Source organism: Rana temporaria, chromosome 3, assembly GCF_905171775.1.
Source record: "Rana temporaria chromosome 3, aRanTem1.1, whole genome shotgun sequence".
NCBI lineage: Eukaryota > Metazoa > Chordata > Amphibia > Anura > Ranidae > Rana > Rana temporaria.
This window is the reverse complement of record NC_053491.1, coordinates 266,786,929-266,859,017: the sequence shown is the minus strand read 5'-3', so window position 1 is coordinate 266,859,017 and position 72,089 is coordinate 266,786,929. Positions and strand designations below refer to the sequence as shown.

The 72,089-nt window shown below is 45.4% G+C and overlaps 1 protein-coding gene across 2 annotated transcripts; it reads left to right on the top strand.

Annotated features, from left to right (window-relative positions):
• Positions 1–36,346: 36,346 nt before the first annotated feature.
• On the top strand, positions 36,347–49,467 carry IRF1 (interferon regulatory factor 1). 2 transcript variants are annotated; one of them, XM_040344649.1, is made up of 10 exons: positions 36,347–36,555; positions 40,947–41,034; positions 41,117–41,216; positions 43,050–43,226; positions 44,357–44,406; positions 44,512–44,635; positions 45,421–45,546; positions 46,120–46,160; positions 46,252–46,372; positions 47,590–49,467. In XM_040344649.1, exons 2-10 carry the CDS (start codon positions 40,948–40,950, stop codon positions 47,670–47,672), a joined length of 909 nt encoding a protein of 302 aa, XP_040200583.1. In that variant the 5' UTR covers positions 36,347–36,555; position 40,947; the 3' UTR covers positions 47,673–49,467. The 2 variants fall into 2 exon arrangements, with proteins under 2 accessions (XP_040200583.1, XP_040200581.1); XM_040344647.1 differs by having other exon boundaries at positions 36,348–36,555; positions 40,944–41,034.
• Positions 49,468–72,089: the final 22,622 nt, after the last annotated feature.

Here is a 72,089-nt window from a genome sequence, read left to right as displayed (position 1 = left end):
TGGCTCCCGGTATCCCTGAACCCGTCGCCGAAAGCACAACGACACAGGTCACGCAGACAACGATCGGGCCTGAACTCGCCAGGTGGCCACGCGCCCCGCCGAGATGGACACCACAACGACCCAGGTCCCCCCTCGACACCATCCAGAGGTAGAGACCGGATGGATGCCTGACTTCACGCTACCCTCTTCATCAAGTGTCACTCCTTCTACTTCTTCACCTAAACCCAGTGTGGTTCCAACCTGCCTGCAGCCCTTGCGGTCTTTGCACGCTCCACTGGACTTGCCGGATCATGCCCCGTGGCCATGGAACTGTCCTGCTTTTCCTGCCTGAATGATCACCTTGCTGCATGCGCCCCAGGCCCTTACGGCAACTGGATCGGCAGAAAACGAAACTGCCGTGGACTGCCAGCTTCTTTAGCATTGTGCGGTCCCTACACCATGCATCGCACCCCTGGACTTTCGAATGCCGGCCCAGATAGACATGGTAAGGTGCCACCCTGCCCAGGGGGGTACATCTTCCCCCCCCCCCTGCCACACACCCGAAGATTCCTTCAGCCTCTCCCCCCCTCATAGGGAACCTGAGACACCGCCCAATCCTACTGCACTTAATCCGACACCATGCGCATTCCCTTAGCTGGTCGGTTGGGCTCTCTGAGACTCCCCCCCTGTCCTTCCTCTCCCTCTGACCCCTATACCCCCCCTCCCCCTTAACCCCCACCTCCCCCCCCAATTCCCCCCCTTTTTTTTCCCATTGCCGGACTCTCGGAGGAAAGCCCAGACACTCACACATCGACATGCTGTTTATATATCCAATCAGCTGGGCAGACCTCTGATATCTCCCCTTAAACTCTCCCTTCCCCATCTCCCCTCTCCCCCCCCCCCCCCCACCTCCCCCCTGGGATCTCCCTTGTATGCCTCTACTACCTATATGACATATGTATATCACTGACCTCAGTGGAGAATCCCTGCAATATTGGTCCTTGTACCTTGTAACGTGCTTTGGGGGCTCTCGATGGCTTACCTAGGGCTCCCAAACCACTCCCTAATATTGCCTAAAATACCTGCACTGACTATATTTTTTAAATGGGATTGTGTATTATATGCTCTAGGGGTGGGATGAAGCCCTGCAGAAGGACATAGGCCCACACTATGTATCTTTGGGGGCTGCTTCGAGGGTCACTGATGTGTTGTTGGTGGCACTCGAACCATCCCCTATTATTACTTAGGCACTCACGGTACCATTTGAGGGTGTTTTTTCTTCTTCTAAAATGCAATGTTATCCGCTTCTATCTCACTATGTTCCTTTATATGACCCACTGCTGATGCACGCTTGATTGGACCACACTGGAGCGAGATGTGCTTACACTTGATGGATCTTGGTAAATTTGTTTACACCTGGTTTTACTGTTTACATTGTTTGGGTTTATATGTTATGTTAGCAACCGAATGTACCCCTGGACACCCCTCTCCATTCTTTCCGCGCACATGCTCAATTGCTCTTCTACACTTCCAGCCTCTATATCTTGTAGGTTCCCCAATGTATCCAGCTTTTCTTTTATCATTCATACATCCCAGTCCCTGGGTTGCTCCTCCTCTTGGGTTTTTTTTTGTTTTCATTTACCTTTTTCTTTCTGTGTGTTTCTCCCTCCCCTTGGTCCTCTCAGGGTTTCCGTCCCTTGTTTCGACCCCACACAGCGACCCTACTGGGGTTTTTTTTTTGCTGACCCCCCAGATCTTTCCCCCTCTAGGTGATTTAGCAGGCCTATAATCGCCTCTGGTTTGAGACTTTTCTTCATCTTCTGTTCTCTCTTTCTCCTCTTGGCTCTCCCCTTTTGCCCGCTCTTTTCCTCTTTCTTACTCTCTTCCCCCTTCCCTTTCTTTACCCATCCCTTCCCCTCTTGTTTTCTCTTCTCTCTCTTTTTCTCCCCCCCCCCTTTTTTTTTTTCTCCCCCTCTCCTTTCTCTCTCTATCCCCTCCTTTGCCCCCACTCCCTTCCTTTGGCCCCTCCCCTGGGCTCCGGCCTGTTTCTCTGACTGGATCCGCTCCACGCCCCCCTGTTTGGTTTGTCCGTCGGACACCCTCCACCTCGCTACACTCACCAAACCCAGGACCCCCATTACCCGGATCCTGCCAGGTCTTGTAGCGCTGACCAGTGACCATGCCTCCTCTGTCCCTGAAGTGTCTCTCCCTCAACGTAAAAGGCCTTAACCTACCTGAAAAGAGGTCCCAAGTTCTATCCTCCCTCACTAAACATAAAGCACATTTTATTTTCCTTCAGGAAACCCACTTCCGGTCGGACGCGACCCCCAAACTCTCTAACCACATCTACCGGACCGCCTTCCACTCCACTAACCCCTCCTCTAAGACGAAAGGTGTCTCTATTCTAGTTTCTAGACATGCAAACTTCCAACTGTCTGATTCCCTCGTTGACCCAGAGGGTAGATTTGTTTTTTTGAAGGGTTGCTACGAATCTAGACCAATCACACTTGCTAATATTTATTGCCCCAACGAACGTCAAGTAGCTTTCTTCAAGTCGACATGCGACCTTCTAACTTCCTTCCGGTCGTGTATTCTGATCCTGGGGGGGGACTTCAATGTCCCCTTGAACCCCCTTCTGGATTCCTCTACGGGGACCTCCGCTCTGACATACAAGGCATTGAGACAAGTCAATCTTCTTCTTCAGTCCCTAACCCTGCATGACACCTGGCCTACTCTTTCTCCTTCAGTCAAGGATTACACTTTCTTTTCAGCCCCACACCAAAAGTACTCTAGGATCGATTATTTTTTCCTGTCTCAATCTGACCTTCCCCTTCTTCAACAGTCCACAATAGAACCCATGTTCCTGTCGGATCATCATCCGATCAGTGTCACCCTAAACTTCCCCGAGGTGTCTTCCAGAACAAAGACGTGGCGCCTCAACCCCTCCTTACTTAAGGACCTATCTGTAATCACTCACATACGCACGCGTATCCAACAATATTTCGCGGAAAATTCCTGCCCGGAAATATCGCCGGTACCCCTATGGGAAGCCCATAAGTGCGTGATTCGCGGGGAACTGATGGCTCTGGCGGCGAAAGCCAAGAGACTGAACCAAGACTATATCAACTCCCTGATCAAAAAGATCAAACTCCTCGAGACATCTCACAAACAGTCCCAAGCACAGGCTACACTCCAAGATTTATTGCGCACTCGTGCATCTCTGATGGAGGAACTGGGTAAGCGCTCTAGGAGACACTACATCCTTGGTCAGAGGATCTTCTATGAGCAGGGTAACAAATGCGGTCGCCTGCTGGCTCGCACGGTACAAAACTCTAAACCCACGTCCACAATTCACCACCTACAGAACTCGAGTGGTGGCCGCTTGGTGAGGAATGGAGACATCGCCAAGGAATTTGAGAATTTCTACTCTAGACTGTACAATCTCCACCCCCTTGACCCTTCCCAGTCCAAAGCCGATTTGCGGTCTAGACAAATCAGGACATTTCTTGCACAATATAGTCCCAAGCCAATTTCCCCTCAGCAATACTTGGATTTAGATGGCCCCATTCTTGCGTCGGAAGTAGATCAGGCAATCAAACAAATGAAGGCAGGGAAGGCCCCGGGTCCCGACGGCTTTTCCCTCCAATATTATAAGTCCTTCAACGAAACATTGGCCGCGAGACTCCTGGCAATATTCAATGCCCTCGCTGATCCCCAAAATAAACCCGACACTATGTTGGCGGCTCATATCGCTGTGATCCCTAAGGAGGGTAAGGACCCCTCCTCGGTGGCTAATTACCGTCCGATATCACTCTTAAATGTGGATATCAAAATATATGCTAAAGTTCTTGCTAACAGACTGGCCCCTTTAGTTCCCGGACTTGTCTCCCGGGACCAAGTAGGTTTTGTCCCTGGCCGTGAAGCCAGAGACAACACCATCCGCACCCTGAATTTGCATCACTGGCTCACGACCTCCAAAACACAAGGCTTTTTCATCTCACTAGACGCTGAGAAGGCGTTCGACAGAGTGGCCTGGGACTACATGCGGGAGGTACTTACGGCCCTGGGCCTGGACGCCCGCATGTTGTCACATATCCTTGCCCTGTATGCTGGTCCCACGGCTGCAGTTAGAGTCAATGGCCACCTGTCGGACGCCTTCCCCATCAGCAACGGCACCCGCCAGGGATGCCCTCTATCCCCCTTGATCTACATTCTCTCTCTGGAACCCCTCCTTAACAGGTTAAGAGGTAACCCGGATATCCCTGGACTTAGTGTAGGAGGTAGGGAATACAAAGTCGCCGCCTTTGCGGACGACGTCCTCCTTTCCTTGCGACTCCCCAGGATCTCCCTGCCCAACCTCCTCAAGGATCTTGACCACTTTGGTACCCTTTCGAACCTAAAAATTAACCATTCGAAGTCTCAGGCGTTGAATGTCTCCCTCCCCCCCAGGAGGTGACGCATTGCCAGGATTCTTTCCCTTTTAAGTGGACGCAAGACTCACTAACTTACCTGGGCATCCGAATCCCCTCTAACTTGGCTCATCTATACGCCAAAAACTTCCATCCTGCCCTCCAACAGGCGCAGAAAAGCTTTAAGGATTGGAGGGGCTTGAATGTATCTTGGTTTGGCAGGTCGGCGCTGGCTAAAATGATAGTCCTGCCTCGCTTGCTCTACCTAATGCAATCGGTGCCCATCTCCCTACCCCCGGGTTTCTTTACACCCTTTAGGAGAGCTTGCTCCACCTTCCTCTGGAGGGGCTCTCAGCCCCGCATAAAATTCTCCAGGCTTACTTTACCCAAATCCGGCGGTGGCATCGGCCTTCCAGACCTTCGGAAATATTACGAGGCTTGCCATCTCACGAGGATTGCGGATTGGAATATCCACTCCTCCAAGAAACTCTGGGTCCTCCTTGAGATGAGTTTTTCACAAAGACCCCTTCACTTGTTGCCGTGGTTGCCCTCTAAGAACTGGCCTCACTCTTTATTAGCTCACCCGCTTATTTACCCCTCGCTCCTCGCATTCCAAAAGGCCTCGGCGCTAGGCCATCCATCTCCCCACCCGAATCCCCTCACATCCTTGCGGGGTAATCCGGACTTCCAACCAGGCTTGTCGACTGATTTTTTAAGCCAGGAATGGCCCTTTGAGGACGTGTTGGCACTTCAGTTCTATTCCGCTGGAAGGCTTTTGACCTTTGAAGCGGTACAATCTATCTCTAAGACGGCCTCCCTATCATTCTGGACCTACAGACAGGTCCGACACTTCCTTACGTCCACTGCTGACCAATTACTTTGGTCGCGGCAACTTACGCCCTTTGAATCTCTGTGCCATCGCAGAAAACCACAAAGACATTTGATTTCGCTCTTGTATTCCCTTCTTGTAAATGGCCCCTCACGTGTCCCTATCCCGTCACAGGCATCGTGGAATAGAGATCTTCAAACAGAATTGACAGGAGAGGATTGGCACACCATTTGTGAATACGCCCACAAGGGCTCTTTGAACGTGGCCATCCAGGAGAATAGCTATAAAATTATCACTAAATGGTACAGGACCCCGTCGCTCCTGCACAAATTCTCCCCTACCATTCCCGACACCTGCTGGAGATGCGGCAAGGAGGTGGGAACTATGCTGCATGTGTGGTGGGACTGTGAGGCCCTCCAACCCTTTTGGAGGGAGGTCCACGATCTCATCTCACATGTTACGACCTATACATTAGACTACACCCCGTCTCAGTATCTTCTCCACCACACGTCACTTTCTAAAAAAGACTACTTCAAATCCCTGGCCATGCACATGGTCAACGCTGCTAGACTTTGTATCCCCAGACACTGGCGCTCCACCACCGCTCCCACCGTGAGAGAGTGGCTTACACAAGTCTCCTCAATAAAAGAAATGGAAGAGCTGATTTATGTTTCACAGGACAGAATCCACAAATTCTCCTTCACTTGGGCCTGTTGGAACCACTTTGTGACCACAGACCGTTACCGTCAGTGGGCCTCTTGAACTACCTGAGGTGGTGACTGCTCCTCCATTCATTATGGGGGGGCCCCGGGGGGGCGTCTGGAGTGGATCCACTCGTGTCCCCCCTCTCTTCCCCTTCTTATTACGCTTGAACGTTCTGCCCTGCCCCCCCTCTCTATTCCCCCCTTTCCCCTGACCCCCCCTCTTTCTTTTCCCCCTTTTTTTTTTCTCTTCTCCCCTCTTCCCCCATGTCCTCTCATCCCCCTTTCCTTTATCTCGTGTCCCTCTCCCCCTGTTGTACTCTTTCTCCTTTCCTTTCTCTATCTTTCCTCCTCCCTCTCTCTCTTTCTTCCTCTCTCCTTCTCTTCTCTCTCTCCTTTCCTCTCCCTTTTCATCTGAGTGACCGCGGATTTGTTATGACACACTATTCCACGCTAGAATGACCTTGAACGGTACTATGCTTCATTCTCCCCCTGCGTACCAGAGTTGGGGGTGAGATTGGGGGGAGGGGAAAAGTAGAATTAAGATCCTCCGCCCTTTGTCGCTTCATTGCATTACATGTACCCTAGTTCGGGTTGTTATGTAATATTGTGTCATGCAGCGTACATGTTTGTAACTTTGTCGCTCCCAGTTATGTAACACATACTATGTCACTTTTCTTCTTTTTGTATATTGCAATTTGACTCAATAAAAAACTTTATGAAAAAAAAAAAAAAAGAAAACGAACTGAAGGCTGAAGTCTGATGGTCTGATGGACTGATGATCTGATGGTCTGATGTGCCTACACACCATCAGTTCAAAAACCGATCGAGTCCAACGCGGTGGCGTAAAACACAACGACGTGCTTAAAAAAATGAAGTTCAATGCTTCCAAGCATGCGTCGACTTGATTCTGAGCAAGCGCAGGTTTTGAACCGATGCTTTTACGTACTAACCATCGGTTTGGACTGATCGGTCATCAGTCCATCAGTCCGATTTTTTTTTTTTTTCAAAAGTTTTATTTATAAACAGAGGAGCTGGTCCCGGTCGGACCACATCATTTACAGACATTTCAACTTAGTCAGTGGAGTCAACATACAATCAAAGGCAGGCCGTAAAACATAAGGCGTAGTGGTTTCACATTTGGCGTCTATCACTAGCGAGTCTCGGTGGGGCTCACGCCTTCCCAATGTGGCAGCGGGAGCCTCCACTCGAGAGCCATTACGACCTCCCTTCGCCAAGGTCGGGGCAGTCCCAGTAGATCAGTACTGTCCTTTTTAATTTGTGGAAATATCCACTTAAGTGCAAGTGTAGAGAAATAATTAAGGTCCGGGAGGCTCAGTCCTCACACCTATTTTCTTTGTTTTCCTTGAAGAATTGTAGGAGAGAATCAAAAGGGGTAGCGGGGAGAAGAAGAGAGAGGTGGAAATGGGGGAGGGGTGGGGGGGGGGGTGGTCCGTGCGGGCATGGGCGCCCCAAAGCGCCTTCAAAGGGCGTAATTTGCATAATGTGTTATTCAGGATTGAGAAAATTATCAGTGTGTCATATGTTGCTAGGTAGCAGTTAGTCCGTTCCTCTGAGGGATTGTCCTTCCTCTGAATATTTAAACAGATTCCATATCTGCCAGGTCTTGGTGTAAGCTTCCTGCCTTTGTTGGCCAGAGAGGATCAGGTCTTCCATATAGCTGATCTCGTCTACTTTCCTGAGCCAGAGAGCTAATGTCGGCGGGTGGGGGGACTTCCAGTGAAGGGGCACGCATGCCCTAGCCGCGTCCAGGAGGTGGTGGGTGATATTTTTTGTAAGCTCCAGCCGGAGTATCCGTCGCATGGAGTAGGAAGTATGCCGGATCATCCGGTACCGTACTCTCTGCGAATTTCTGGACTATGCAGCGTACCCCCTCCCAAAATTCCCTGACCTTGGGGCAGGACCAAAAAATATGAAGGATTGTGCCCCTATCTTGTTGGCATCTCCAGCAGGTGGGATCGGAGGTAGGAAAGATTTTGCTCAGGACATCCGGGGTCCTGTACCAGCGCAGGAGGATCTTATAATTTGTCTCCTGTGTTTTGGAGCAGATGGAAGATTTGTGGGCGAATCTAAGTATATTTTGCTTTTTGGAGGGGGAGAATTGAGTATTCAGGTCGTTTTCCCACTTAGCTAGGGCCGGGATCTGATAGTCGCCAGGAGGGGTGTTCAACATAGAGTACATTAAGGAGAGTGCGTGGGGGAGTGTTCCCGTCTCAGTGCAAAGGTCCTCTAAGGTCGTATGGGAGGTCTGGGGTCCTGCGCGGGGTGGAGGGAGGCCACTCAGGAAGTGGCTCAGTTGATTTGCTCTCAGGAAGTCTAGTCCGAACGTCCCGGTGGGGTCTGTTAGTTCAGCTGCCGATTTCCATCTCCCACAGAGCTAAAATGGGATGCCTGGAAGAGGCCGGCTTCGCCAAGATCCAAAAATGTGCGGTCTCGGAGACCCGGGTCAAATTTAGGGTGCCCTATTACCGGTCGAAGGGGGGAGTTTTGACTGGAGAGTGAAAATTGCGTGAAGAGTCGCGCACAAGTGCTGACCGTGTTTCCTATCAGCGGATGTTTCATGAGCTGTGTAGGTAGGTCCGCTACGCACCATGGGGCCCTGAGAAGCGGTATTTCAGATTGCTCCTGCTCTATCCGAACCCAGAGTTTGGAACTGCCATGTCGGCACCAGTCTAGGAGTCGCACCAACCGTGTGGCGTAATAATATGTCCGCACGTCTGGGAGTGCCAACCCACCGTGAAGTTTCGGTAGGCAGAGTATTCCCCTCTGTATACGCGGCTTCTTACCCGCCCAAAGGTATTGGGTGAATGCTGCATGTACTTGTTTAAAATAACTCCCTGGGATGAAAATCGGAAGTGCCTGTAGGAGGTACAGGAATTTGGGCAGTACCGACATCTTTAGAACGTTGCATCTACCCACCCATGAATGGAGGCCTCCCGTCCATTGTTGAAGTAGCTTTTGGACTTCCCTCAGAAGGGGGGGGAAGTTTAGCCTGAACACTTGAGAGAAGGAGGGGGGTATGAATGTTCCCAAGTACTTCAGCGCTACATCCGTCCAGCTAAAGCGAAAGTTACTCCTGAGGTGTGACATCAGCCTTTGTGGGATCCCCACCCCCATAGCTTCAGATTTGGTTAGATTGATCCTTAAATTAGATAATCTGCCGTAGGTGTCAAATTCTTTCATTAAATGTGGTAAGGAGACGTCCGGTTTGGTAAGAGTAAACAGTAGGTCATCCGCGTATGCGGAGACTTTATACTGCGCGTCTTTGATTCTTATACCAGTGACGTCGGAGTTCATTCTCACGTGGCATAGAAAGGGTTCTAGCGTGAGTGCAAAGAGAAGGGGGGATAGGGGGCACCCCTGCCTCGTCCCATTGGTGATGTTAAAGACTTCTGAAGCCACCCCGTTGGCCCTCACCCTTGCTGTCGGATTTTTGTAGACAGTTGAGATCCAGTTCTGCCATCAGTCCGATTTTAAAGCAAGTTTTAAAACTTTGGTCTGAAGGACAAAAGTCTGATGGGCCATACACACGGTAGGTTTGGACTGATGAAACTGAACTTCAGTCCATTTTCATCAGTTTGGACTGATCGTGTGTACAGGGCCTAACTATTTAGTTAGATTGTGAACTTTTTTGAAAGTGATAAATAAAGCTAAGTGATAACGTAGAGCAGTGTTTTTCTACCTTTTTTCAGATTTTTAAAATTACACAACACTAAAAAACATGGTACTATGGTACCATAGATGTTAGCAGGCTCAAAGTTTGATTTGTTAGATGCCTGTGGGATGCGATTAAGAATCAATAGCATCCATGCCGTCTGCAAAAGGCAGCACATTTTTGTGCAGTATGGGAAAATACACGATTTCACACACTGCACCTGGTGTGAACAAGCCCTAAAATGTACTCTGTGAGGCAGAGTTCAGTTGTCTGTAGCTTGTAAACCCCCCTCCCCCCAAAATCCCTCCTCTTAGTACAAATCCCTCCCCCATCCCTCAAACCCTCCCAAATCCCCCCACCTAGCACAACCCCCACCCAAATCACCCTTCCCATACAAATCCCCCCTCCTAGCACAACCCCCCTAAATTGCCCCTCCTAGCACAACCCCCCCCACCCAAATCACCCTTCCAGCACAACCCCTCCCCCAAATCCCCCATCCTAGCAAAGCCCTCCTAAATTCCCCCTCCTAGCACACCCCCCTCCCAAATAACCCTTCCTACACGACCCCAGCAAAACCTTCCCACCTTCTCTGAAATCCTCCACCTAGCAAAAATCACCTAAATCCCTCTCTTCCAAGCACAAATTATGTCCATACAGTGTAGTGACAGCAGCAAGGAGGGGGTGTGGTTTGTGCTCTCTCTCCTACCAGCTACTCTACTTCCTCTACATTCAGATCTGAGCGATCCTCGATCCTCTGTTAGCTTGTGCTAAATGAGACAGAGAGCACTGTAAAGTCCTGTGTTCAGAAGAGGCAAAGAGCTCAGCCCGCAACTCCCCCGCTCTCTGCTCCTCTCTGTACTCTCGCTGGCAAGTCCTTAGCAATCAATGACATCATTGGTTGGTAGGATGCAGCCAGGCAGCCAGCCCAGCTTTCTGTTTTGCCAGTAAAAGTACTGAGCAGAAGAGCAGAGAGCATGAGAAGTGCAGGCTAAGCTCTCTACCTCTTCTGTACACAGAAATTGACAGTGCTCTCTGCCTCATGTAGCATTGGAGCAAGCAGACGATCGAGGATCACTCAGATCAGACTGTTGCCGTGGCACTCCTGAGGACTCCTCTCAGCACCACAGGGTGCCGCAGCACTCCAGTTGAGAAACATTGGCGTAGAGGGTTGCCTATTAATCCTTCTTCCTGGTTGGGGTTAATAGATGAGCATATTTTGCCTATGAATTGATGAAAGATAAAGAAAGAATACAATAGGCAAGTTAGTAATAGACAAATATTTGTGCATCCATCTACTTTTGGAGAATCAGTAGGTAAGGCATAAGTGAGGGGGATTGGTGGACAAACACCCCTAGTGTCTCCACAAGATTAAGGATCCATCTTGGACACATCTTGGCAAACCTCCGATTTTTTCACTTCACGCCTGCATTGTTGCAGGTGATGTGGATGGATTCATAAAGGAAGGTGGACAGCAATTATCAGGCGGGGAAAATTAGTTAGGAAATTTTAGATGGATCCTAACTGAATCACTCCATCACTCGCCATTTCGTTACAAGGTCAGTTATCTTATGGGTGACTCTGTTTTAGGTCAAGGCATACTGTATGATGATGATTCTAAAAGTAGAAAACATTTGATCTTAATCTTGAAATACAGAGTTTGAAAAACCTATATGATCTTGGGGAGGTTTGGCAGTCCTTTGGCTTGTAAGCTGACCCAACCCCCCCCCCCCCCAAACATGTGTGATGCTGGGAGAGGTGATAAAAGGCCTGTGTGCGGGTGCAATCTTCCTCTTGGTACCCCGTCCTGGAATCTGCTAGCAAGTGACTCTGTGTTGGTGTGTGTGCTGTGGCCGAGTCGCGGACTGTGCTGCAGTGAGAGAGAGAGGGTCATTGCATGTGGGTACAGGAGCATCCATTGCCAGCTACCGCTGATCGGCAGCTTGGAGGCCACTCTTTGCACGTCCACACTAGATCCAGCTGGGCGGAAGCACAGTGTGTCACCAGATTATTGTATCCTTTAAGCAGGGCTCCACCAAGGCCTATCGCCCAAGCAACTTCCATTACCAAGAGCCGTTTGAACTGGTAAGCGGGCACTTGCCCATTCTTTTACCACAGAGACACTGCATGCAAACATCACTGTTTGTTCCTTTGCCTAAGCCTGCAAGACCTGGTACTACACTTACTCTTTGTGGAGCCGCAGCAACGCTCCTTTTTCACCCAATAACCAGGATATCTTGAGTACTCCATTAAAAAGCTAGCTGAAGACCAAAGGCTTCTTTTTTCTCTAAGAGACTACAACATATCCTCCTCCTCACTAACGGACTAATCAATTAGTAACATAAGTACAAGTGCCTGCACCCAGGACTCTATTTGCTGACTGAGTGGGTTAAAAGGGGTTGTAAAGGTTAATTTTTTTTTCACCTTAATGCATCCTATTCATTAACCACTTGACCACTGGGCACTTAAACCCCCTTAATAACCAGACCAATTTTCAGCTTTCGGTGCTCTCACATTTTGAATGACAATTACTCAGTCATACAACACTGTACCCAAATGAAATTTTTGTTCTTTTTTCCCCACAAATGGAGCTTTCTTTTGGTGGTATTTAATCACCGTTGAGTTTTTAATTTTTTGCGCTATAAAAGAAAAAAGACTGAAAATTCTGTAAAAAATTAAATTTCTTTGTTTCTGTTATAAAATTTAGCAAATTTTTAATTTTTCTTCATAAATTTTGGCCAAAATTTATACTGCTACATATCTTTGGTAAAAATAAGTACAAATTGGTGAATATTATTTGGTCTTTGTGAAAGGACTGATAGAATAATTTGTCGCCAGTATCGCCTCAACCGAATGGTTTGCTGTCTCCCTGGTGCCCGGGTTCGGCATGTGGTGGACCGGGTGGATAAATTACTGGGAGGGGCTGGGCACGACCCAGCTGTCTTGGTCCACGTTGGAACCAATGACAGTATACATGGAAGGTGGAGGCTCCTTAAGAATCAATTTAAAGAACTAGGCTGCAAGATGAAGGGAAGGACCTCCAAGGTGATATTCTCTGAAATATTGCCTGTGCCCCTCTCACAACACAGGAAAGGCAGGGGGAGATTAGAGAGCTGAATGCATGGCTAAAGACCTGGTGTAGGAAGGAGGGATTTGGGTTTCTATAGCACTGGGCTGACTTTTCATTGGGGTGCAACCTATATGCTAAAGACGGTTTGCACTTGAATGGAAGGGGGTCTGCTGTGCTGGGGGAGAGGTTTATGGGAATGCTGGAGGAGTATTTAAACTAGACTTGAGGGGGAAGGGTGAACTAGAATTACATCGGGCACACAGGTCAGTTAGGGGTCAGACATTAATGGAGAGTGTAATGGGGATAGATGAGGGGAGGGTTATGGCAGGTGACAAGAAAGTTCCCATGTTGCAAACAGCCATTGGAAATTATAGTGCCATTTGTACTACTATAAATTATATGAAAAACACCAGAGAAAAATGTAACAATACATTTAAGTGTTTGTTCATCAATGCCAGAAGTCTTCCAAGCAAAACAGGTGAGTTGGAAGCTCTGGTGCATGAGGAGAGCTATGATGTAATCGGTATTGCTAAACTTGGCTTCAATCCTCACATGACTGGGCTATTAATATTCCTGGCTATGTTCTCTTTCGGAAAGACAGGGTAAAAAGGAAAGGTGGAGGGGTCTGTCTCTATGTGAGAAGTGACCTCAAAGCAAGCGTGAAAGAGGACCTGGTTGATGGAGAGTGTGATGAGGCTGAAGCATTATGAATGGAACTGCATACAGATGTGCGTAGTTCAAAGTTAATCATTGGAGTTTGTTCTACACCACCCAATGTTAATGAGGAGGTGGAGACTCAGCTCCTTGCACAGATGGAAAGGGCTGCAAGGGCTGGGACGGTGATAATAATGGGTGATTTTAACTACCCAGAAATGTACTGGAATAATGGCATTGCTGGGACAGTTAAAGGACAAAAATTTAAAAACCTATTGCAGGACAACTTTATGGTCCAGTTTATTGAGGCCCTAACTAGGAATGATGCTCTGTTGGACCTGGTAATCTCAAACCATGCAGAGCTTATTACTAATGTTCAGATAAAGGAACACCTGGGTAGCAGTGATCATAACATGATTTCATTTAATGTTAACTATAAGCAAGAAATACATACAGGAAAAATAAAAACGCTCAATTTCAAGAGAGCAAATTTTCCAAGGATGAGGGCTGCTCTCCAGGACTTAGATTGGAAGGGAATATTGGCACCGATGAACACAGAACAGAAATGGGAAATTCTTCAATAAGACTGTTTATGAACTCACTACAAAGTATATTCCCATGGGCAATAAGTTTAAAAGGTTAAAAATAAAACCTATGTGGCTCACGGTCAAAGTTAAAAAAGCTATAAACAATAAGAAAATAGCCTTTAAAAAATATAAAAATGAAGGAACACTAGTGTTGTTTAAATGTTACAAAGAATATAACAGGATATGTAAAAATGAAATCAAGGATGCAAAAATTCAAAACGAACGACAGATTGCAAAAGATAGTAGGACAAACCCCCAAAAATTCTTTAAATATATTAATAGTAAAAAGGTCAGGTCTGAGCATGTAGGCCCCTTACAAAATAATCTAAAGTGGGTGACTGGGGACAAAGAGAAGGCAAATTTATTAAATGCTTTCTTCAGCTCTGTGTATACAAAGGAGCATGGGGGAGGGGCTCAAGTCCAAAATGGGGGTGGGAGTGACACAGCCCCAAATCCACAATGGCTCAAAAGTGATATGGTCCAGAAATATTTAGACAGAATAAAGGTGGATAAAGCACCTGGACCAGATGGCATCCACCCACAGATCCTAAAAGAATTGAGCTCTGTAATTTCAAAGCCACTGTATCTAATATTTAGGGACTCACTGATGACAGGAATAGTACCACTGGATTGGCGTAGAGCCAATGTGGTGCCCATATTTAAAAAGGGAACAAAGTCTTTGCCAAGTAACTATAGTAACTGTTAGTTTAACTTCTATAGTTCGGAAGATACTGGAACGTTTAATAAAAGACCACATGGATGAGTGCTTGCTGGAAACAAACTATTTAAGCAACAGACAGCATGGATTCATGAAAGACAGAAGTTGTCAGACAAACCTGATTTCCTTTTATGAAGAGGTAGGTAAAACCTTGGACAGAGGCGTGGCTGTGGACCTGGTATACTTGGATTTTGCAAAAGCTATCGATACAGTTCCGCACACACGGCTCATGTGTAAGGTAAGGTCTACAGGATTGGATATATCAGTTTGTAAATGGATAGAAAACTGGCTAAAAGACAGAATTCAGAGAGTCGTGGTTAATGATTCTTACTCTGAATGGTCAAAGGTTATCAGTGGTGTACCCCAAGGTTCAGTGCTGGGACCCTTACTTTTTAATATCTTTATAAATTATATTGGGTCTGAGATCAAAAGTAACATTTCTGTCTTTGCAGATGGCACCAAGCTATGCAGTGGAATAACGTCCTTGCAGGATGTCTCCAATTTACAAGCCGACCTCAATGCTCTGTGTGATTGGGCGACCATGTGGAAGATGAGGTTTAATGTAGATAAATGTAAAGTTATGCACTTGGGGGCTAAGAATATGCACGCGTCATACATGCTAGGGGGAGTACAACTGGGGGGATCTGTAGTGGAGAAGGATCTGGGGGTCTTGGTAGATCATAAGCTCAATAATAACATGCAATGCCAAGCTGCGGTTTCCATAGAGAGCAAAGTCCTTTCTTGTATTAAGAGAGGTATGGACTCCAGAGAGAGAGATCTCATTTTGCCCCTGTACAAATCATTAGTAAGACCTCATCTGGAACATGCAGTTCAGTTTTGGGCCCCAGTTCTCAAAAAGGATATCGGAGAACTGGAGAAAGTGCAGAGAAGGGCAACCAAACTAATAAGAGGAATGGAGGAGCTCAGCTATGAGAAAAGATTAGAAGAACTAAATGTATTCACTCTTGAGAAGAGGAGAATAAGGGGGGATATGATCAACATGTACAAATATATAAGGGGTCCATATAGTGAACTTGGTGTTGAGTTATTCACTTTACGGTCAACACTGAGGACAAGGGGGCACTCTTTACGTCTAGAGGAAAAGAGATTTCATCTCCAAATACGGAAAGGTTTCTTCACAGTAAGAGCTGTGAAAATGTGGAACAGACTCCCTCCAGACGTGGTTCTGGCCAGCTCAGTAGATTGCTTTAAGAAAGGCCTGGATTCTTTCCTAAATGTACAGAATATAACTGAGTACTAATGGCCAGATTCACGAACAATTACGTCGTCGTAACGTATCCCCTTTACGTTACTCCACCGCAAGTTTTCATCGTAAGTGCTTGATTCACAAAGCACTTGCGTGTAAACTTGCGACGGCGTAGCGTAAAGCCGTCCGGCGCAAGCCGTCTAATTCAAATGGGGCGTGTACCATTTAAATTAGGCGCGTTCCCACGCCGAAAGTTCTGCGCATGCTCCGTTAGGAAATTTCCCGCCGTGCTTTGCGCGAAATTACGGCGCCCCAATGTGTTTTTTGAACAGCGACATGCGTTACGTCCTTTTCGTATTCCCGGACGTCTTACACCAAAAAAAAATTTGGAAATTCGACACGGGAACGACAGCCATACTTTAACATGGCTGGTCTAAATCTAAGCCATGAAATAGCAGGCTTAAGTTTGCGATGGGAAAAACCGACTAGCGACGACGTAAGAGAATGCGATGAACGCGCGTACCTTCGTGGATCGCCGTAAACAGCTAATTTGCATACCCGACGCGGAAAACGACGCAAACTCCACCCAGCGGTCGCCAAAGTATTGCATCCTAAGATCCCAAGGCGTACGAAGCCATACGCCTTCGTACGCCTGTCGGATCTTAGCAAAAAGCCGTCGTATCTTTGTTTGTGAATTACAAATAAAGATACGACGCGGCAAATTTGAAAGTACGCCGGAGTATCAGCAGATACTCCGGCGTACTTATTCTGGGAATCTGGCTATAAGATTTGTTCACTTAGGTTTCCAACTAAATAGAGTGTTGTTTGAAAGGTCTTTATATCCTGCAAACAGTTATTGCTTTTGTTTCACTGTTTTATATCATTGCTATCTTTTTACTCTATGGGGAACTTCCTTGGGGGTTGAGTTTGTATCACTGAATTAGTGCTTATTGTCTTTCAGTAAACACAATTCAACTTTATTTTACTCAAACTGTGTATGTGTCTTAAACTCCTTGATTATCACTGAAAATGTCTGAACCCAGGGTGTAATGCCGCATACACACCATCACTTTATGTGATGAAAAAAAAAAGACATTTTCTGTGAAGTAAAAAATTACCTTTTTGAAACTTAAATTTTCAAAGACGAAGTTGCCTACACACCATCATTTTTTCACAATGTTCTAGCAAAGCGAGGTTACGTTCACCACGTTTTTCCATTGAAGCTCGCTTCATAACTAGCTTCTGGGCATGCGCGGGTGTAAAAACGTCTTTTTAAACGACGTTTTTTTTTTTTTTATCCATAATTTTTTTTATTAAGAGTAAAAAGGTATGGACAATGTTGCACATATAACCTTTACATCAACAAACATAACATGTCCTCACAAGAGGATTCACAGTAACATGTTCACATGAGGGGGGAACGGTACAGATTAAGCAAGTGAGACAAGAATCCTATAACATTGACATATTCCATGTGAATTACCTCATTCACATATACTTCGTAGGGGAAGCGCGCAGTAAATCGATCTAGAGGCAATATTTCTACTTGCAGCTATTCAGTAGGCCTCTATGTCTTCCTAAAAACAACAGCTAACTCATAACCCTTGTCTACTTGTCTTACGGCCCTTATTCACTACGTGGATCCTCTCGGTATAAGTAGGATGGGTGCGGAGATCGACTCGAGGTCACCCCGTTCGATCTCAACGTCCAACCTCAGTATACAGGCAAAAGAGAAGAGCGAAAAAATAAGAGAGAAGAGGGAGGGAAGAAGGGAGAAGACGAGAAGGAAAGAAAGAAGAAGATAGAAAAGAGGAATAGAGAGAAAGAAAGAAGAAAGAGAGAGTAAAAAAAAAAAAAAAAGGGGGGGGGGGAGGGGTGGGAGTGGACTCATCACAGGGGAGGGGAAGGGGAGCATATCACCGGACCCAATACTCTTTAGGAGGTAAGTGGGGAGGCCCACCACCCCCGCCGTCTACCGTACAGTGGAAGCTCCACTTGTTAGCTATGTCACACATCGGTCGTCATTTGAACAAGTCCTTCCAGATCTCAATTCAGGGCTTGGTACTCTGTTGAGTTGCGGAAATCGAACCACACAGTCCAGATGGAAGTGAAGTCAGAAATTCTATCGTGTGCAGTGCTTATCAGCTCCTCCATCGATGCAATACGGTCAATGCGTGCCATCCATTCCTTGACAGTGGGAGGTGTCGTGGCTCTCCAGTGCACAGGAACACACAGCCTGGCTGCGTTGACCATATGTATTGCTACTGAGTTGCGATATCGCTTTTGGGCAATTTTTGAGAGATGAAGAAGGTATTGTGCTGGTGAAAACTCCAGGGGAAGCGTAGAGACCGCTGTCGTCACGTCATGCACTTTTTGCCAATACGACTGAATCAGGGAACATTCCCACCAAATGTCGATGAAGGTACCTAAGGCCTGTCCACACCTCCAGCACCTATCTGTTACGGCTGGGGCAAACTTGTGTACAACATCCAGTGTCCTGTACCACCGCGTCCTAATCTTATATCCATTTTCCTGAATGCTCACACTTATTGAGCCTTTAAAGATAAACCAATTGATCTTCTCCCATTCCTTCATCTCAATTGTTCTGCCCAGCCGGGTTTCCCAGGAGGCTTGTTCCACCTGCACAGACACAAAGGGCGCTTTGTACAAGGAGGCGTACAGCATCAAAATAATATGTCTCTGAGGTGACTTACTAGCGCACAGTGACTCAAGTACCGTGGGTGGTGTTGTAAAATCACCCCTGGTCCTTGGATCATCTAAAAAGTGTCTCAGTTGGAGATACGCAAACATAGGAAATTTCTTCGTTAGGGACATCTTCTCAAGGTCTTTCAGAGAAAGGAACCTATCTCCTGAAAAGAAATGTTTGGCCAGCATATCAGTATGTGGCCATTCGGCCACCAGGTAGCCATCATCTCGTCCCGGGACAAAATCTGGGTTACCCCTAAGAGGGGTCAGTCTACATTTTGTTTTTGATACTTCAAACTTATCACAAGCTTTTATGAACGCCGATAAGGTTGCTCCAACCATTGGATGAGACAGGACGTCAGGCGTCCAATGCCTCTTGGAGATCCAAGGTGTTTTCTCGAGATGGGCTCCCGTGATCTGAGTTTCCAAACGTACCCAGTCCTTACAGCATGTGTGTATTCGCCAATCCACTACACGTGTTAGGTGTGTAGCCCAATAGTATCGTTGCAAATCCGGGAGACCAATACCCCCCTCTACTTTGGGCAATACTAACTTCGCCCAGCTAATTCTAGGTGTTTTAGATCCCCACAGAAACTTCCTGCATATTCTTTTGTAAGTTGCGAAGAAGGAAGGCGGGAGTGCAATCGGGATCGTCTGTAGTTTATAGAGCATGCGGGGAAGTATCGTCATTTTCAAGATAGCAGCTCGCCCAAACCAGGAGATCACAGGTGACTCCCATTGTAACATATCCTGTTGTATAGCCTTCAGTTCAGGCAAAAAGTTCTTCTCATACAGGTCGGAAAGTTTACCTGGGAGCCGAATGCCCAGATAAGTTATATCGTCAGATTTCCAGCGGAAAGGGAAATTCTCCTGGCAGCGGAGCACTAGCGATGGAGGCAGAGAGACATTTAGCGCAAACGATTTGGAATAATTAATTTTCAGGTGCGAGATGTATCGAAACTGTTTAAACACTTCTAGTAGATTAGGTAAGGCTATCAGGGGGGAGGACAGGAAAAGCAAAATATCATCGGCAAAGGCCGCTAGTTTGTATTCCTTTTGGCAAATTTGAATTCCCGTTATATCAGGATGGGCCCGAATACAGCGAAGTAAGGGTTCCAGTGTGAGGATATACAGTATGGGAGAGAGGGGGCACCCCTGTCTGGTGCCGTTGTGGATGGAGAAGGCCTCTGACAGGTGGCCATTGACTCGGACCCTGGCTCGTGGGGTTGTGTAGAGCGCTCCAATAAGGGCCCTCAGTCTGGTCCCAAGACCAAGTGATTCCAGGGCCGAGTGCATATAGTCCCAGGCCACCCTGTCAAAGGCCTTCTCCGCATCCAGTGACAGAAAGAACCCCTCAGTTTTTGTGGAAGTAAGCCAGTGATGTAAATTAATGGCCTTGATGGTGTTGTCCCTGGCCTCCCTGCCAGGGACAAAACCCACCTGGTCGAGACCTACCCACGCTGGAACATAAAAGGCCAACCGCGTCGCCAAGATTTTTGAGAAGATTTTTACGTCGACGTTTAGGAGCGAGATCGGCCTGTAGTTCGCCACGTCTGAGGGATCCTTGCCCTCTTTCGGTATTACTGCAATATAGGCTTCCAACAAGGTGTTAGAATTAGGTGGGGAGCTCGCCAAAGAATTGAAGGCTTTGAGGAAGCCCGGCACTAAAAGTTCAGAAAAGCATTTATAATATTGTGCCGTTAGGCCATCTGGGCCTGGGCTCTTGCACGGTTTGGTGGCCTTCAGGGCTTCTACCCATTCTTCAGAGGTCAATGGCGATTCTAAGGTTTGCTGATCTTCTATGGACAATGCCCGAGGACAATATTTACTTAAAAAGTCTTTGATCAGGAATTCCCTAGTATCTGCTGGGCCCACCCCTTTCTCCTTTGTTCCAATATTATACAACGTGCTGTAGTACTCCTGAAATTGACGAGCAATGTCTTCTGTCTTAGTATGGATCTTACCTAGCTTATCTCTCACGTGATGAATAGTGGAGGCAAGGACACGTTTCTGCGTGAACCTCGCTAATAGTCTACCCGGTTTGTTTCCATGTTCATAGAACAGTTTTTGTGATAGCATCATACGTTTGCGTGCCTTTTTGTACAGCTCTTCTTGTAAGCGTGATCTAGTCTCCGCTAATTCCACCGCTACCTCCACGGCCCTGGAGCCCTTGTGTTGCGCCTCTAGTCTAGCTATTTTATCAGTAAGCTCCTGGATAAGAGCCATATATTCTCTTTTCCTCCTCGCTGCTATGGATAGTAGATGACCTCTCACAACACACTTATGTGCTTCCCATTGGGTCATGGGCGACACATCAGGTGTATCATTATGTAGGAAGTATTCTCCGATTGCCTGTTTAAGAGTGGCTACGTCTGCAATATCTGTAAGTAAGGAGGCGTCAAGCCGCCAGACCTTCGTGAAGGGCTCCCTCTGCGGGAATCGTAGGGTTAGGGTCACCGGATGATGATCTGATAATACTGAAGTTTCGATTGTCGCATCGTGTAGGTATGCAAGATCTATTTGGGAAAGAAAAATATAGTCCAACCTCGAATATCGTTGGTGAGGGGACGAGAAAAACGTGTAATCCCTTCCCTTGGGATTCAAGGTGCGCCACGTATCGTGAAGGGCCAAAGAGGCCAGTCCTATTTTCGCTTGCCTCAATGCTGAGAAGGGGAGGGATGAGTGGCCTGTAGATGTATCAAGAGTCGGATCTAGGGCCATGTTAAAATCCCCTCCGAGAATCAGAAGACCCGATCTGAAAGCGGTGAGTTTCGTAAGCGTATCCTTCAGAAAAGCCACCTGCTTGGAATTAGGGCAGTATATGTTAGCGAAGGTCATCAGTTTATCTCTCCAAAGCCCTTTAAGAAAGATGAATCTGCCCTCCGGTCAACCATCTGCTCAGTGAGACGGAATGCAAGAGATTTTGCGAACAGAATTGCTACCCCCTTCGTTTTAGACTCAGCACAGGTCGCATGGAAGACCTCAGAGTAACGCTTGTCGGTAAGACGCTGTATACTGTTTGATTTGAAATGCGTCTCTTGAAAAAAGACGATATGCGCCTTCTGTCTATGTGCTTCTGCGAGAAAGCTTGAACGCTTCTCAGGAATGTTCAGGCCCCTGGCATTTACCGAGAGAACCTTGAGCGATAGAGGAGCTGAAGACTGCGTTATGGAAGCCATGAGCGTTAAGTAGAGGATTTAACACCTACTTTTCAAGGTGGTAGACGGAGAGGGTAGTAGGCAAGTGGGGGAAGAGGATAGAGACAAAAAAAAAAAAAAAAGGGGGGGGGGGCGGGGGAGAGAGAGATGGAGGGTGGATAGAGAAGAAAAATTAAAGAGAAAAAGGAAATGGGCGGCACTCCCCAAAAATGGAGGGAGACAGAGATAATCTGTGTCTTATGTGAAATATGATAAGTACAGAGCACTAGGGTGTCCACTCAGAGGGAAGAAGCAGTTATAGCGAGACGGACAGAAGAAGAGAGAAAAAGAGACAGAAAGAGACCCCTATCGTGGGGCAGAGAGAAAAAAGAAAAGAAGAAAAAAGGGGGAACAAACCGGAGGTAGTCTAAGGCCTGCTGAGCTACCTATAAGAAGCAAAGGGTAATCCCAAAAAAAAGAAAGACCCCGATCCTATACCGGAAAGGAACAAGAGGGATCCAGCCCCACTTGAGGTGGGGAAGTGAACCTGTACCCGAACTGTCCGAACAGTCCCACCATCCAGACCTCCCAGACCCCAGGAAAGTCGTGCCTGACCTAAGAAACCCTCCCGCTAATGCCAAGGTAGGGTGGTTGGATCATGAGAACACCCACCCCTGAGAGTGATGGGTTCCCCATAACCCCCCCCCCCCATTTACCTATGTGGCCCGCTAAACCCATCCTAGGAGGAACGGTTAAGTTTAAGTTTTCCTGTTTTCCAGAACAATCTGGAGAAGACCACCTAGAGTCAACATGTGTTGCCTGACACTGGATTGTGCGTCGACCCAACCCTTAAGAAAGTAGCCACTGTATAGAATTCTCGAATGCAAGTTCCATTTCCAAAATGTTTCCCACTGAGGAGGCCTAACCGGTTTCTCGGACTCGCATAAAGTGGACAGCACACATAACAGCCGTGTACTGTAAATCAATTGTATAACAAAACATTGAAAGCAACCTCATTTTGTACCAGCTTCTACATTTAGCCCCCATAGGGGCGTTGCCGCATATATGGATCCCCATTAGTACGTTCATGTTTAAGAGGCCCCAGAGGACCTTATATAACTATACATTCTGCTAACGCCTAGTTACCTTTCAGGGACCCTCCCTGGGACCCCCCTACTCCACCTAGGCGGAGCCCGAGCGGCCACAGCGGGTGTACTCCTCAGCAACCATAAAAACACAAATATTCAAATACAACATCAACAGACTGATCTCTTCGGCCTCCCCCTTTATCCCACATATACTATAAGCAAAAACATGAAGGCCCCATTAGCATAGGCAGGACACGGTCACTGTATAAGGGGGGGTGGGGAACCAGGGGAAGGGTGAAATGGGAAGGGGAAAAGGAGGGGGGAAGGAATATAGGAAGGGGAATGGTAGGAAGTGTCAGGGAAACGTAGAGGGAGGGGGAATAAGGCAAGGGTGGGGGGAGGGGGACCCAGAGAACTCCAATATAAGCTATTCAATACTGCAGTATGGCAGCTATGTACAATTATGTACCCAAGTTGTCCTATGCGCTAGTGATGAAGGTGTGCGGTGGTTATCCAGGTGTGAAGACGTTCTTCCTGGTGACACAATGGCGGTGCTGGCGAAGAAAACAGTCACATAATATGCCTCCAGGAAGCTTTTGTTTCAAGCACCCAAATAGCACCACATTGCAGCAAGAGGGGACCCAGAGTACGGAAGGTGTTAGCTTACCTCCCTGTTACTGGGCTATATTGTACATGAAGAAGGGGGAAAAGTCATTCCTGCAACCAGGCCGTGCCCCAGAGCTCGGGGTAAGTCCATCACTCGTTCCCCAAAAGTTCCGCCCGCCTGCATAGGCGGCAACCTAGGCCATACCATCAAGGCAAAAAGATCAGGAGTAGACTGGAATTCAATGTGAAACAGTGCTGAGGTGACCATGTATTCAGTCAGTGCAGTAAGGCCCCAGTGTGCACAGGGGGGGGGGGGCTAGTATATGGCAGGTGGAAGAAGTCAGCTTACCATAGTCCGCAAGGCGTACCTAGTTCTCCGTCCGTCGCCGTACGGAGGATGGCGACGCCCGGGGGCTCTCCTCAGTCTCCATGTCTCCTCGGACTCTAGGTGGAGAAGCATCAGAAGGTCTGTGTCGTCTTTGCCTGCTCCTCTGTGATCTCGGGGTGTCATCCATCCTGGTGGGAATCCAGGGTTCAGGTTGGAAGAACGTACTGTACCAGTCAGGAACGTTGGCTACCGGAATGCCTAGTGTATCACAGAACTGTTGTAAGTCTGCGGGTGTTCTCAGCGAGGCTGTTCTGTTTCCAGCTGTGGCTTGAAGGCAGAATGGAAACTTCCATTTATATAGAATGTGTCTGTCACGTAACAGTTGCAGTAAGGGGCGCAGGTCTCTCCTATGTTGCAATGTAATAGCCGACAAATCTTGATATAGTTGTATGCGAGCCCCTTCGTATTCCAAGTTAGCCTGGTTGCGTGCTAGGCGTAGTATGTCCTCCTTTTGAATAAAGTTCACCAAACAACATACTATATCCCTAGGTGGGTCTGTGTCTCTGCCTTTGGGTCTAAGCGCCCTGTGACATCTCTCCATCTCTACAGGGGCATCAGGTGGCCTACCCAGTAAAGTGTTGAAAATGGCCCAAACCGCTTGTTGTAGACGTTGGGGTCCCTCCACCGACTCCGGGAGCCCCCGGACACGCAGGTTCCGCCTGCGACCCCTATTGTCTAAGTCCTCAAGGTGTCTATGCATGTCCATGAGGTGTTGAGCATGGGAGTTGGAGGCCCTCTGTACTTGTTGTATGGCTGCTCCATGTGTCATGGCGGCTGACTCCACGTGCTCCACTCGTGTTGCGATTGATCTGATCTCCCCTTTCAGGTCAGCAATCGCTGCAAACATGGCATTTTTAATGTCCATGGCTACTTGCTGCAAGTCTGCCATGCATAGCGGGCGTGGTGTATGTGGGGGAGCCATACCTTGTGTCAGGCCCGAGGCGGCGGTAGCGGAGGACGGGGTCAGCTCCAAACTCAAGTCCGCGGCTTGAGATGCGGCCTGCGCGTCCGGCGGCACTGTGCGGAACATCGCCGGAATGGTCTTGCTGAGCTGCGTGGAGGGATCCATCTGCGAGCGGGTCGGTGCCTGGTTCCTGCCCGTCATTGTGATAGGTGAGAACCGAGGGAATCAGCTAATTGTAAGCAAGTCTGAGGGTCTGGACAGCGGAGCTCTCACACTAGGCTGCCATCTCGCTCCGGTGCCAGGCCACGCCCCGTCTAAACGACGTTTTTTGCTACACACGGTCAATTTCTGCCAGTAAAAAACAACGTTTTGAAAAACGACACATAAAATTGAAGCATGCTTCAATTTTTTCTGGTAGTTTTTTACAAGACATAAAACAACGTTTTCCCCCACACACAGTCAATTAAAGTGACGTTTTTAAAAACTTTGTTTTTTTTCATCACATAAAGTGATGGTGTGTACGGGGCATTAGAGTTGTCTGAGAACTTGCATGGTCGGGGCAACCAGTGGGGTACAGATTCAGCAAGTGGCCCTACACATGTATACCCAAGTTCTTGGCTAAGATTGGAGAGTGAGAGAAACAGTAACTATGCTGCTTTCTGTAGTCATTGTCCTGTGGTGCTGAACTGGTTAACAGTTAAATCAGCAAGAGAAGGAAGCTGCTGAGCAGAAAGAACTACCATTTTTTCCATAAATCTTGTTCATTTACTACTAATTTGCTTATGTATCTATTTCCTGGTGCTAATTCACAGCCAAGATAAAGGTATCTATACATTAAATTCTTGCAGTAACTTCCATTCAACTAGGTGTGCCAGAGGTTGTTCTTGGAGTTGAGACGCTGAACAGAGAAACCAAATTACCAAGCGGCTCCTGTCGGTGTAGAGCAACACTACTCACAGACATAGCTGCTATAGTTTTGTGCCTGATCATTTTATACCTCCATTTACTATACAGCATATTGTATGTGCCTACGGTACCTTGCCAGGAATGTCCGTATTCTAATGGTCCTTCAACAGATGCAGTCTTGTTCGAAAACAAAATACTTCTGTTTCTTTTCTCTTCGAAGACATTCTTCCCCCTAAGTCTGATAGATACATCAAAACAAGAAAAGTGAATTTACCAACACCATAAACTTCCTGCTTCAAAATGTATTTTAACATCCAAATTATTTGCCCACTGAGTACAGGAATTCCATTTAACAACACTGAGTACCCGAGTGGCACATTACAAGGCCCCACGATTGTCAAATGGGGGTGGGGAGAGAGTCCTTAGCCTTGCACATGGTTCAACCAGATTGGTTAGCACCAGGATGCCAACGTGTCCTGGATTGCCTGGGACTGTCCCACAATTGACATGTCTGTCCTGGGTCCCGGGCACCTTCATTCTGGGACAATACAATGTCCTGGAATGAAATAGAGGACACAGCCACCCCCTACTAACTAATAACTACATTTCCGGAACTGGTTGCTAGGGCCAGCGCTGCCTGGCATCTTGCAACCAGTGACAATTTACTCTCAAACAGTGAGACCGGGAGCGAGGCCTGCGCCTAGTGCAGCACTGCTGTCTCCACCCACCTTGGCATGTCCCCCCCCAGCAGTGACTGGTCACTGGTGTGATCTTCACTCTCCAGATAGTGATGCCACTCCTTTCCTTCTATGCACGTGGCTCATTCAGTGGGAGTGACAACAGCACTGCATCTGGTGGCAGGCTATGGGTGGCAAGCAGCACTGCATCTGGTGGCAAGTGGCACATTCACCTGACAAATAACCCGCTGCCAAATTCCCCATCAACCCCGAGACTACATTTCCCCCCACCCCCCTCATCTTTTTTTGGGGAAGGTTTCAGAGAGGGGGTGTGTCCCTGAATAGCAGTTTGGAAATGTGGTCACCCTAGTTAGCACCTACAATGGAACTTTTCACTTCTCTTTATTGGACAGGTCATCAGGGGAAATCAGAAAGTATTTACAGTCGTGGGGGGGGGACGGGGTTGGAGAACACAAGTTCACTTTAATGGGTAAGTGCACTTTCAGCCTCCTTCTGCCCCGATTCATACTTGCCTACAGTATATCCTGCATTGAGCTACAATGTTTACACCCTGCAGGGAAAATCTCTGCACTGGTTTCACCTGCACATTATTACCAGACTTCCACAGGAATGTCTTCTGACCGTCTCCAGCCTCAGGGGACAGCTCCACTGAAGTCTATGGGGATTTTCTACACAGATGCAGCCAGTGCAGACAAAGTTTCCGTTTACCTCAAATAATGTAACTATTGCAGGAGGCCACATAATGATGATAGTTAAGCCTCTGGAAAGTGCAGGTTACTTTAAATAAAAGATCAGCGCACCTTGCGTTCTCACATTTTTAAAAGTGTGGACACCTGGCCCGGGATTACTCTTGATCGCTGCTTTGGTTACAATCAGTTTTGAGCCATGTAGGTGTATATAGGTCTAATAACAGATTCTCCAGAGCAGAGAAGGTGGGATTCAGCACTTTAGGGATGTATTTTTTTTCTTACTTTTTTTTTTTTTAAGTGTATTTTGTGCGTGTACTCGAGAGAGGAGCCGGACTGCAGGAGTTGGGAGTAGGCAGGCCTCCCCCAGAGGCAATCTGCCACCTTTCTCCATGTCCCGGGTGGCAATGGTGGGTGTGTGAGGGGGTCCTCCCACACAGCCTGCCCTACCTGCTCCGCTTTGAAGCCCAACAGGGCAGAGGGACTCCCTATGAGGGAGTGAGAGGATCTAGCCCGCTCAACCAGCCCCGTTAGTCCTTCGCCTCTCTATTTAGAGACCGCGTGGTCAAAGTGCGTGCATGTTAACCCAATTTCGAGTGCGTGTAAGTGTGGTGGTTTTTGTGGGAGGGGGGTGGGCGTACTAAGCGCAGGCTTACCTCGCATAGCACTCCCACCGGGAGCCGGGCTGAGACCACCAAACTCAATTCACATGCAGCCGAGACCGGGATCCGAACCTCTAGCTGCAGAGGTGAATGGCTTGTCAGCGCAGTGCCAATCGCGTTGAGCCACCGCTTTTAGGGATGTATTGATATGGATATACTATATACCATAGAAAGAAGTTTAAAGTCCTTAATTTCACCCTTCAATCTAAAGATTCTTCATGCACTTGTGAAATGCACAGTTTTGTTGCTAAAAAAAAAACTATTCGTAGGTGTACTATATATTATACAAGGATTTTAGTTACATTCACAGCACAATCACACTCATGGCTCTCGCAAAGACAGTGATGTAGGCCTTGTCAGCACTTTCCAAAATGAAATGGGAATGTGTATGTAGCACTACCCCCGCATGGAACTGCTGGTTTGTTTTGTGTGGCATGTTACCTCTAATTTTCCGCCGTCTAGGGTACACGATGAGAGCTGAGAAAAAACTGCAATGTCCACACGTTAGATGTCGTTTTCTGTGCTTTATTACCCAACGGGGTAAAATGATAAAAGTAGTAGAAAGGGATAATAAGTAGTAGTAGGTCCAGGTGTACAACTTGGTTTGGAAACAATCCTGCTTCCAGCGATAATCTCTAGTCGTCACTCTAGCCAGGGTGGGTTTAGTGCACCTGGATAGGCCTCTCTCACCAGCCCAGCAGCCAGAGTGTCACACAAAACTTTAGCAAAGTCTCTGCCACAGACCTTCCCAAAGATGGAGATATTCTCGGTCCAAAATTCTTCTCAACTCAGGATTAAGCATCCGGATCTCTCTTGAACAAACTTTAGTCAATTCAATACTGACAGGCAGTGCCAGGACAAGGCCATTTGGTGCCCAGGGCGAAGATGGCAAACTGTGCCCCCCCCCCCCCCCCCGTTTTTAAGAATCAATGATGGCTCAAAATAACACAAACACTTTTTTTTATCTGCCATTTTTTATTAACAAAGTGCTGGTCACCTCAGTCAGTCTCCTCCACCAGCACACTGGTGGCAATTGATGGGGGCAAACTGGCAGCACACTGGCGGCAATTGATGGGCACACTGGCAGCACACTGACGGCAATTGATGGGGAAAACTGGCAACAATTGATGGTTACAGTCTGTAACCATCAATTGTTGCCAGTTTGCCCCATCAATTGCCGCCAGTGTGCTGCCAGTATGCCCATTAAACGCAGCCACTGTGCCATCAAACGCAGCCACTGTGCCATCAAACACAGCCACTCAGTGGCTGTGTTTGATGGCACAGCTGAGTGGCTGTGTTTGATGGCACAGTTGCTGCATTTGATGGGCACAGTGGCTGCGTGTGATGGGCACAGTGGCTGCGTTTGATGGGCACAGTGGCTGCGTTGATTGCAATTGATGGGCACACTGGCGGCAATTGATGGGGCAAACTGGCAACAATTGATGGTGTATTGGCACAGTGGCTGCGTGTGTTAGCACAGTGTCTGCGTGTGTTAGCACAGTGGCTGCGTGTGATGGGCACAGTGGCTGCGTGTGATGGGCACAGTGGCTGCGTGTGATTGGCACAGTGGCGACAATTGATGGCACAGTGGCTGCGTGTGATGGGCACAGTGGCTGCGTGTGATGGGCACAGTGGCTGCATGTGATGGGCACAGTGGCTGCGTGTGATGGGCACAGTGGCTGCGTGTGATGGGCACAGTGGCTGCGTGTGATTGGCACAGTGGCGACAATTGATGGCACAGTGGCTGCGTGTGCTGGCACAGTGGCTGCATGTGATGGTACAGTGGCTGCGTTTGGTGGCATAGTGAGGCTGCAATTGATGTTTTTCTTTTTTGCTAGTCAGAGAAGGCATGGCTCAAAATAACACAAAGTGCTGATCACCTCAGTCAGCTCCCCCCCCCCCCCAATACAGCCATTTAAAGGGGTGGTTCACCCTAAAAACTACTTTTTCTTATTACACTGGCCCCCCCACATTACAATACGATTAAGCCTATTATCTTTTTTTTGATGCTGTACATACCTTCGTACAGCTATTCACCCGTGGCATCCGGGTTGCGAGTCCCGCGGGAGTGGGCGTTCCTAACATGTCTGTGATTGACGTTTTGACCAAAAACGAGCTCCCCCCCGTCGCGTAAGCCGCGTCACGGTTGGCGAAAGCAGCTGAACGGCGATGCGCATGCGCAGTATAGCGCCGACTCGCCGTTCGGCTCCTTTCGCCAACCGTGACGCGACTTACGCGTCTCTGTACCCAGCGTGATCACCATAACACTGCACAGTCACAGCGATCAGTTTAGGGTCTTTATATCCCCTGATGTGTAGGCGGGCACTACTGCCCACTGACCACCACCCATTTTACTTTTTCAAATGGTACCACACCAGACCACATAGTACTGCAGTACCATGTGGTTTGGTGGCCACAAACACACTGTCACGTACCTTACAGCGGAGCCGAGAGAGTGGGGGTGGCCTCATTTGCACGGTCCCAGTCCCAGCACCCCCTGGAGGTGGAGACAGGGAATGCAGGGGCACGAGAGGGTGCAGGTGTCTGCAGGTTCAGGTAGAGCCTTTGGAAGTACTGGAAATTCTTAAGTAGAGGAGATGCAGCAACCAGACACCAGATCCGTTTAGGGAGAATCAGGTAGGATAAACAGGTACAGGCAGAAGTCGTCAGCAGGCTGGCAGAGAGGTACAAAATCAGGGAGCAAGATCGTAGTCAAAGTCCGAGCCGGGATCAGTATAACAGGCAGAGGCAGGTAGGCAGACAAGGGGAGATCCAAGAAGAGTGGTCAAGCAAAGCCGGGTATTTCAGGAGCAGGTCAATCCAATAACAGGCAGCAGGAAACACAGGTACTAGCTGAAGACAATCCAGCACTGACACTAAGCAGATTCACGTTTAAATAGGGCGCCGTGCACCGGGATTGGTGGAGGCATGCGCATGCGAACGAGCACGCTACTGTGCATGCCCCTTTCTGACTCCTATTCATCCCAGTCTATGAGCCTGCGCAGGTGCATTAGCGCTAGCTGGGAATTCACCGCTGAGGCTCGGAAATGGGTGCTTGCTGCATGAGTTCTCTGACACTGCCATTAACAATTAATGGCACTCGAGTGCATCTCGCAAGGACAGCATGGTTCCATGCCGAGCAGGAAATAAACACGGAATGCACCTTTCCTGCACTGTGTTCTAGTGTGAATCAACCCTTAGGGCGAGACAGAGGGAAGGATCACTATGGTATATGGAAGAAAGAAAGGAGGTCTCACTAGGGTCCATGGAAGGCAAGAAGAAAGGGTCAATATGGTACATGGAAGTCAGGAAATATCACTATGGTACATGGAAGGCAGAAAATATCACTATGGCATATGGATGAAAGGAAGGAAGGAAGGATCACTATGGTACATGGAAGGGAGGAAGAATCACTATGGTACATGGAAGAAAGGAAGTATCACTATGGTACATGGAAGGCAGGAACATGGAGAGAGGAGAGTTCACTCACCCGAGGCTGGCTGCTCTCCAGAATCTCGGGCAGTGACAGCAGGATCACTGCTTTAACACACAACCCCTTCACAGACAAAGGATTGGCTGCATGCCTGGGGTTGGGCAAGTAAAGTGGGACATGGGGAGGAGGTGGAGCAAACCTAGCCCACCTCCTCTCCAATTCTGCAGCCTGTAGAGCGGCAGGCAATCTGGCAAGCGAGTAGGCAGGGAAGGTGAGGGCTGTGCTGACTGGACAGCGCACAGTGTGTCACGCACTTCATTGGGGGATTAGTGGAGTCAAGTGCCGAATTATGTTCCAACACTGGGCTCTGCTGCGGAACTCAGCCCAGATTTATGGTACACCAGGATTTACTTGGGAGGTATGGTCACCAGCTCTCTGCTCTGCCCCTCCAGAGCTTATTGGAGTGTCGGGCTGTGGAGTGGGTGGGAGCAGCTGGCTCAGGCTCTCAGAGGCTCACTGAGTGGCTGAGATAGCTGTTGTTCCAGATTTCTGGGCAGATCCAGACCTTATGGTCAGGATTTTTTCAGAGCCTGAACCAGGTCTGTGACGTCAGCTGACAGAGTGCTTCAGCCTGCTGTCGGCTGAAAACAGGTCACAGGAGTGCAGAAATAACTGCAGTCCTGTGACCCACAGATGCATAGCCAAAAAAGCTTTGGCCATACTTCTGCAAATACCTTTTGTATAACTTGCCCTGCACTTTAGATTGTAAGCTCTCAGGAGCTTGACTCTTTTCACCCCAGGTTCTTATTGACACTTCCCTATTAGCTAATATCCTGCTGAGCAGGCAGATGACACATCACTGTCCACTCAGTTTCTGCAGAGCAGACATATACAGAACCTGTTCTCCTCTTTGGGCAGCCAGGAGTAAAGGGACTTCGCTGTCCGTTTACACCTGACTGCCCTCCAATACAATTAGTCTAGAGAGAGGAGGCGGGTCTAGAGGTAGGTGGGTTTAAAAGGACACCAGTCTGTTTACACCCACCGGTCCATAGAGGTGAATGGAACATCCAATCAGGTCCGCCTGAAAAACTGAACTGTAGACCTGTGACAAGGGCCTCAAGCCTCGTACACACACACAGTTTTCTCAGCAAGAAAACTGCTGGCAGAGCTTTCTTGTAGAGTAAACCATGCGTGTGTACGAGGCTTTGAGATTTCTCGTCGATAAATCTGCCCAGAATCTAGACGAGAAAAATAGAGAACCTGCTCTCTATTTTCTCGTCGTGATTCTCAGCAGTGTTTTCCTGCCGAGAAACCCGAGCGTCTGTATACTAAGGTGACCAGATTTTTTTAATGAAATCCGGGGACATTTTTCTTTTACTAGTAATGGCAGCAATCAGCGACTCTCTGACCGTCGCCACCGCCCGCCTCACAGTCTGTCAAGTCTCACTCTCCGGGCCCTGGGTATTACTGGGTGGGGAGCGGTGGAAGATCACTCCGCCAGGGAAGGCAAGGAGATAGGCAGGCAGGCGGCTGGCCAGGATTTGAGCCAAGGCAGAAGAACATGCGGGCGGTGCGGAATGGGCATGCACCCGAAACTGAAGAAATATTCCCTCCGCTCCGACCAGCATATGATCATCAGAAAAGGGGACAGATAATGGAAAAAATCCACCCCCCTAAGCTAGTGGGAGCACTGACTGTCTATGAAATTGCCCCAGTCCCTGTTCAAATCCAATCCGGGGACAAAACAGGGGACAGACTTGTTCTGGGGACAGTGTCCTCAATCAGGGGACTGTCCCCTGAAACCGGGGATGTCTGGTCACCCTACTGTATACTTACCTGCCTCCATGGAAACCCGCGCATGCTCGAAATGACTTTGACGCATGCGCGGTAGCTTCCAAGGCATAGGTAGGGTGAAGCAAGATGGCGGCGACGGCATCGAATGTGACGAGCGCATGCTCGTCATAGTCGATCACGTCACCGCTTTCGTGCCATTCAAAAGAACGGCGGTTATTTTGAATCGTACGTCTGTACACAATGTTTTTTTCCTGACGAGAATCCCGGCCATGTGTACAGGGCTTTACAGCATCAGAATGTAGAAAGAATACAGTGGTTACTTCTCTCCACCCTGAACTTGATTGGACAGCGAAGGAGCAGCAGGTGACTGATAAGCTCATCTCTGTCCTTGCTCTGCTCTCTCCTCATATCAGAATGCTCTTTGCCACTGCATTTGCATGCAGAACATCTGATTGGTTCCCAGTTCTGCCCCTACCTCTCCCAGCCCTAATAATGCTGTATGGGAAATTGCAAGGGGCTGGAATCAAGTCGTATTCCGGTACTTACACTAGATGCATTTATCTGTATCTTAGCTATTATATCTAATTGCACCATAGTATTAACATGTTTTTAGCAATCCTGGGTAACACAGCATAAATATATTTCCTCAGGGGCCCTGGCTGTATTAAAGTACTATGGGCCAGATTCAGAGAGAAATACGTTACGCTGCGGCAGCGTAACGTATCCCATTTACGTTACACCGCCGCAGGTTTACAGCGTAAGTGCCTGATTCTCAAAGCTCTTACCTGTAAACTTGCGGCGGTGTAACGTAATTCCACTTGGCGCAAGCCCGCCTAATTCAAATGGGGCGGGCACCATTTAAATTAGGCGCGTTACCGCGCCGAACGTTCTACGCATGCTCCGTGTTCAAATTTTCCGACGTGCATTGCGCGAAATTACGGCGCCCCAACGTTTTTTTTTAAATGCGCCGTGCGTTTACTGATCTAAACATAAGCCATGTTAAAGCAGGTGTAACTTTGCGATGGTTAAAAACGACTAGCGACGACGTACGGGATTGCGACGAATGCGCGGATCTTCGTGGATCGCCGTAACTAGTCATTTGCATATTCTACGCCAACCGCAATGGCCTCGCCACCTAGCGGCCGGCATAGAATTGCATCCTTAAGATCCGACAGTGTAAGTCAATTACACCTGTCGGATCTTATGGCTATCTATGCGTAACTGATTCTATGAATCAGTCGCATAGTTAGGACGGCCGGAACACAGAGATACGACGGCGTATCAGGAGATACGCCGTCGTATCTCTTCTGTGAATCTGGCCCTATATCGCTACACATTGGCCTCTGCCATACAATGAGAAAATAAAAATGTTCAGGTTGCATAACAAAAAATACATGAATTAAACAACTACTTTGTGCAGAGTTCTCAGTACAGAAAACAGAAGAGGCCACTGTACAGAGATATATCACGCATAAGGGCTTTTATACCAGACCTTTCTTTTAACCACGGATACCACCAATTCCTGTCTTCCAGCAACATTTTTTTCAGCATTTGAAGTGTCATCCTTGATGAATTTGATGAATTTCTAGACTTGACCCTCTCATTGTGGAGCTGTCCATTGATGCACTGCCCATAGTCTAAAATAAAATAAAAATAGACATATGAAGCTGGATGCCTCCATACAAAACATTAAATTGATCCCCTACCATGTCATACCATGACAGAGCTCTCTATTTTGAATTACATAAACCTTGTATTGGACCAATAACACATTTAAGGCCAATTCACATCAATGCGTCAGCTTGTGGTCCTGCCCCAAAGCGTTTTGTGCCAATGCACGTCTTCAAGGGATGCTAGTTGGGTGGGGCTACGAGCTGACATCACACCATCATTTTGCGGTCTCCATGCGGTGAGCAATCTTCTTCTCATACACTGTTGCTGGGATTCAGACTCTGCCTAGTGGTGCAGAGTGAAAACTGTGATGAGGAGACCATAGATGGATGGAGCTGTAATATCCACTGAGGGATGCTGTGTTGTGTAACATAAGCAGTCCGCTGAAATCCTGCCCGCTCGGACATGTTCAGTCGTCTGTACAGACCTACCGTACATGTCCGAGCGCCCACCATCCCTCGCATGCGTCGAACGACTTCGACGCATGCGTGGAAGCATTGAAATGGCAGGGCCGCCCAAGTTGCCGCGTCATCGTCGCGGCGACGGCACGGACATGCCCCGCGTATTGTTTACGCGCGGATTTCTGTATGATGGTGAGTACAGCCACCATACAGAAATCCCCGGGCAGACATGTACGGTGAAAACGGTCCAGCGGACCGGTTTCATCGTACATGTATGCTCGTCTGTACGCGGCCTTACTGTTAGGGGGTGTGGCTACACTTGACACGTCACCGATGACCGTTCCCGATCACAGTCATCAGTGACAGTGTCACTAGGCAGAATAGAGGAATGCCTTGTTTACAAAGGCATTCCCCTGTTCTGTTGTTGCCGACCGCAATCGTGGGACTCCCAAGAACATTGAGTTCCCGGGACCCGCGGCTGCACTCGCGAGGCACGCGGTGGGTGGCAGATTTAAAGGGACGTACCTGTACGCCAATCTGCCTGCCCGTGCCATTCTGTCAACGTACATAGTCGTGTGGCGGTCGGCAAGTGGTTAAAGGCGCCAGTTTTAAAAAAATAAAGTATTCAAAAACACCGATCTTGAATACTTTGCAGTGCATAGGAGGGGTTTTATAGCCCCCGATCTCTCCATAAAGAGTACCTGTCACTGCCTATTACTGTCACAAGGGATGTTTACATTCTTTGTGACAGCAATAACAGTGATAAAAAAAAAACAATATTGGTCGATTCCTACTACAAACGTGCTTCTAATCCACTGCACTGTGCCCCTTTACGCCAAGCCCAATAAAAGAATAGGCAAATGCACCGCAAAACGCACTTAAGCGCATGTCAAGCGTGCTTCAAATGAATGTAAACATGCAGTCAAAAATGCGCAGTCGCGTGCAGTTTCTGGTGTGAATGGGCTCTAAATGCACACATAAAACGTCAGAATAAATATAAACGCACTGCCAATGCAGCGCAAATGCAGGTGAGTGCACATAGGACAGCGCAGTGAACGCAGGAATTGTCATGTAAGTGAACACCTAAAGTGAACCTTCTAAATAGAATGAAATAAAAGTCAGCTTGCTCCTAAATAAAGAATGTCACATACAAGACTGAGAAATCTTGGAAAGAATACAGCAGTGCACATGGGATGCTGCATACATGACAGCAGAAGTGATCTTCCGGGAAGGCACGTGTCTTCTTACAATGCTGTACACCAATCATTGGACGATCCTGTATATCCTGTGTTCTGTCATTGCAAAGGGAGGGAGGGAGAGCTGCCAAACAAGGGACTTCCCCCAGATCCTCACTACTATACAACAGCCTGATTTCCCCGAAATGATGCTGCGCTCTGACATCCCGAGCCGACCAATAGGGGCGCTGTGCACGGTGCAGGGCGGGCTCCGTCCCTTTATACATGGAGACCTGGCTTAGACATTTCTGTTCACAACTCTTCTCCCTCTAAGGACTAAGCATTGTACTCAGCTCTCTACTCCAACTCCAAGTTCAGTCTCTGCAATTCAACTCCACGTTCAGTCTCTGCAATTCAACATTACTTTCAGTCATCAGCTCTGCATCGGCGCTTACCAGCAACAACAGCAGCAGGTACTGGAGGGATGACAAAGTTTACCTGAACTCTCTTCTAGGCTGGAGCCATAGGGAGAAGGATGAGATGCGCTGTGCATGAGGAGGGACTGTGTACTGTAGGGAGCTGGGCTCTACAAGTGGGGTCAGAGTATCAGGACAGGCTCATTCTGGGGGTGCAGAATATCAGGACAGGCTCATTCTGGGGTGCAGAGTATCAGGACAGGCTCATTCTGCTTCCTGGGGGTGCAGAGTATCAGGACAGGCTTATTCTGCTTTCTGGGGGTGCAGAGTGTCAGGACAGGCTTATTCTGCTTTCTGGGGTGCAGAGTATCAGGACAGGCTTATTCTGCTTTCTGGGGGTGCAGAGTGTCAGGACAGGCTCATTCTGCTTTCTGGGGGTGCAGAGTATCAGGACAGGCTCATTCTGCTTTCTGAGGGTGCAGAGTATCAGGACAGGCTTATTCTGCTTTCTGGGGTGCAGAGTATCAGGACAGGCTTATTCTGCTTTCTGGGGGTGCAGAGTATCAGGACAGGGTTATTCTGCTTTCTGGGGGTGCAGAGTATCAGGACAGGCGTATTCTGATTTCTGGGGGTGCAGAGTATCAGGACAGGGTTATTCTGCTTTCTGGGGGTGCAGAGTATCAGGACAGGCTTATTCTGCTTTCTGGGGGTGCAGAGTATCAGGACAGGCTTATTCTGCTTTCTGGGGGTGCAGAGTATCAGGGCATGCTCATTTTGCTTTCTGGGGGTGCAGAGTATAAGGACAGGCTTATTCTGCTTTCTGGGGGTGCAGAGTATCAGGACAGGCTTATTCTGCTTTCTGGGGGTGCAGAGTATCAGGACAGGCTTATTCTGCTTTCTGGGGTGCAGAGTATCAGGACAGGCTTATTCTGCTTTCTGGGGGTGCAGAGTATCAAGACAGGCTTATTCTGCTTTCTGGGGTGCAGAGTATCAGGACAGGCTTATTCTGGGGGTGCAGAGTATCAGGACAGGCGTATTCTGATTTCTGGGGTGCAGAGTTTTAGGACAGGCTTATTCTGGGGGTGCAGAGTATCAGGACAGGCTTATTCTGGGGCTGCAGAGTATCAGGACAGGCTCATTCTGCTTGCTGTGTTATAATACACCCAGCACATACAAGGAAGTTCACAGAGAAAAAAACAAGACATGAGGAGGGAGGGAGGGCAGGCAGGGCTCAAGGCAGCTGGGCTTTATCTCTACATACACATAGGACGGTATAGAGGGGGCGTTATCAGTGAGGGCTCAGCTCTCTGCACAAGTACAGTATAGAGGAAGTGCTATCAGTGGGGGCTCTGCACATGGAACTGTAACTAGAAAGAAGTGGGTGTGTTATCAGTGGGATTTCTCCATCTAGCTCCCTGCACATGCACATAGGACTCTAGTAATATAGATTAGTGTTGTTAGTGGGGTCTGCACATAGGACTCTAGTAATAGAGATTAGTGTTGTTAGTGGGGTCTGCACATGCACATAGGACTCTAGTAATAGATATTAGTGTAAGTGGGGTCTGCACATGCACATAGGACTCTAGTAATAGAGATTAGTGTAAGTGGGGTCTGCACATGCACATAGGACTCTAGTAATAGATAATTTTATGGTATATGTTAGTGGGGTCTGCACATGCACATAGGACTCTAGTAATAGATATTAGTGTAAGTGGGGTCTGCACATGCACATGGGACTATAGAGAGGTGGGTGTGTTCATCCATAGGGTCTGTGCACACAGATAACAACTGGGGTTGTAGCTCAGAGGGGTGTGACATGAAGACTTGTTGCTGGCTATAGAGATGATGACATATGGCTCCCTGTAGACACAGCTCTAATTGTGTAGCTGCTCTCCAGCAGTTGATGTTGTGGAAAGTGCTGTGCTGTGTGAATGTGTATGGCAGGGCTGGTTCTATTGTAAGAAGCAGGCTATTGGAAGCAGACTCTCTATACACTAGGTTCAGTACTTGTCCACGTGGTGGCGCTGCTCTAACAGACGTTTTGCCTTCAGATATAAGTGCTGGTGTCATTCAAAGTTCATTCAACCAGAGATTACAAAAATGTTTAGGAAAGGCCCTAAATCATACAGACTATAAATAAAAGACAGGAATGTAAACATGACATGTAGGTTGTGCAACTCATCGGTATTAAAGGATTAGAGGCTGTTTGAGTAACAAAGTGTATTTTAGTAAATAAGGGGAGCCATGCTTAGTTGGAATACCCAATAATAATGCATGGGTGTGTATGAGCCCTTACTTGCTGATGAGCACTTATGCCCCGTACACACAAGCGGAATTTCCGTCGGAAAAAAGTTGGATGGTTTTTCCAACGGAATTCTGCTCAAGATTGGCTTGCATACAAGCGATCACACAAAAGTTCTCTGAGCTTTCAAGCGTTAAGAACGCGGTGACGTACAACACTACGACGAGGCGAGAAAATGAAGTTCAATGCTTCCGAGCATGCGTTGAATTGTTTCCGAGCATGCATGTTTTTTTTTTCCTGTCGGAATTCTATACAGACAAACGAAATTTCCGCTAGGATTTTTTTTCCGTCTGAAAAATTGAGAACTTGCGCTCAAACTTTTGCTGGTGAAAATTCCGACAGCAAAAGTCTGATGGAGCCTACACACGGTTGGAATTTCCGATGAAAAGCTCACATCAGACTTTTGCTGGCGGAAATTCCGCTCACGTGTACGGGGCATTAGAGGGCACCCTGAATGTTGCTCCGTTAGTTTGGAGAACATGTGGGCAGTTTTAAAGGAACCAAGCTTAGTAGTGCTGTTTTGGTGACTTTGGGCAAATGCTTTTATATGTATAAATTGCAGTGCTGCAGATATGAATGTGATCACTTACTGGACTTTGCTTCCTTTAGATAAATTAGACCAGGCAAATGACAGGTGGAGTCTGAGTCCTCTGCTCTTGGCGGCAAATGTCGACCACGCCTGCTCTGTAAAGTAAATACATAATAGGGGCAGTGTTAGCAGGAAGTGTGTTCAGTCAGATCATATTGCAATGCTTTTACATACAGTAGGCGATCTAATAATAGAAGGACGCTTCGGCCTTCTACATTGCAACACATGCTTTTAGTTCACAAAACAAAGGATAGCAAGTTTATAGATGGAAAATTATATATTATATATATATATATATATATATATATATATATATATATATATATATATATATATATATATATATATATATGTGTATGTGTATATATATATATATATATATATATGTATGTATGTATGTATGTATATATATAGATTTATAGCACAAATCTTATGAAATTATGCAAATGTATTTCCCTTTTATTGACCTATATAGTACTACTGTGGACTTAATAAGTACTTTTGTGCAAGAGGCAATCATAATTCAACTTTCAGCAGCTTATCGTGACATAATAGGTTTTCTGATGAATTTTCCAGTATCTATTTACATCCACCTTCTGCATCTTTTGCTGCATCTGAAGTATTGTTATTATATTTTGTTGACATCTTTATGGTGTTATCAGAAAATATATCTAGTTACAGACCAATTTGCTAAGCATGCTTAGGCTTCATTTCCATGGACATTTTTACAGCCACTTTTCTGAGCTTTTTTTGCAGCTTAAAAACGGCTCTCCATGTTAGTCTATGGCCTCATGCCCACCATGACGTTTTTGAGCTGTAGATGGCTGAGCCGTTTTTAAGCTGCAAAAAAAACCCAGGACCAGTGCGTTTTGAAGCTCCAGCCTTATGCCGCGTACAGACGGTCGTTTTTTGTGATGAAAAAAAAAACGACGTTTGAAATCATGAAATAAAACGACGTTTTTGAAACATCATTTTCAAAAACGATGTTGCCTCCACACCATCGTTTTTTCACAATGCTCTTGCAAAGCGAGGTTACGTTTCACCACTTTTTTCCATTGAAGCTCACTTCATAACTAGCTTCTGGGCATGCGCGGGTTTAAAAACGTCGTTTTAAACGTCGTTTTTTGCTACACACGGTCAATTTCTGTGAAACAAAAAACGAAGTTTTGAAAAACGACACAAAAAATTCGAGCATGTTCGAATTTTTTTTTGGTCGTTTTTTTGAAGACATAAAACAACGTTTTGCCCACACACGATCATTTTAAATGACGTTTTTTAAAACGTCGTTTTTTTTTCATCACAAAAAACGACCGTCTGTACGCGGCATTAGAGCTGTAAAAACGACAGATGTTAAAAAACGCTTAAAACCGCGCAAAAACGCTAAAAAATAAATAATAAAAAAAAACCATGGACAGGCGTTTTGAAGCTGTAAAAAAGGCTAAAGAAAGTGGCTGTAAAAACGTCCATGGAAATGAAGCCTAATAGTTACTCTGCAAAGTAAGATCATTACATATATCATTATTGATTAATAACAATATTGTTTATATTCCACAGCAGAATGCCTACCACACGTTTAAGGATGAGACCTTGGCTTGAGAATCAGATTGAATCTAGAACAATTCCAGGTCTTTCATGGCTTAACAAGGTACTAAGTGTTTTATTGTGCGGTATATTGCAAGTCTTTCATGTAAACATGCATATTAATTGTGGTCTGCTAATCCCTGCAGGAGGAGATGATCTTCCAGATCCCATGGAAGCATGCTGCACGGCATGGTTGGGACATGGACAGAGATGCCTCTCTTTTCCGCAGCTGGGCTATTCACACAGGTAAGGTTCAAAGTTCATGTTTGGTTTTTTGGAAGTAACATTTATCTTAGTTCATGTTCTGGCTGGGGCGAGAAGATTTGGATGACAGAGTAAAAAGTGAGCAATGTCTTGAACGATTGTCTAGTCTAGTCAATGATTTATAAGTGATAATAAAACTAAAAGTCCCTATATTTCCTGTCAACTACTAGCTAGAAGAATATGTCAAACATCCATACAGTTTTTTTCTCCCCCTTCCCAAAACACACACAGGTGTCAATACAGCCCAAAGTAGTTATATATTAGTACTTTAGGCTAAACTCCGGGCAAATGGCTAAATACATACAGTAAAACCTTGGTTTGAGAGCATTTTGCAAGATATAACAGAAAGTGTTAGAAAATCACTCCAAATTAAATGGAAATTCCCTTGTAGATAGTTGTCACTGGAATGGGTGTCCCTGGTGGAAGTTTTCCCCTCACCTCTGGTTCTGGTTATCAGGGAAAACAAGGTGAATCTACCCAGTGAGGACACAGATAGAAATAAAAACTTGACAGACATACTGGGGGTTATTTACTAAAGGAAAATCCACTTTGCACTACAAGTGCACTGAAAGTGCAGTCGCTGTAGATCCGAGGGGGACATGCAAGGATAATAAAAAAACAGCATTTTAGCTTGCACATGATTCAATGATAAAATAAGCAGAGCTTTCCCTCATTTTAGATCTACCCCTCAGATTTACAGCGACTGCACTTCCAAGTGCAAAGTGGATTTGCCTTTCGTAAATTACCCCCATTGTATCCAAGACAAGAACAAGAACGTTTTGGCTATACATATATTGTATGTCAGTACTGCCTCTTAATCCTCCATTGTAAATACTGCTGTGCACAGGATTTCAGAAAGCTGATATCAGGACATCGTATGGTATTTGCATACATACATTGTAAGATGTACAGAAATTGTTATTTTTTTTTATCTGCTTGAAGATCTAAATGACATGTTGAGTGGGCCTGTGTGGCCGTCATCTGTGCAGATGTTGGCTCTAGGTTTGTGATAACACAGACTTTTTAGTGCCTTATCTGCACTAGCAGCTACCGGTATGTCCTGTATTGGGTGTCTTATGTAAGAAGCCATAACTATGCAAGAGTAACCATAAATAACCATCAGAACATAATCGATGCCTGTTGTAAAAAGGAAAAGTTTGCACAAGTCTTTCCTGACACTATCCATAGACCTCAGGTGCCTTTTACGTGAAAGTTATTGCCATAAAATTGCACGCTTGATCCGGAGTGAGGCCTCGTACACACGACCGAGTTTCCCGGCAAAAACCAGCAAGAAACTTGCTGGGAGATATTTTTTTGCCGAGGAAACCGGTCGTGTGTACATTTCCGTTGAGGAAACTGTCGAGAAGACGAGCCAAAAAGAGAGCATGTTCTCTATTTCCTTGACGGGAATGGAGAAACTTGCCTTGTCGAGTTTCTCGACAGCCTAACAAGGAACTCGACGAGCAAAACAATGTGTTTCGCCCGTCGAGTTCCTCGGTCGTGTGTACGAGGCCTGAGTCACCCCCAGCTGACTTGCACTCAAGGCAGCAGGTTCTGGAGGAGTCAGGAATACTCATGGATGTACGATTGTTTACTCATCTGACTGTGGGGCAGATTGGGGCGATTGTTAACCTATGTAGCTGGTTAGCTGTTTTTGCAACTGATGCAATACATTTAAACCTCATTTAAATGACTTGTGGTCCTTAGGTAGTGTTGGAACGAATATTTCATCAATACCTATTGACTGCCCATGTTAGAACAACTTGTCACAAATTCAGCTTTCATGCTGTTAATGTTTATGTTTTATTTATACAGGAAGGTATAAACAGGGTGAGAAGGAACCTGATCCAAAGACCTGGAAAGCTAACTTCCGCTGCGCTATGAATTCTCTTCCTGATATTAAAGAAGTGAAGGACAGAAGCATCTACAAAGGGTCTAGTGCTGTACGAGTCTACAAAATGCTGCCAGCTCCAATTAAGACAGAGAAAAAAGGTACTACATTTTATATTTTAACATTTTAGCATTGTCAGAACAATGATAAACAATTGCTGATTGGCTACTGAGGGTTAAGGTGGCCAAACATACTTTGGGTGAGCAAAAAAAAAAATCCTCCATCCATGCTCTACACAGAGTGATGAAGGATTCTTAACCTTTAAATCACGGGATGTCAGGTAGCAAAGTGGCAACAGCGCCGCCTACTGAACAAATTTAGTCAGGTTCTTCAGGAACTGGCTGAAATTTGCAGTGTATAGGCCAGTTTTACTGTGCAGTGTGCAAGTTTCTAACACATTACGAGAAGTTCAGCCATTATAAGATATAAGATAGGTTTATGTTTATACATGTATTTACAATATATTAGTTTGTTATTCTTGGCATACTGTCCAGATGTCAGTAAATACACGAATGAAAAATATCAAAATGCATACGTTTATTTAATCTAGGATCTAGAAAAAAATAAATGATTCCAAAAACATATAGAAGCAGGGCTGGACTGGGACAAAAATGTGGCCCTGGACTTCATCCAGACTGGCCCACTTTGATAGGTCTCTCCCATGGCGGCCAGACAACTCCCGCACCCCACCCCCCCCCCCCGGCCACCCAAGCCCCCTCTCCCCATTCACTAGCCACTAGCCGTTCTACTTTATTAGAGTAGAACGGTTGGTACTGGTACTCTTATAGGCAGTACCAGTGGGGAAGCTAAACATTATTTCACCCGGGGGAAAGAATCAGTTTGGTGCCCCCCCTATGGGACAAGATTAGGCACAAGTGAGAAACTCCCAGGCCATAGCTGTTGAGTCAGCTGTCTGTCCCCTCCCCCATGCTCCTCTGTCGTCCCCCCTGCTCTTCTGGTCCTCCCCCTGCTTCTTTGTCCTCCCAGGTGAGTGCTGTGTGAAGGGAGAGGAGGTGAGCGCTGTGGGAAGGGAGAGACATAGGAGTGGAGGGGGGTGGCGGTCTGCTGTCACTGAAGCCGGCCCACTGAGCCATCGGCCCACCGGGAAACTCCCTGTAGTCCCAATGGCCAGTCCATCCCTGTATAGAAGCAATAGGTTTTAAACTCTACTACTGGTAGATACATAAAAAAAATTCTATATGCTAATCAGTGCCTTGCTTTTCTTTTATAGAACGCAAGTCTAAGTCACAAAACGATTCTAAGAGCAGACCCCGAAAGAAGGTACGGCCTTAGTACTTTGTGCAGTTATGTGTTCCATCTGTCAGCACCTACTCATTATCTGTGCTTTGTGGTTAACATGTCTGCTATTGTTCTTTCCTGTTGTAGGTTGAGCGCACATCAGCGGATGAAGTGGAAGAAGCAGTGAAAAACTGTCAGCTACCGGAGGATCACAGTGATTACACAGTCGGAGATTTCTCAATACAGGAAGCTACTGGCAGTTCAGATATAGGTGAGTCTAAATCCACCAATTCCATGGCTGCTCTGATACCCAACTGTCCCCGAAATAGAAAGGAAGAGAGGTTGATGCATGATCCGTTGTTAAAACAGATTGCTATATAAGTAAATTAGTACAGTAAAACCTTGGTTTGGGAGTAACTTGGTTTGAGAGCGTTTTGCAAGACAAGCAAAGTGTTTAAATACATTTTGCCTTGATATACAAGCGATGTCTTGATATAAGAGTAGCGTCATGTCACAACTGAGTATAAAAAAGAAGAGAGGAGCCTCTAAGTGTAGAAATATGGTTACATTTATAGAAGGTACAACATTTAGCAACTTATTGCTACACTTAGAGGTGCCTCTCTTCTCTTCTATACCCTTTAAAAAAAATGCAATGATATACAAGTGCTTTGGATTACAAGCATGTTATGGAACAAATTATGCTCAGAAACCAAGGTTGTTCTGTATATCAGTCTAAGTGACTAGTCTAGTTTGTGAAAATAAAATAAACTCTGTCATTACCTTTCTTACTGGTATACTATCACATGGCACAAAGTCAACTAGAGGTGCTGCCTGTGAGAGCCAACCAAATTCTTGCTTTTTTTTATTCCATTTGACTATTACTGGTTATTTTGGGCTTCACCTCCACTTTTATAGACTAAGACCTGCTTAGAGTATTACCTCTTTGTCCCTGGTCATTGCTGGAATGATCAGATGATGCTTGATGTCTGATGTAAACAAGATTTTCATGAACCTTATTAGTGTCTGCATAATGTATAATGTAAATGTTTGTTTCAGGTGTGAATCAGTCTGAAGTCACCAGCAGCATGTCGCCATGGGGTGATCAAATGGAAATGCAATTACCTGACAGCACAAATGACAATTACCCCTTCCAGGTGTCACCCATGCCATCAAGCTCAGAAGGTAATAGCCATAGTTATTTTTTCTATATAAAAGTGCTATTAAAGCACAAAATATAAGATGTGATTAAGAACGCTACTAAGTGTACAACATAGTGACTTTAGAAAACTGCCTATGGCATGTATGTATTGTTCAGTCTCCTAAACAGTTCTTTGTAACTTATATGATTGATTCCAAAAATTAACAGCCCCATAATTCGCTCTCATAGGTAAAGTTACATTTAATTAAAAGGCTGCTTTTAAATAGTTTGATAATGCTAGTCCTTCAGTTACTTATTGCACTGCCAAAACGTAGCTTATCCAATGCAAAGGGCTAAATAAAGAGTCCACTTCCCGTGGCAAGCAAAAAAAATACATCCTACCCTGGTCTTTTTTTAAATTGTATATGGATTAGTTGCTCTAGGTACATTATAGGTCCTACATTGCCACACAGCCACCAATCAGCTTGAGAGACGCATTTGTAAATAATGAAGAACAATTAAATCTAATAGTCTAACCTTGAATGCTGTTTGTTTTAAGTCAAGTAAACTTATGTGCACAGGGTTGTAATTATTGTTTTTTATTTTTTTATTTTTAGGTGATGATGAAGAATTACTATCTGACCAGGAGATTTTAGCCGTAAGTAAGCATTGCATATCCTATATTTCTCAAATAATCTTGAGTTTATAATGTATTCTGTGCATTAAACAAATTTCATTAATTATTACAGTTTCTGGACACAGACTGGCATCAGCATGCAATCGATGGCAGAGGATACTTCACCAATGAACCAGGAACAGGAAGCACTTTTGTAAACAATACAGGATCTGTGTTCGATAGCTTAAATATAGGTATTTACTTTTTTATTTCCTTACCTTTTATGTAGTGATTTCTTTTAGAGGATTTATTTAATTATTTTTAGTTCTTGTTAAATGTGTAAACTAGTAAGTTTGTTTGGTTCAGCAATCAAGCAGTCTGCCAAACTAAGAAAAATAATAATGTGGTCACACGTCATGCTAAAATTTAAAAAAAGATAACAGTGAGGCTGAGTTCACACTATTGCGAATTGGATGCGGGTTCTCTATGGAGCCGGTTCACATATCTCCAGTGCGGCTCCAGTGCGAATTTGCAGAAGAGTCCTGTGCATCTTTTGGTCCGTTTTAGGTCTGAATTCAGTCTAAACTTCGGGCTGAAATTGGACCTGAAACGGTGAACAGGGACCCCTGCTGTAAGCCGCATGAGAAGATAGTGTAAACCCAGCCTTAGCAAATATAAATGGTATGAACTAATGAAATTAATATAGTCTAGGCCAGTGTTTTTCAACCAGGGTACTGCCAGGAGTCCTCAGGGGTGCTGTGTCAACTGCTCGATGTTAGCGATCCTTTTGTTAACTTCTTGTATAAAGCAGAGGCAGAGAGCTCTGCTCGCACCTTCTTCCAGCTCTCTCTTCTTCTCTGTACTATTGCCGGCTAAACAGAAAGCTGTGCTGTTTGTCTGACATGTCCTTAGCAACTCATGACGTCATTGGTTGGTAGGACGTGGTCGGGTGGAATTTGTGCTGGGGGGGGGGGGTTGTGCTTGGGGGAATTTGAAAGGGTTGTGCTTGGAGGGGCATTTGGTGGGGTTGTGCTAGGTGGGAGGGATTTGTGCTAGTCATAACACGTGCAAAAACACACATTTTGCATTCAGCACAATGTGCTGCCTTTTTCAGATGCTTGTGGGTGACATTAATTCCTATTAACACCCCCATACATCTAGCATCTCTGCCGATTGAGATGAATAGGACAGCTCATTAAAAAATGTGACGGGGTGGGAGCACGAAAAAAGCGCACATGCTCGGATGCACCTTCTGGTGTGAATGAGACCTCAGACTGATGTGCCCCGAGATGGTGCGCAGTTCTAAAGGGTGCCTTGACTAAAAAAAAGGTTGAAAAACACTGGTCTAGGTCTCCTCTGCTTGGCCTTATTTTAGGATCTGAATCTCTGCAAATGTTTTGGGTCGTGTTGAATTTTATTTTACTAACAGCTTTAAGAAGCTAATGACATTTTTGTCTTGCTATTGTTTCAGGAGAGATACAAGTCCGAGTCACTACAGACATGAAACCACTTGAATTCTCATGGCAAGAATTAACAGCCATCACCTGTTTATGAACTTTACCTGGATCCATTAAAAACACTCCTATATTGTTATCCTCATATTTGTGTATATGAGTCAAAAGTGGGACACCGATTGACTGAGGCGTTTTGATGTGTTCAGTTCAAATCACAAAGTATAGGCAAAAGACTCAGGAATGCACAGTCTTTAGCTGGTTGCATGTAAGCACTGGTTGTGCAGATCCTGGAAATGCATCGGAAGTAGGAAGGACTAGTCAATGTTTGGGCACTGCCTTTTGCTGATACTTGGCACAAGGAACACAGCTGAGCTTGGATCCCTGGAGTTGTGAAAACACTTAACTGAAGATCGATCACTACATTTCGAATGGCAGTCTGTCTTCATAAAATAACTTGTATCTCGAACTGTGAAGTAAAGTTTGTGTGTTGCCTAATTATCACAGCATCAGGAGCCAGTAACTGCAGTGTTAGCTATAATGGCGTACAAGGAGAGTTGTGTGTGTCAGTCATGCGCTTGGCCTCATCTTATCTAGGTTCAACTGAAACTTAGCATTTAGACTTTTTTACAATTTTGGAATGCATTAGTTATATTACATTAACTTTTTCTTGCTTGGTATTTCCAAATAATGTTATTTCTTAGGTGAGATTTTTGCACTTTTCTTTAGTAAATTGTTTATAAAATATCCAAGAAACTATTGAATGCTCTACCTATTTCGCCTAATGAAATATATTCTAATGCAGCCTCCTATATGTTAAATGGAGACAGAGGAAGTTTGTAGCAGTTTTAGACTTTATTATCATCCTAGAAAGAGATATATTCCAAGAGGGCATTACTCGGGCATGCCACATATTGTGCTGTTTTTGGGCTAATGTGTCCAAATAGTGCTCTGAGTTTACTGATATGTTCATAATTTGTCATTTTAGTCAAATATGTGATCGTATGGATTACTGAAACATTGCTCATGCAGTCCCACTATGTGAAACCTCTGTGAAATACTGCAAACATTCCCTAAGGGATACATATATGTCCTTTTTCATCTGTAAACAGGATGAAAAAGCAGACATACAGTCCGCATGTGTGAAAGGGGCCTTAGTGGAGGTTTTACTTTACAGTCATCTATGTGACCAATTTATTTAAATAAAAAAGAAAAGAAAGGCTGCTGTTTTGCAACTAAATATACATTATGATTAAATAGGAGGAATCTGGAAATTCTTCTGCCTCCATTTCAGAGTGCCTTGTAGCTCAGCTGGGAGGGGGGGGGGGGGGTTTGGAGAATGTACAATAGTACACAGTACAAAATGTACAATAGAAATAGTGGATAGTAATTTTCTGTAGACAGAATTCACAGACACAACTAGTTAAATGGTTATCCTAAACAAGAAGTATTCCACATATGATAATTACAATCCAAATCACAGAGGGGAGGTGTGTACATCTACACCTTGTAAGTGAAAGGGTATAGGAGCAATTGCATCAGAATAACAGTCTTAACAGCTAGCATTTTCAGTAATGGATGCCACCCTATTTCTCTTCTTGTGCAGAAAATACTTGTTTGGTATATTCTTTAGATATTGTTTTTTTTCTTCAACTTTCAGTTGTTATTTTGTTACTGGACATACTCCTGTGTAAAATAGACTCCACAATTTAATTTTTTTTATTTTGTTATGCCGTCATCTGACCACATGGCCAAGTTCTGTCTTCTTCCATCATTCTCATTTGCCTTTCTGTATATGGCTAGCTGTTCATCACATGTACTGCACATGTCTACCTTTGTAAATACTATGTATTATTAATAGTTCTTCTACGGTCAAAATTAAAGTTTTAATACTCTTATTACTGTTACGCATTTGGGATTTTTTTGAAAGAAACTGGAGATATATATAAATTGAGGAAATCTTATTTGTGTTCTACAGATTATAGAAGACCGAGTGATTTGCATTCCCACAAATAAATGTAGTTAATAGAAAACAGGAAAAGAAAACTGGGTGGAGGCTTTTCACTAATTGACACTGTCACATGTAGGAGGGCTGAGTTTCTCTGAAGTTTGTTCATATGCACATTTCCCTTTTTACTGGTCTAAGGCTGATACTCATCACATGAAAACTTCTGACTTCCATTTGATTTACAGTGGCTTTGAAATTATTGTTAAAGTGTATGTATTTTTTTGTCAGATAGAGTGCGCAAATTAAAAGCCCTGGCATGTTTTTATTGCTATTCAGGGCACCATTAGAGGAATTTTCTCCCATTTTTGTTATGCTGACAATGGTCTCACCACACGGGAAGCAAGAGAACATCTGCAACAGTATTACTGATACATTTTTAAGGGAAGGTTAGATCCTTAGTCAACTTTTTATTTCTATGTAGCAAAAATGGAAACTGAAGCATCACATCACTGCAAAGAGGTCTTGATACAACTTTATTCCAATAAAAGTCAGGGGATAATCCAAAAGCTAAATACGTTTCGGGGATCCAAGGACACCCCCTTCTTCAGAGCTTGAAAGCAATGTGAATAGACTAAAAATAAGCTGCTGTGATCTGGTTTACTAACATTGTACATTAAAGTGGTCTCCGTATTCTGTGGGGCCAAAATCATGCTGGAATTGCACCAAAGTAATACAGAAACTTTTTCCAAAATAGCACTGTGCTAAGTTGTATTCATGTAAATGGGCGCCATTGAAAACAATATGATTTCCATTGTCATGCAATTCTGTGGGAGTTAAATCACATCTGAAATCACACTAATGTGAAGGGAGCTTTATACCGCGTACACTGACCGTTTTTAATGTCATGGAAAAAACAGCGTTTTTCTCAACGTGATTCTTGTCAAACTTGCCTTGCATACACCGGATCGTGAAAAAAAAAATGCTCGAGCAAAGCGCAGTGACGTACAACACGTACGATGGCACTATAAAGGTGGAAGTTCCATTCAATTGGTGACACCCTTTGGGCTGATTATGCAAATTTCCCTTCTCATAACCTGCTTTTGAGCATGCACGTTTTTTTCCCCGTCTTTAAAGACTACACACGACCGATTTTCACGGCGTGAAAAACAACGAGAAAAAATAGAGCATGTTCTAAATTTTTAATGCCCATTTTTCACGTAGAGAAAAATGATCTGGAGCCTACACACGGTCATTTTTAATGACCAATTTAAAAAATTTAATTTTTCTCGTCATGAAAAACGGTCGTGTGTACGCGGCAGTAGTATTTTTTCTGCTAGTGATTACAAGCACAGGCATTGTTAGCAGGTGGTTTGATGTGGCGCCTTTTATGGTGGAAAAATTAAATAGAATTTTGGTGGCACATCTATGACCACATTAATGAAACTGAAATTGGTGGCATGAGATCACCAATTAGTTGTCTTATGGCCTATGGGGGTTAAATTTACAATTTTAGATAGAGTCGACATGGATCCTAGTGGAGGAGATTGGAGAAACGGTTTGATATACATTTAAAGATTCAGTTCACTTATAACCTATGCCCATTGTTTTTCCCAAATCCTGATGAAAGGGGTTTCTTTGGACTCGTTGGCTACTTTTTGGAATGTCTCCCTGACTTTTATTCGAAAATAGTTGTACCTGGACCCAGAGTTGTAGCTTGAAGCTTGTGGGCCCTCGATGCAAAAGTTGACCGGCCCCTTCCACTGCAGGCTAAGATACACCCACCGCATGCCAAGATACTCAAGTTTTTTTTCAGATCTTCATATACATTAGAGAGCAAAAAAAACGATCCTGGACGGCCACACACCCATAAGGCATATTTATTGCAGATAAAAATCCAATACAGTCAATCCATATTTAGCAAAAGCAGGGATATACAGCTCGGATCTTCATATACATATTGGGAAGGTAAATCAAAAGAATTTGGAGAAAGATTTTCCAAATTTTGGCATACAGTACCTCTCCAATTCTTTTGGTGTCAGTGGGGCAGTGGATGGTGTCAGTCAGTAAAGCAGTGAACGGTGTCAGTATGGAGGTGAACTTTGCCAGTACGGCATAGGACGGAGTCAGTTGTTTTTTATTTTTATTATTTTTTTCATTGTATTATATTGTATTTTTCTTTTTTTCAATTTTTTTATCAGCCCTGTTGGGGGGTCTTGGTGAAATATCAGGGGTCCAAACAGACCCCTGGTGTTTCACTTTTGGGGAAGAGAAAGGAAATTGAGGACACAGACCTCTGAATGCCAGTGGGAGGCAGAGAAGGAGAAGCAGGCTTTCACTGACTGCAGAAGGAAAATGGAGGGGATCAGATCCTGTATATACTGCCCCCCCCCGTCCTGGTGTAAAACAGATGTGACAGGGATGCTGCATGGGCACCCTGAAGTATACACAGGATCACCATTGCGACCCCTGATGCTGCACCAGTGTCTGGACCCAGTGCCGATCCTGACCTCCCTGGGGCCGAGTCGAGAAGCGAGGGGGGGGGGGTGTCGCTGACATGTCACATTAAAGATTCAATTCAAGTTGAGAAGCAGGGGGAGGGGGTGTTCTGCTATCGGAAATGACATCTTACGTTAAAGTGAGAAGCGGGGGGTGCTGACTTCTTAACTCTTCTCCCATGCAGCCAGCAAGTTGAGAAGTGGGATGAGGGGCCGAAAATTACTTCTCACAAGGCGGGGCCTCTAGTAATTTGGGGGGCCCTCAGCAGCTTTGTGGGGCCCTAAACGGCTTGCATGTTGAGCCTATAGGGCGGATCGGCCCTGTCTGGACCTTTTAGCAGTGGTGTTTATTTTTGTTACATAACAAACAGAACCCAAGATCCTCTGGTGTGTAGATGCTGCCTTCCTGGGAAACAGATTTTTTTGACCAACATCAATACTTTGAGATAACAATACCAATAATCTTATAGATATTGGTGTCAAAGGCTTGCTTTTTTTTAAATTATCACATTCCCTCTCTAGTCAGCAGCATAAGAGCTGAGGGGGAGGAGAAGCAGCAGCACACTGAGCTTCCCTGTAAATGACTGTGCAGCGGGGTGTGTCAGGACAAGTCTGATCATTAGAGGAGAGCACACTGAGGTCCCTGCAAAGCTAGAGAACTGACCAAGATCTGCTCTCCTGCTTAGTGTGTTCAATTTTTAATAGGAAAGCGAAGGGACTGGCAGGAACACCAGGGATTTCATACAAAGGAAGAAACTTGCTGTTTTTTTTTTTTTTTGCCGAGGAAACCGGTCATGTGTACATTTTTCAACGAGAAAACTTGGCTCGCCGAGTTCCTCGACAGCCTAACAAGGAACTCGACGAGCAAAACGATGTGTTTCGCCCGTCAAGTTCTTCGGCGGTGTGTACGAGGCTAAAGAGAACAGGATACTTTCTCAAACAAGTACATGGTACAGCAGGCACATATAAATGGAAATGAAGTGTTGGGGTAACAAATGCTTTAAGCTACAGTATAGTTGTGCAGGGCTGACACCCTATAATTCAATGTCAGCAGAAGATTGACCCAAGTTGGAATGAAGGAAATCCTGGACCTCACATTATCCTAGTATCAGCATACAGTGAATGCAGAAGCTGACTACAAAGCAAACTCTCACCAGATACATTGTTTTCTTCGATTTCAGATGGTAATGCCCCATACACACGACAGATCATCTGAATTTTTTCGCTTACTAGTCGCAAGTACTTGAGGTGATTGTAGACGTATTAGTGCAATTGTGACAGAGAAAATTGGGTACTGTCCGTGATACTTTTTTTATTTGCACTAACATATCATTTTTCAGGACAAACTTTTGGGGTATGTCCCCTTCTTCAAGGTCCAAGCAGTACTGATTCACAAAAGTTTTAGCAGAATGTTAAAATGTAAAAAAAAAAAAAAAGTCAGAGAAAGGAAAAAGAAAAAGAAATACAAACACATACAAATCGATGTGTATGGCAATGATAATAAAGCTAGCAGCAAGTGAGATAAGACAGAGGCTATAGACTGGTTGTGTACCGGTCCTCAGCCAATGCAAAAGGTGTAGCAAAAGATCTTATGTTGGTGAAACAGGACAGAAGTTGCAAGCGAGGATGAATCTGCAAAGACATACCATCAAGGAACATAAGGAAGACAGTTTCTGCACACCTGTGGGACATCATTACTCACAACTGGACCACACTATAGAAGACCTCAATGAGTTCTTAAAGATAATTTCAGAACTATCCAGGAAAGGAAAACGTTTGAACTAAGAATGATACTTCTCTTTGACACAAAAAATAGCGGCCTGAATTTAGATATTGGTTTCCTTACCCATTATATTACAGTTTTAAGACCCCCTCTGTGACTATCATCCCCCTCCAGTAGCTCTCCCTCTGTCTTTTCTCACTTACTGCTAGCTTTATTACCATTACTATACACATTGATTTGTATGTGTTTGCTTTTTTTCTTTTCCTTTACCTCAGAGATTGTGTTTTTTTTGTGTGTGTGTGTGTGTTTTTTTTATTTACATTTTAACATTTTGCTAAAACCTTTGTGAATCAGTACTGCTTAGACCTTGAAGAAGGGGACATATCCCGAAAGCTCGTCCTGAAAAATTATGTTAGTGCAAATAAAAATAAGTGTCACTAGCAGTACTCAATTTTCTTAGTCGCAAGTAGAAATTTAATAGGTTACTAAAGTCACGAAAATTCTCGTACGACAGAAAAAAAACCCGGAAGTGATGTATTTGTATTGTATTTTTGGACGACAATTGTACAGACTAACCGAAAATCGTACGATCTGGTATCAAGGTACAAGGAAAATGTTTGTGCTTCTCTGATCAAATAATATTGTGATTGGCTCTATAAAGCTCTGTACTAATGATCCGATTATCGTACGATCCCGTTGAAAGCAGTATTTTCTGTCTGATTTTTCGGATCGTGTGTACGGGCCATTTTTTTCGATTCACACTGATGCGTTTTTTTATGCATTTTGCAGAAATGTAGGGAGTTTTTTTAACATGAGTTCGTATGGAACACGTTCACATCAATTCATATTTGTGCCTCTGAGTTTTTGGAAAGGTTTGGGGACTTTTTTCAGCGATTTTGCCACGATTTGCACTTCGAGTTTTTTTTTTTAGCTGTACATTCACTGTATATAACTGGTTGCTAAGGTGGGAGCTGGGAAGCCGTTTGCCGCGTTCTTAGCAACCGATGAGTCATCAGCTGTCAGCAGGCTTCCCCGCTAAATGTAAAAAAAGAAGAATTGCCGGCAAAAAAAATTATGAAAACAAAACAGTGTGGGGTCCCCCCGCAGGTCCATACCAGGCCCTTGGGTCTAATATAGATTTGGAGGGGACCCCCCATGCCAAAATGTAAAAAATAAATGGCGTGCCCCCCCAACTCTATACCAGACCCTTATCCGAGCATGCAGCCCAGTAGGTTAGGAAAGGGAGGGGACAAGCGAGTGGCTCCCCTCTTGAACCAAACAAGGCCACATGCCCTCAACATGGGTGGGTGGGCTCTGCACCCCCCACCCCAAAGCACCGTGCCCCCATGTTGATGGGGACAAGGGCCTCTTCCCGACAACCCTTCCCCGATGGTTGTCGGGGTCTGCGGGCGGGGGGCTTATCAGAATCTGGAAGCCCTCTTTAACAAGAGGGCCCCCAGATCCCGGCCTCCCCCCTGGAAGACGTCATCCGATGGCCACACCCCCATCATTATTTAAGAAATGCTTAAAATTGGTGCGGACAGATCAGCGGGGGGCAGCTTTGGAGGAGGGTCGACGGCAGAGGAAGAAGAGCACTGGACAAAGAAGACAGGAGAAAGAAGAAGAGCGGGAGAAAAAGCGGGAGAAGGAGAAGACTGGAGGAGGAAGATGTGGGAGGAGATGAAGGAAGACTGGAGGATAAAGCAGGGAAGAAGAAGAAGATATTTTTAATAAAAGACTTGTTAAAAACTGTCTACTGTATTTTTTTCACACTCCACTACTTATTTTTAGTGAATGGGTAAGGGTACAATGTACATGGGGGGAGGCCAGGATCTGGGGGCCCCCTTGTTAAAGGGGGCTTCCAGATTCCGTTAAGCCCCCCGGCGGCAGACCCTGACAAGCACCGGGCAAGGGTTGTCGAGAAGAGGCCCTTGTCCCTACTCAACATGGGGGCAAGGTGCTTTGGGGTGGTGGGCACAAAGCCCCCCTGCCCCAAAACACCCACCCCCCCATGTTGAGGGCATGCTGCCTGGTATGGTCCAAGAGGGGGGGGGGTGCTCACTCGTTCCCCTCCCTTTCCTGACCTGCCAGGCTGCATGCTCGGGTAAGGGTCTGGGTCTGGACAGGAAAACAGCCGGGAATCCCGGCGGGAAAATAGAGAATCTGCTCTCTATTTTCCCAGTGGGGATTCCGGGCGTTTTTTTTTCCGCCAGATTTACTAATACTTTCCTATGGGAAACACTGCGAGGCAGTGCCGATGGAGCATACACACAGCCGGGATTCCCGGCCAAAGCTCTCCTGCCGGGTTCTCGGCTTTCCCCTCGGTTTTCCCAGCTGACTTCTCAGCAGGTTCTCTATTTTCCCGCTGGGATTCCCGACTGTTTTTCTGTCGGGAGAACTGTGAGGAAGCATACACACGTCCGGTTTTTCTGGCCAAGAGCTCTCTCGGCAGTTTTCCTGGCAGGAAAACCGGTTGTGTGTACCGTGCTTTAGTGTGAACTGGTCTACTGCATTGCCCAAGAGGAGTTTTAAACTGCCAAACCCTGTACTTTAGCTCAGACTAGTACAGGCTGTTTCTGTGCAACAAGCCCAAATTCTTCACATCGTACCCATAGTTAATGGCCATTTTTACTGGTAGTTGCTAAGTTAATTGTAAGTGCTGGCCCAGGAAGACAGCATGGAGCCCAAGGTTTGCAACCTGCCAGCAGCAGCATTTTGTGTGACCTTTTTATCTGGTAACTACAGTATGAGTGAAAAAGCTGCTAGTGATGGGGAAGAATGCTCATCAGGAACACGAAGGGGCTGCATGAAGCCCTAATTTCACGCCACCACACTTATTTTGGTAATTTGGGGGGCCCTTGATTGTCATGCAAGAGGTGTTCTCAAATAATCACTGTATGCTCCTGGTGGTTGGTCACCCAGGAATCAGAGCAAAGGAGTTTTTTGGCACAAAGTTTAGGAATTGTCTCCCAGTAACCCTGTGAATTGCTCTCTAAAGCTGGCCATAGATGGATCATTTTTTTTGATCAATCAGCAGGCTGATAAAAAAAAAAAAAAAAGATTTTCTCATTCACAGAAGCAGGGAATCCTCTACTATCAGAATGCACTGATCAGAGCTGCAGCCACTTGGTTGAATTAAATGTTCTAACATTCCTGTTCAAGAGAAGCCAATCATTAGATCAACTTCTTTTGAACAGGAATGACCATAAATGGATCGAAATTCAGCGGTTCAGCAAGGATTGGCCAAAGTTTGATCCTTCCATGGCCAGCTTAATTGTGGTGCTTTACATAAAATTAAGAATATACTACACTTAGTTAACTTTATGATCATAGCATATTTGAAGATTTGCTGGACAACATTAATATCTCACTGTTTGATTTAACTTTCCCCAGTTCATTGACCATAGCATGTGCTTACCTACAACTTTGTTTTCCAGTGATCTTCATAGTGCAACCAGGTTTGTGCTGAACAGCTTCAGACTCAAATTTTCAAAAATCCTTCATGCAGTACTGGCTTACACATGCTGTGGTCCTCATTCACTTCAGAGGAAAACCCATCTTTCAGCCTGTCAAGCAATATCAATCTGTCATTCATCTGGTTCATCATTGTAGAAAGTTGCGTATGGCAACCAGACAGTTAATAGTGTGTTCCTTTAGAGTCGCACATTTCCCCCTGCTGTACCTGGTAATTTTACTACACACTATATACAGGGCTGGACTGGGACAAAAATGCGGCCCTGGACTTCATCCAGACCGGCCCAGGGCACAGCACATCAGGGTACAGTGCACATCAGGGCACTGTACAGAGCTCAGAACATCAGGGCACAGCACATCAGGATACAAGGCACAGCACATCAGGGTACAGGGCACAACACATAATGGTACAGAGCCCAGCACATCAGGGCACAGGGCACATCAGGGCACAACACGTACAGGGCACACCACATCAGCGTATAGGGCACAGCACATCAGGACCCATCACAGCACACCACATTGAGGCACAGCACATCAGGGCATGGGGCACATCAGGGCAAGGGGTACATCAGGGCACGGGGGCACATCAGGATACAGGGCACATCAGATTACATCAGGGCACATAGCACATCAGGGCACAGGGCACATCAGGGCACATACAGTAGTACATCAGGACACTGGGCACATAGCACATCTGGGAACATAGCACATCAGGGCACAGGGCACATAGCACATCAGGGCACAGGGCACATAGCACATCAGGACAGGGGGCACATAGCACATCAGGGAACATAGCACATCAGGAGCAGTGATTTGAATGATGCTTAAAGTGAAAATAAAAATGAAAAATTAATTTAAATATCGTACCTGCTGGGTGTCTATAGTATGCCTGTGAGGTGGCACGTGTTTAGAACTGTACCTGCACAAAATGAGATTACTATAAGAAAAAAAGTAATTTAAAACTGCTTGCGGCTTTAACCTCCCTAGCGGTATGATTATTTCAGAAAAAAGGTGCTGAAAGCGGTACCATTATTTGCAAGGAACTTTGGCGTTTTATACTGTAGGATTGTAATTCTTAGGAATAACTCACTTACATTTTTTTATGACGATCTTCCCCACAAATCGCTATCGCACAATTCTGCAAGTGATTATAATTTATTATCGCTGTTTTCTAGCTGCTCTAAAACCATTTTTGACATAAAGGGACACTTTTGGACAATCTACAGTTTGCAGGGAGAAAGAACAGTTTTTATTATATAAAAGTACATGTAGGGCACTGGGCAGATCACTAGGGACAAGGGGGGTGTGTATTTTTTACATACAGTACTGTAATCTATAAGATTACAGTATACTGTATGTATTGTGTTTGTTTACCTTTTTGAATTTGGCGCTGTTCTCCGCCCCCGTGCGTCGTAACGTTGCAGGGAACGGAGATCGGTGGCACAGGAGGACACTGTGTGAATCGAGCGAGGTCCCGCTCGCTCACACAGCGCGGTGGCATCGCTGGATCCAGGGACAAGGTAAGTAACTTTGTCTGTGGCTGCAGCGAGGCGAGCCCGAGTCTGACTCGGGGTTACCGATTGTAGCAAAAAATCTCACCCCGAGTCAGACTCAGGAATACCGCTCAGAGGGTTAATATAATGTCTGGTTCCTGCAATATGGATGAAAATCGTTGAGAAAAATAGCATGGGTTTCCCCCCACTCCCCCCAGGTCATTACAAGCCCCTTTGGCCCTATATACTTTGAACAGTATTATACAGGCGGTGCAAACAAGACAGGCAATGTAGGTTTGTTGTTAAGTAGAATGTTTGTAATTTTTAACTGGTACTTTTTTAAAGTGTAGCTCCAGCCATAAAATCTATTTTTAAGCTTTTCTGAAAACATAGAGAAGGGTTATCACCCCTGTAAACATTTATTTTGCTGTTTGTGTGCATCTGTTCAGAAGATTGCTATTGTTGGTGGAAAGGTCTGTTGTTGCTGGTGGAGGATCTGTTGTCACTGGGGGGGTCAATTGTTGCCGGGGGATCTATTTATTTTGGCTAATGGTGGGCCTATTAATGTTTGCAGCAGAGGTCTAGTGTTGCAGGGGTGTATCTGTTGTTGCTGGGGGTGGTTGTAATTTGTTTTGCGGATCTACTGATGGTGGGGGGAGTCTATTGTTGATGGGGGGTCTATTGAAAATGGGTGAGCCTATTGTTGATGGGGGGGGGTCTATTGTTGATGGGGGGTCTATTATTGCAGGGGATATATTTTACTGCTTTTCTTGCTATCATTAACACATACAAATTACTTAGCCTTACAAAATGATACTTGGTTCTGTATTTTCTAAGGGGGGCGGTACTGGGCAGTGAGTAGGGGGCGGAGACAATGGGTGACTTGGAAGGGAAAGTAGCTGCACCTATTCCTCAAGAAAAAAAGCCCTGGCCAAAGTTATTTGGCTATACTTCTTCTATGGATCATAGAAGTGTCAGCCAGTGCTGGGGTGTTGGCTGTACCCCCAGCCCCTGCTCTTCCAAACCCGGCTACAGGTAATGTCTTATCTCTACCTTCGGCAGTGCCTTTACCATTGGCGGCCCAAGATGTCACTGAGAACAAGTCGTTTGCTTTTGGGGAGGTGTTGGTGGTGCTCAAAACCAAGGATCCCAGGCTTAGTCGTAAACTCAGGCCTCGTACACACGACCGAGTTTCTCGGCAAAAACCAGCAAGAAGCTTGCTGTTTTTTTGCCAAGGAAACCGGTCGTGTGTACACTTTCGATGAGGAAACCGTCAAGGATTTCGTCGGGCCAAAAAGAGAACATGTTCTCTATTTCCTTGACGGGAATGGGAAAATTTGACTCGACGAGCAAAACGATGTGTTTCGCCCGTCGAGTTCCTCGGACGTGTGTACGAGGCTTCAGTGTGCCGGAATTCGTACTGGCATTTTCTATTTTCAGAGACATTGTCTGTTCAGTCAGTCCGGGTAGGAGGGAAGAGTTTGACCTATACCTTCATAAAGTGGTGGATTTGGTGCACAAGTATGGTGGTTTCACTTTTTATGACTATCATCGTTCCTTTGCCACAAGTGGCGGCTCCCTGGGCTCAGTTCCAGGTGGTGACATGTTGGGGCAATATTGATATGGAACCATTTTGCAGGCATTTCGCCAGCCAGAAATCTCCTGTATCTGCCAACTGCCAGTCATCAGCGCATACCACAGCTTGGTGTCCAAATTGTAAGTCAAATGGGGATCTCCAACAGGCGTCCGGTGGTACTTCTGGTAGTTCAGGTCAGGTGGATAAAATGGGTAGACCTATCCGTTATCTGGGTAAAACTCAGCTATGCAATAATTACCATTACACTGGTTGCAATTACAATCAATGCAGGTTATTGCATGTTTGCTCCAATTGCTTCAGAGCCCACCCTAAGTCTGCTTGTCTGGTCAAGCCTTTCAGTGCTTCATGACTATGCCAAGTTAATATCTCATTGCTAGGGGATTACCAGGAAAACCACCCATTCCCACCGGTCAGGCAGTTTTTGCTGGAGGGTTTTTCATCAGGCTTTCACACTGGCCTCATTGCTCTTCCTACCGAGTCTTTCGAATGCAATAATTTGAGGTCAGCGGAGAGTCACCATGCTTTCATCACCATTTTGCATGTGGAGGGTTAGCCCCATTGGACATCTGTGGAAAATTTTCCAATAAATATCACTTGATTTATGATTTGTCCATGCCTCATTCATCTCATATTCCTAGCCTTAATTCTCTCATGCCCTCTGAGGAGTTTTCACTGAAGTATTCATCAGTGGATTTGGCGATCCAGCAGATTGTACAGTTAGGCAGGGGTGCTTGGCTGTCCAAAGCTGATATTACTGATGCTTTTAAGCTGCTTCCTATTAGTCCTGCTCTCTGGCAATGGCATGGCATCAAATGGTGCGGTCAGTATTATTTCGCTACTAGGTTAACTTTGGATCAAAGAGCAGTCCTTACTTGTTTGACACCTTTCCCCAGGCTCTTCATTGGATTTGGGGTATTTGTAGAGGTTGTCAGAGGGTAATTCATTATCTGGATGATGTTATACTTTTGGAAGGCCCTGGTGTCCCGCCCAGGGATCTGCATGTGCTTACAGGACTATTTTTAGAGTTAAATGTCCCTTTAGCTGTGCATAAGATGGAAGGTCCGACCAAAGTCATCACTTTTTTGGTGATCATGCTCGATTCCGATCTTATAATTGCTAGTCTGCCCTTGGAGAACTTGGTTAGGATACGCCAGACCATTCATCTGTTTGTCCGATCCACAGTCTGTTCCAAGAAGGAATTGCAGTCTCTTTTGGGGATGCTAAATCATGCCATGAAAGTCATCCCTCGGGGTAGGGCATTTGTGTCCAGATTGCTGGCCCTTCTTCCCCAATATCAGGATTCTGACTCAGCTGTCAAGCTACTAGCAGATGCCCCAGCTGATCTAATCATGTGAGATCGGTTTTGGTGTGACTTCAATGGCATCTCAATGTTTATCCTGCAGGCAAAAGATAGTTCTCCCAGAGTGTTTTCAGACGCAGTCGCTTCGGTCGGTTTTAGGGCCATTTTTGGCCATAATTGATTGGCCCCCAGAGGTTTTCCATCTACCGAAGTCTGCTCTTGCTTCAGCTTTGTTCGAAATCTATCCGATTCTGGCAGCAGCAATCACATGGAGTCCAGTTTGGTCAGGCAATTGGGTCATCTTCTTTTACGGATAATTTGGCCTCAGCAAAACTTGTCAATAAAGGAAGATCGGGGTCCCTTATGATAATGTCTTTTAGGCGTAAGTTCACATGGCTGGGCTTGACGTACAAGTTTCATTTTCGGGGTGAGTTTATCAGTGGGGATCTCAACGGTGCTGCTGATGCTTTATCCTGTTTCAACATGCCTCAATTTTTCTTGAGGGGGTCTGCGGGCGGGGGGCTTATGGGAATCTGGAAGCCCTCTTTAACAAAGGGGACCCCAAGATCCCAGCCCCCATGTGAATTGGTACCGGGTACATTTTACCAACGCTGTATCCTTGCCTAGGCCAACATGGCCCAGGCCTAGGGCAGCACTTTGCAGGGGGGCAGCACGAAAAGAGTCCCCGCCAGCTTGCACTACACTGTAAGTGCAACGCAAGCGGCTCCTAATTTTGGTTGTCCTATCATCCTGGACCAAAAACCTTCCTCACTGTGCTATATGTTTTCTGCTGCACCATTGGCATGATTATATCTTCTTAGTCCTCTCCATAAAATTATCAGAAATTTGTGCTTAAAGTAGAACTATAGGCAACACTTTTTTTTTTTCATTTTGGATAGAGTAAGGGAGGGTTATAGCCCCTGTCAGTTTGTTTTTTTACCATCCCTGTCCCATTGCAGAGATTTCCCCTCACTTCCTGCCCCATAGCCAAACAGGAAGTGAGAGGAAATCTATGCAATTTAAGGGAATCCAATGCCGCCCCCAGGCCCTTAGAACTAGTGTCCCCACTTGGAAATTTCAGGGTGGGTCTTAAACAGAAAGGGGTGTGGCCTTGACAGGAAGAGGTGGGTCATATTTAAATTAGGGGGTGCACAAGTTTAGTCAGGCCTAGGGCAGCACACAACCTAAATACACTTCTGCATTGTACCCCTACCATTTCACAAAAAAAGTGTCAAAAATGTAAGAAAAAAACAGTAGACAGCTTGGGACAGGTCCTTTATTAAAAAAAATTCCAGCAATGTAATCCATTCTCGATCGGTAGATATGGAGAAAAAAAAATGCAGACACGGTCCATGGGAGGCGCCCGCTGAATGACGCTACATCCACGTGACAGCTCTTAAATAGCTGAGGGCAGGGCCACCCATCACGTTAACGGCGCAACAGGGCCTGGTATTGAATTTGGAGGGACCCCCACACAATTTTTTTAAAATTTTGGTTCGGGGTTCCCCTTAATATTCATACCACTTTTAATGACAATACCAAGCATACAGGCAGTGCAGAATTATTAGGCAAATTAGTATTTTGACCACATCATCCTCTTTATGCATGTTGTCTTACTCCAAGCTGTATAGGCTCGAAAGCCTACTACCAATTAGGCATATTAGGTAATGTACATCTCTGTAATGAGAAGGTGTGTGGTCTAATGACATCAACACCCTATATCAGGTGTGCATAATTATTAGTCAACTTCCTTTCCTTTGGCAAAATGGGTCAAAAGAAGGACTTGACAGGCTCAGAAAAGTCAAAAATAGTGAGATATCTTGCAGAGGGATGCAGCACTCTTAAAATTGCAAAGCTTCTGAAGCGTGATCATCGAACAATCAAGTGTTTCATTCAAAATAGTCAACAGGGTCGCAAGAAGCGTGTGGAAAAACCAAGGCGCAAAATAACTGCCCATGAACTGAGAAAAGTCAAGCGTGCAGCTGCCAAGATGCCACTTGCCACCAGTTTGGCCATATTTCAGAGCTGCAACATCACTGGAGTGCCCAAAAGCACAAGGTGTGCAATACTCAGAGACATGGCCAAGGTAAGAAAGGCTGAAAGACGACCACCACTGAACAAGACACACAAGCTGAAACGTCAAGACTGGGCCAAGAAATATCTCAAGACTGATTTTTCTAAGATTTTATGGACTGATGAAATGAGAGTGAGTCTTGATGGGCCAGATGGATGGGCCCGTGGCTGGATTGGTAAAGGGCAGAGAGCTCCAGTCCGACTCAGACGCCAGCAAGGTGGAGGTGGAGTACTGGTTTGGGCTGGTATCATCAAAGATGAGCTTGTGGGGCCTTTTCGGGTTGAGGATGGAGTAAAGCTCAACTCCCAGCCCTACTGCCAGTTTCTGGAAGACACCTTCTTCAAGCAGAGGTACAGGAAGAAGTCTGCATCCTTCAAAAAAAACATGATTTTCATGCAGGACAATGCTCCATCACACGCGTCCAAGTACTCCACAGCGTGGCTGGCAAGAAAGGGTATAAAATAAGATAAACTAATGACATGGCCTCATTGTTCACCTGATCTGAACCCCATTGAGAACCTGTGGTCCATCATCAAATGTGAGATTTACAAGGAGGGAAAACAGTACACCTCTCTGAATAGTGTCTGGGAGGCTGTGGTTGCTGCTGCACGCAATGTTGATGGTGAACAGATCAAAACACTGACAGAATCCATGGATGGCAGGCTTTTGAGTGTCATTGCAAAGAAAGGTGGCTATATTGGTCACTGATTTGTTTTTGTTTTGTTTTTGAATGTCAGAAATGTATATTTGTGAATGTTGAGATGTTATATTGGTTTCACTGGTAAAAATAAATAATTGAAATGGGTATATATTTTTTTTTTGTTAAGTTGCCTAATAATTATGCACAGTAATAGTCACCTGCACACACAGATATCCCCCTAAAATAGCTAAAACTAAAAACAAACTAAAAACTACTTCCAAAAATATTCAGCTTTGATATTAATGAGTTTTTTGGGTTCATTGAGAACATGGTTGTTGTTCAATAAAAAAAATAATCCTCAAAAATACAACTTGCCTAATAATTCTGCACTCCCTGTATAGGCCTTTAAAATTATCAGTTTTGATTTCTCCCATAGACTTTTAAAGGGTGTTTCGCGGCTTTCCAACTTGCCGCGAACACCCCAAATTGTTCGCTATTCAGCGAAAATGCGATGTTTGAGTCGAACTTACATTCGACTCGAACATCAGGCTCATCCCTATTCTTTACTAGGTATCGTGTGATTGAACATCGATCACGTGGTGCCCGGTACTGAGCACTGCAATGCGCAGTGCCCGTCGCAGATTGTGCTACTTGCTATGATTGCTGTCTATGTCGGGGTTAGGGAGATACACTTTTTCTGTTTTGAGTTTTTGGCATAATCTTCCCAAAGAAACACAAATGACAAAAAAAAAAAAAAAAAGACCTGACAGGGTTTCTAATCATTCCCTACTATCAAAAATAATAAACAAAAAAAATAAAGAAAATGCAGAGCTTACTGTACATTTTAAATTCACCTGCCAATTTATGATTTTTTTTTGTACCTATATTCTATTTTGCTACATTGTTTCCATTGTTAATTATATAATATGTTTTGGCACAGAAGCTGGGAAGCCTGTATAGTGACTTTTTTTCTCTGACGTGCATTATATTATTTACTCATGAACAGCAACACAGGTTGGAATATACCCTTCATTTGTGACCTTGCCTTTGCTTCTTCCCACCAGGAATTAAATATGTGTGCATAGAAATCTGCAAAACCAGACTAGGCCTGCAGGTCTGCCATCTTAGATCCCTTATAATACAGCTGGTATATATTTGCCACCTCCACCAATTAAACATCTAATAGCCTTGGCACACTTAACTACTGAATGACCGGGCCTATTTTTCAGACTTGGTGTTTACAAGTTATAAAAAAATGTTGATAGAAGATTACTTAGAACCCCCAAACATTATGTATATTTTTTCCAGACACCCTAGAGAATAAAATGGCGGTTGTTGCAATACATTACATCACATCGTATTTGCGCAGCGGTCTTATAAGCACATTTTTTTGGTAAAAAATACACTTTTTTAAATTAAAAAATAAAGTTAGCCCAATTTCTTTTTATTTTGTGAAAGATAATGTTACACCGAGTAAATTGATACCCAACATTGATACTTCAAAATTGCGCCCGCTCGTGGAATGGTGACAAACTTTGACCCCTAAAAATCTCCATAGGCGGCATTTAAAAATGTCTATAGGTTACCAGTTTTGAGTTACAAAGGAAGTCTAGTGCTATGATTCCTACGAGTTATGATCGTGGAAATTAATTTTTTCTCATTTATTTTACTTTTTATAAAAAAAAATGTACACTTTCCTATAAAAAAAATAAATAAAATGGGTCACTTTTATTCCTATTACAAGGAATGTAAACATCCCTTTTAATAAAAAAAAAGCATGACAGGTCCCCTTAAATGTGAGATCTGGGGTCAAAAAGACCTCAGAGCTCATATTTACACTAAAATGCAAATGATGACAACTCAAAATCTTGAATTTTTACACACTTTCATGTCCAGGTGATAATGTTCACCAGGACAGAAAAAATAAATCACACCAGCGAGTAACAAACATCAGTTTGTGATGGGCGTCAGTCTGTGATGGGGGGCCAGTCTGTGATGGGGGGTCAGTCTGTGATGGGGGGCAAGTCTGTAATAGGTCAGTCTGTGATTTGGGCATCAGTCTGTGATGGGGGGCAAGTCTGTAATAGATCAGTCTGTGATGGGGGCATCAGTCTGTGATGGGGGGAGTCAGTTTGTGCTGGGGGGCAAGTCTGCAATAGGTCAGTCTGTGATTGGGGCATCAGTCTGTGATGGGGGGTCAGTCTGTGATGGGGGGTTAGTCTGTGATGGGGGGCCAGTCTGTGACTGGGGGGTCAGTCTGTGATGGGGGGCCAGTCTGTGACTGGGGGTCAGTCTGTGATGGGGGGTCAGTCTGTGATTTTGGGGAAGTCTGTGATGAGTCAGTCTGTGATGGGGGTCAGTCTGTGATGGGGGGCCAGTCTATGATGGGGGGTAAGTCTGTGATGGGGGGCCAGTCTGTGATGGGGGGCCAGTCTGTGATGGGGGGTTAGTCTGTGTTGGGGGGCCAGTCTGTGACTGGGGGTCAGTCTGTGATGGGGGCCAGTCTGTGACTGGGGGTCAGTCTGTGATGGGGGCCAGTCTATGATGGGGGGTCAGTCTGTGATGGGGGGCCAGTCTGTGATGGGGGGCCAGTCTGTGACTGGGGGTCAGTCTGTGATGAAGGGTCTGAGAGGAGGATCCGATGTGGAGGATATCATGTGGAGTCATAGAACCAATATGACACTCGGACCTCTGCTAGAAGGATTTTTTTCTGACCAGACCCCGTGAATTTTAATTCACTACCCCTGGTCTAAAGTGAAGAAAGGGGGGAAAAGTCACTGTGGCTATGTTCTGGAAGGGGGGACGGGGACGGGGGGTGATCAGAGCTGCTGGATCTCTGGTTTTAACACAGAAAAGAAAATGACAAATAAAATGTAATGGCTAACCATGAACAAAATGGCTGCTACATACACAGCTATTTGTGTGTCCAGTATGCATGGCCATTACATTGACCACTGGAGGAAAGGCAGGATGTGCTCCCAGTACAACCAGAAAACCGACCAGCGCTGAGATGAACGTGCTCTCAAGCCTAGCGTGATCAGTGAAATAGTGAAGCAGGGGGACTGGCAGGATCTCCAGGTATTTCACACAAAGCAATACAAAGAGAACAGAATACTTTTTAACATGGTACCGCAGAGACATCTCAGAACATAAAATGTGTAGGTAACATATTCTTTAACCAAAATTTTGAAAGCTCTATAATCATGTCCTGTTAAAGGGGTTGTAAAGCTTTGTGTTTTTTTCACCTTAATGCATCCTATGCATTAAGGTGAAAAAACACCTTGCACTCTCTGGCCCCCCCGAGCCCCCGTTTTACTTACCTGAGTTCCGAATTACCGTGGGTGCTATCCCTAGTTGCTTTCCCCCTACTCTTCATTGGATGATTGATAGCAGCGCAGCCATTGGCTCCCGCTGCTGTCTATCAAATCAATGACGCAGCGTGTCGGGGGGCGGGCTGAGTGATACACTCGGTGGCTATGGCCGTCAATTGTATCACACGGTAGCGCGCCCGCAAGCTAACCCCCTTGGGAGAGCGCTTCCCAGAGGGGGGTAAGCTCTTGCAGGGCGGACTCAAGACAGCCGCCAAGGGACCCCAGAAGATGAGAATCGGGGCCACCCTGTGCAAAACAAAGGCCCAGATTCACAAAGCACTTACGCCAACGTATAACAAGTTACGCCGACGTAAGTGCAAATGTGCGCCAGACCCACAAACTAATATGCGCCTAAAAACAGGCTACACCCCGACAACGTATCTTGCTTACGCCGGCGTAGGGTGGGCGTACATTTAGGCCGGGAGCATGGTGCCGCTCCCATTGATTAGCCATTCAAACATGAAAATTAGGGAAATACGGCGATTCACGAACGTGCGTACGCAGTGATCCGGCGTAGCTTAGGCAGTTGTGCCGGTATGGTTATGAGCAGGCGCAGGGGGGTGCGTCCACGTCACGGCGCATGCGCAGTTCGTGATACGTACCTGTCTGGTGCTCGGCCCATCATTTGCATGGGGTCACGCCTCATTTGCATGGGGTCACGCCCACTTCCACCTACACCGGTGTACGCCTTCGTAACCCACGCCACGCTGGCGCAGCGTTGGGAGCACTGGCTTGCTGAATGCAATGCTTGCCTCTCTGCTCTGCGTTGGCGAAGCGTACGGTGGTTACTCTATGGCGGCGTAATGTGCGCCTTGCTCTTTGTGAATCTGGGCCAATATGCACAGTGGAGGTAAGTATGGTATCTTTGTTTAAAAAAAATAAATAAATTAAACCTTTACAACCCCTTTAACGAGTCCAATCTTGTACCATTTCTTCTAAAAAGAAAAGGTTCTCAGTTTTTTTATGATACAATACCTTTAGGGTCAAACTTCTGGAAAATACGTATATAACCTCCAACTTAAAGCAGACCTCCACTAAAAAGTGAAACTGCTAATGTGTCTGTCTTCCCTCATGTCTCAAAAATTTACCATTTGTAGACAGATGAGAATCGTGAAAATTTTCCCTGCCCACAATCTCTTGGGACATATGAAATGTCTCAGGAGGCTGCGGGACCAACCTGTCAGTGCAGCGCAATCTAGCACATGCACGGTGGGTTGCTGGCTGTCCCATAGCCAAGGTGGTGAAGAACCAGCCTAGGTGAAGACAGCGCTGGATCCCTGTTTATTAAAAGTAAGCAGCTAAGGTAGCGCTGAGATTTTTTTTTTTTTTTTTAAATGTTGTTCCTCTTTAAAAAAGTTTAAACCCAAAGATAGTACCTCCTGTTCCTCTTGAGAAACGTGATATGCTAACTCGCTAACATACTACTCTATGCCTAAAAGGGGAACTGAAGTATTGTATCTAACCAAAGTGCCTTGTACATGATTTTGTACACCAGTGTGCAAGTGTGAGATTTTCTGCTGAGACCCACCTGTGTCCTGTTGTGTACGACTACCCAATTGTTATTCTCAACTGACCTAGGAATGACCGTCTCTTCATATGAATCAAATCATGTACTGTATATTACTTATCATGATTATTAAAGTTCCTCGCTTTTCTTATATTATTGTTAACCATGTGTATAAGTGGAGAAATATATAACCCTGCGCTGCCTAAGAGAGAAGCTCCAACTGCTTTGTGACAAGGACACGCAAACGTGCAGCAGCTGCAACAAGTTCTCAAGACTTTGGACTGCTGAGCTTATCCATTTGGAAAACTCCCGGTGTAGCATGGAGATCTGTATCCCATGAAGATCGGTATCCCTGCCATCAACTGCGCATGTGCCGATTTCAGGCAATTGAAGTCGAGCGCAGAGCTACTGCCTACAGTACACACCAGTGAAACCTCGGTCGGCATCCAGGCTCTTTCCTTAACCTCCCTGGCGGTATGATTCTGTCTGGAATTACGTACCAAAAGCAGTACAATTATTTTGCAAGGAAATTTGGCGTTTTATACTGTAGGCCTGCAATTCTTAGAAATAACTCATTTAAATCTGACCAAACAAGAGTGTAGTAGGCATCCCGGGTATGATTTAAAAAAAAATTATAAATTATAAATTATAATATAATAAATAATTATAAATAATTATAACAAATAATAATATAATTATAATAAAAAATATTCAATAATGTAATCAACTCAAAATCACTGAAATTTGCTCAGTTGCAGAATTGTCGCTGTCATTACTTTTATTTTTTTATGACTAATTTCCCCACAAATCGCTATCGCACAATTCTGCAAGTGATTATAATTTATTATCGCTGTGTTCTAGCTGCTCTAAAACCATTTTTGACATAAAGGGACACTTTTGGACAATCTACAGTTTTCAGGCAGAAAGAACAGTTTTTATTATACAAAAGAACATGTAGGGCACTGGGCAGACCACTAGGGACAAGGGGGATGTGTGTTTTTTACATGCAGTACTATCTATAAGATTACAGTATACTGTATTTAATGTGTTTGTTTACTTTTTTGAATTTGGCGCCGTTTTCCGCCCCCGTGCGTCGTAACGTCGCAGGGAACGGAGATCGGCGGCACATGGGGACACTGTGAATCGAGCGAGGACCCGCTCGCTCACACTGCGGGGATGCATCGCTGGATCCAGGAAAAAGGTAAGTAACTTGTCTGTGGATTCAGCGAGCAGGTAAGCCGCGCCGCTGCACACTCTGCACAGCTACCCCGAGCGTGACGGATACCGATCCTGGCATAGAAAATCCACCCCGAGTCACGCTCGGGGATACCGCCAGGGATACCGCCACGCTCGGGGATACCGCCAGGGATGTTAAAAAAAGAGCCAGGAGGCTTCGCTCGGACGTGAGGCCGACTGGCCACTTTCCTCTAATTCCACGTCGCCCCGAATGCAGGGTTCACTGGTCGGCAGTAGCTCGGCGCTCGACTTCAATTGCCTGAAATCGGCACATGCGCAGTTGATGGCAGGGATACCGATCTTCATGGGATACAGATCTCCATGCTACACCGGTTTTAGAAATTGATGGGGTTGTTCATTATCAGAGCCTTGCTATAGGCAGATACTTGGCCAGAAAAGCAGGTCTGACAGGGAAGACGAAGCTGGATGACATTCATCTTGATGCCATATTAGACACCATTGATGATTTTGTGTCACAATTGCCCTGGTACATGGAAGAAAAATTTGGGGACTGAATTCTCCACCGCAAGTCTCGTTTATTTCAATCATCGCTCATCAAAGGTTATGATGTCTATCTAAAACCACAATCCTTCCATTCACTGTTTGTGATTGTACTTCATACAAGCTCATTCCGACTTCTGGTGGCGTATGTCCCCTTAAGTCCCTTCGATCTGGTAAGCCTCCATTTTTTCTGGTGGCGGGTCATTATCGCATGCAGAATTATTGTTTATTTGATTGGTATATTCATTTTGCAATATTCATTTTCAATGTTTTTTGTCATGATTAACATTGTCTAAGCGCTACACATATATATATATATATTTTATGACAAAATAAATATAAAAGTGCACTAACACCTATTTCAAGGATATGTGTAACTAAATATATTAAGCAGCGCTTAAACGACTAAAACGAAACTAAAGTGCATAACAAATAAATAAATGTTCATATAAAGGTGTAGTGATGACCACAACACTCTTAAGTGTAGAACAAACACACACAAATGATCGGACGGATAAAAAAACAATCAAAACCCGTGAAAAACAAGTGATTCAAAAGTGACAAAAAATAAAGTTCATAAGTGTTGATTTCTTCCTCAGAATCTTCCACCACACCGTTCAGTGAATCCTCCACCCTTCAGAAATACGCACTCACCAGAACGATAGGCCTCACACTCTCGTGTTTGGCGTAAAAGCTTTTAACCAGGACCACTCAGATGTAATGGTAAGAGATCCGTTCCAAATAGTGCAATCCAAAAATGTATCCACATAAATAATGAAAGAAAATGTGCACAATAGTGTAATACGGTAAACCAGTTTTAATAAAACACCATGCAAAAAATCTTCAAAGTATACACTCACAAACAAACTCTTTAACCAGGCAGTAATCACTCCAAATCAAAAAGATGTAATCCAATATTCCTTGCAGGTGATCCAGTGGTCACGGCGGACCCTCAATCAGCACAAAAGTACTCACAGCCCTTGGATTGCTTATGGCATTCAAACAGCTCCTTTCCTGGTTCCACAGCAAGCTCAAAAAACGCCACACGTCTTGTATAGTTCACGTTAGTTCAGCTAGTGATAGAATGACCACGCCCCCGACATGTTTCGTCATGTGACTTATTCACATGGTTATATTTTATAACCATGTGTATAATGTAAG

Excerpts from the sequence above, each read along its gene's own strand:
- IRF1 (XM_040344649.1), top strand. The coding sequence starts at position 40,948 with ATGCCTACCACACGTTTAAGGATGAGACCTTGGCTTGAGAATCAGATT. Across the intron at positions 41,217-43,049 it reads CAGCTGGGCTATTCACACAG|GAAGGTATAAACAGGGTGAG; the intron begins GTAAGGTTCAAA and ends TTATTTATACAG. Across the intron at positions 44,407-44,511 it reads AGAGCAGACCCCGAAAGAAG|GTTGAGCGCACATCAGCGGA; the intron begins GTACGGCCTTAG and ends TTCCTGTTGTAG.